At 41.5% G+C, this 72,089-nt stretch overlaps 2 protein-coding genes and 4 long non-coding RNA genes across 7 annotated transcripts in view; 3 read left to right on the forward strand and 3 right to left on the reverse strand.

The window, feature by feature from the left end:
- Positions 1–5,151: 5,151 nt before the first annotated feature.
- Positions 5,152–13,020, reverse strand: LOC138973735 (uncharacterized). The gene is made up of 3 exons (XR_011458129.1): positions 12,612–13,020; positions 11,860–12,023; positions 5,152–5,290 (listed from the first exon to the last, which is right to left on the reverse strand). It is a non-coding gene; the product is annotated as an uncharacterized lncRNA (long non-coding RNA).
- On the forward strand, positions 7,076–8,241 carry LOC138973734 (uncharacterized). Its single transcript, XR_011458128.1, has 2 exons — positions 7,076–7,182; positions 7,861–8,241. It is a non-coding gene; the product is annotated as an uncharacterized lncRNA (long non-coding RNA).
- Positions 13,021–15,660: 2,640 nt separating the features above from the next.
- On the reverse strand, positions 15,661–16,509 carry LOC138974703 (uncharacterized). The gene has a single exon (XM_070347424.1). It carries the CDS (start codon positions 16,507–16,509, stop codon positions 15,661–15,663), a length of 849 nt encoding a protein of 282 aa, XP_070203525.1.
- An 11,303-nt stretch (positions 16,510–27,812) lies between these two features.
- Positions 27,813–30,874, reverse strand: LOC138973736 (uncharacterized). 2 transcript variants are annotated; one of them, XR_011458131.1, is made up of 4 exons: positions 30,707–30,874; positions 30,301–30,375; positions 29,916–29,996; positions 27,813–29,477 (listed from the first exon to the last, which is right to left on the reverse strand). It is a non-coding gene; the product is annotated as an uncharacterized lncRNA (long non-coding RNA). The 2 variants fall into 2 exon arrangements; XR_011458130.1 differs by having other exon boundaries at positions 30,301–30,873.
- A 12,535-nt stretch (positions 30,875–43,409) lies between these two features.
- Positions 43,410–72,089, forward strand: part of LOC138973754 (uncharacterized) — a 279,057-nt gene continuing 250,377 nt past the window's right edge. The window contains exon 1 of the mRNA XM_070346471.1: positions 43,410–43,629. Within this exon, the coding sequence (XP_070202572.1) occupies positions 43,563–43,629 (67 nt within the window). The 5' untranslated portion in view covers positions 43,410–43,562. The remainder of the gene's footprint in view (positions 43,630–72,089) is intronic.
- On the forward strand, positions 59,782–67,358 carry LOC138973737 (uncharacterized). Its single transcript, XR_011458132.1, has 2 exons — positions 59,782–60,258; positions 61,201–67,358. It is a non-coding gene; the product is annotated as an uncharacterized lncRNA (long non-coding RNA).

Raw genomic sequence — 72,089 nt, forward strand, 5'->3', positions numbered from 1 at the left:
ATGCGTGTGTAAAAATGAACACAGAAATCCAAAAAGTATACTTTGAGTTTGACTCGTTTTTGGTTGTTCTGAATCGTTCCATCGCGCGCGCAGTCTTGGCTCATGACCTTTTGCACATACGTGTGCTACGTCACGAGCCTTGAACAACAAACATGGCCGGCTCAAGCAGTGAGGAAGACAAGTGGAATACGGACCGGTTTTCAGCCAGCCTGAGGTTTTAGCGTGCCCGTTTGATCCTCTTCGTCGTCAATATGCTGGCGAGGCCACACGGAACTGCTTGAAACAGAGCCAACATAAGCGGCAATACGAAATGGTATGTGATTCTCTTTGTTGTGATGTTGACACACTAGTCCATAGTCGCTACCTCTTGAATGCTACACTACTCACAAAAAGTTAAGGATCACTATGAGAAAACAGGTGCTCAATAAAATCAGTTCGCTACTGTTATTTATTTCTCAGTCAAAATAAATTGTTATGAATTCTTGTTCAGCTGTAAGTGGGCGATGTTGTGTTAGTGGGAAAATTGCACTGGATTCTCTACTACTGAGCTTGGTAGCAAAAGAAAAAGCGGAAACTTGCGAAAAAGGACCTTGTTTTGGACCGTTCAGCCCGAACGCATTGCACAAGCCACATGGAAAAACCATTATGCACCTGCAAGAACTGCTGTTTATGTGTGAGATGCTGTCACTTGCTTGGCTTTTTGAAAAGACATACCACCAGTATTAGGCATTATCTGACAATGCCTCCACGACGAAAATTGAACGAGTTTGAGAGGGGACGAGCTGTTGCATGGTTCCAAGATGGTGTCCCCAAGCGAGAAGTGGCCAGGCGACTTCACGTGTCCATCTCGGTCATTGTCAGACTGATTCAACGTTTCACAGCCACTGGGAGGGTCCAGGAAAGACGCAGACCTGGGCGACCAAAGAAGACAACTCCACGTGAAGATCGTCTCATTGAACGACTAGCCTTGCAAACAAGAACAGCCTCTTCCAGCATTATTCGAAGGCAGCTGAGGGTGGCTACTAACACCAACATCAGCCAGCAGACCGTACGGAATCGCCTTCGAGGGTTTAACCTCCGTTCTCGTCGCCCAGCTGGGCGGCCACGCTTAACTCCAGCCCATAGGGCAGCACGCCGCGCCTTCTGCAGACGTCACGTGAGGTGGGCATGTCAGCAATGGTCCCAGGTCCTGTTCAGCGATGAATCACGCTTCACCCTGAACCACAACGACGACCGAATGAGGGTCTGGAGGCGCCAAGGGGAACGCTACATTGACGCCACTGTCCAAGAAAAGGTGGCCTTTGGTGGAGGTTCTGTAATGGTCTGGGGGGCCTTCAGCCTTCACCACAGAACACCCTTGTTTCATGTACAGGGTAACCTGACTGGCCTCCGATACCGGGATGAGATCCTTCGACCGCTGGCTGTGCCTGCACTGCAGCAGATGGGACCGCAGGCTGTCTACCAGGATGACAACGCTCGCCCCCACAGGGCAAGGGTGGTCAACGACTTCCTGCAGCAGTCTGGAGTCAACAGAATGGAGTGGCCAGCATGCAGTCCCGATCTCAACCCGATTGAGAACCTCTGGGATGAGTTGGATCGCAAAGTGAGGAGCAACCACCCCCCTCCCAGGGATGTCCAGCACCTCTACCGGATGCTGCAGGCTGAGTGGCAGGCGCTTCCACAGAGGATCTTCACCACCCTGGTCAACTCTATGAGGACTCGCTGCGTCGAGTGCCAGAACAGCCAGGGCGGTTACACGCATTACTGAACTTTTGGAAGCATCTGAATGCCATGTCTTGTGATTTCAACGACTTTGTGAAATTAAATTTCGATACGTACACACTTTGATAAAAAGTACAGACCAAACGATTGCTCTAAATTGAAGGAAATGTTGTATCGTTATCACTAAAGCATTGAATTAAACGTTTCCCAAATACCAACGCATTGGCTTTCTTATTTGGAAAGTTATGAATTTGTGTGCAAGTGATCCTTAACTTTTTGTGAGTAGCTTAGATCGAAGTCATGTGTGTTTTTCACAGATCAGTTGATGTGCTTCCACAGATCTGTAAGTATGTAAAGATTATTGATTTATGCTATTATTTCAGGCATCTGGTGTTGTTTATTTTCCTATCTTTAATCAAGGATTTCGTCCTTGAACTGCCCAGTTTAGAATAAATGTTTCCACAGTGATGTTCACACGCGACTATCCTTATTTTCTCTTGGAATTCTGAGTAATTCTTCAGTCACACAACGAAACATGTAGACAGCAAGTTAACATTGCGCAAAGCCAGTTTCTTGCGGGCCAAACTGCAATTATCCTGGTATTTTTATTTGCGACAGTAAGACACTACATGACATCGACACCACGAAACAGTGAAACTTTTTTGAAATGGCGGTGGGCTGCTTTCATGTGCTAATACTAATAGTGATCCTGACATTTTTCTTGCGAAACGGTCAAAGGGAAGTAATAAATGAACTAGATCTGAAATCATAAGATTTTCTGAGCAGTGGCGAAACGCTGATGTATGGAACACGAAGAGGGTCAAATGCTCGAGCAAGTACTCGCGCATTTACTCGAGCACTTTCGAAACTGCTCGAGTAAATGCGCGAGTACTTCTGAATCGGAGATTCCCGAGTTGTACCGAAGTCATTGGTTGGGTTTATTGAAAACTTGACCCGGAAAATTTACTGAAACGACGCATCTGTAGTCGTCATGGAGGCGGGAAGGGCGGTCGCTGGGATTATTAACGATCGCATCAGGGAATTCACGCAGCACGCTCTCAGTCGGTGGCTTTGCTCATCCATAACACCAAACAGAATTCTTTTATATTAATATTAATTTTTATTTCCAACTGAAATATGATTATAGGCCTATAATTAATTATTGAAATCATGTAAAATATTTAGAAAATATGCCAAAAAGATGACTGTTCCGCGACAAGTTTTTGCTTTACCCGCTCGTTACTTCTCGGAAATACGCGAGAAAGTACTCGCGCATTTAAATGCGCGAGTACTTTGAAAGTGCTCGAGCAGTTCTGAAAGTGCGCGAGCAGTTTGAAACTGCTCGAGCATTTTCAAAAGTGCTCGCGCATTTCCTCGAGCAGTTTCGAAAGTGCGCGAGCATTTTCAGAAGTACTCGCGCATTTACTCGAGCAGTTTCGAAAGTGCTCGAGTAAATGCGCGAGTACTTGCTCGAGCATTTGACCCTCTTCGTGTTCCATACTGATGGCGTGATATCGCAAGCCGGTTTGGAAGCAAATAAGCACTGTCAGACATATGCTGAAACACGATTACAGCAGTTCAAACTTTTTGATCATTGATTTTTAGGAGTACGCAATATCGGACAATCACACTACAAAAAGACAATGCGTTAGTAGTCTACATGTATAGATCGGTATTCTCAAACGTCACGAACAGACAGTACGTTGCTACCATATTTTGCTGTATTAACAAAACCTCACAGTCCCATTAAAAATGTGTGGTGTAGGTGTGCCGAAAAGCAACCATTTGAGATTCAGTCAGTGGGACCCTGAATCTACCTGGGGTTAAATCGGGTTATTGACTCTCATTGCATGAATTTTTAAACTGAATAATATTATATACATTACATGTACTACTGTTCGTGTTGTTTTTGTGATCCACTGCAATTTCTGTGTATACCTTTGGATCTCAAGGTAATTTTTGAACGGAGCATACAGATGATACATTTTGCCATGATCACAGAGTGATACGTGTATTTTGTTTTATATCAGGTGTCAGTGCAGAAACTCCAAGGGGGAACGAAATTCAAATATCTGGAAAACCTGGATGAGGAGATAGACAGCCTAACAGCACATCCTCCTATGTTTGCTCGGACATCTACTACAGTGGACGCCGCTTAATAAAACCGCGGTTAATAGAGCCAGCGGCTTATAAAAGCCAATTTCAGACGGTCCGGATTTATTACTATATCTTATGTATTAAAAAAAGCCGGTTAATAAAACCAACCCGCCGCTTATTAAAGCCATTTTTTTCTGAGAAATAACGTAGTTTGTGACTAAAACTCACATTATCTTGTTCTGATGTGGAAGACGACCAACAAACAAACACTCATAAGATCGTTCTTCTCTGCCGAGTAATAATTCGTGACGGTGACAGTGAAATCATATTGTATTGATGTACCGCAGTGATCAAAGTACACGTACATGTACATAATTAAAACAAAAGTTCAACATCCTTCGTGAAGTTTTTTTTAGATTCAAACGACGAAAGAAAGTGATTGAGTGACGTAAACAAAAGAAAAGATTTTTTTTTCGAAAATGACGTATTCCTGGACCGCCGGTTAATAAATCCGCCGCTTATTAAAGCCATTTTTCGTCAGTCCAGAAGTGGCTTTATTAAGCGGCGACCACTGTACCTTCAAACTGCATACTATGCGTACACACAGGAATATGGACGACTCAACATTGATTAAAATGGGTAAGTAACACAACACAAACAGATGATTTCCATTATGATAGATTTATTTATCTGAAAGTAAAATTGACAACAGAGTGTACAATTTGTTTTCAAATACGAAAATATCACATTGGGTTTAAAAAAAAACACCACCATCATATATCATTAAAACTATTCTTTATTTCTAAACACATACATATCAGCATAGTTTATTCATGTAAACATCCTCATTTCGGTTCCCAGTCTATCTGAAATCAAGGTAATATATACCAGAAAAAGTAGCGATCACACAGTTTCAGCATGAATTTGAAAAACCTGCTCTACGTCACATAGACACAGTGTGTCTTATGATTCTATCCACCCTCTCCAAACAAACGCGTACACGTTTTCTCTGGTACGAATGTCTTAAAAGCTCAAACTAAGCTGCTGTTTTATTCTGTCTTGCTTTGCAGGAAATACAGGCACGTCGCTTACCCATAACAGGCAGCTGGTGCGCTAGCGAGTGGGGTTTCTCGGCAGAAGCATCAGAGTACCATTACCAACCTGTGCAGTCAAAACAATCAGAAATACTTTCCCAAACGGATGAAGAGTGGGGTTCAAACTCCCTGAGCTACAGAAGGCAGAAATATATTTTTGCAAATCGTGTGACTGTGTTGAACTAGTATCTTTGGTTGAACAGATTCCTGCATGGTTTGAAGATGATACTGGGTTGTCACGTGGTCCGGTACATGGTTCACATTCTGCAACATTTTGTTCCAGACTTTTTCCACTGTTGGTGTACTCCAGCATCAGGTAGTCAGTCCATGAGCCGGTCAGCATAGCCTGTGTCCAGTATTGTCCGTTTGCCTGTTGCCTGAAACGTGGATTTTTGGAAGTAACTAACGATCTCTGCACACATTTTAACATGTGAATAAGAACAGAAAAAGTTTGTCAAAAGTATACATAGTTTAATTTGCATTTACTTCAAGGCCAGACTTTCTTCTCGTTCATTATTTCTTCATAAAGATTCTGGAAATTAACAAAATGTTTCCCCCTATCAAGGCCTCCTAACTTTTTTTTTTAAATGCAGGTCGGTTTGTTGTCATCTGTGCATTACTACCTCTTGCCACCCGTGCGGTCATTGCCACCAGGTATCTCAACAATCAAACAGTCTATACAGGCTTAAAGGCACGTCCTTTTTCAAAACAGTATTGCTCACTACACAGAACTGCGAAGACTTTTGCATAGAAAAAAAAAATCTCTTGACTTGAACATATACTAGGAATAAACATCCTGACTGGTTTTTGGAGCTGGATTTGTTTAGGGAATGTTTTACACGTGTGGCGTTAAAGAAATTAATTCATAAAATTCTACATTCGCAAAGAGAGTACCCATACAGAGTGTTCAGTTCTGGTATTTTTCAAAACGGAAGGATGGCCATATAAAAGCCTGGTAAGATTTGAGATTTTGAACCCAATTGTTTACACGGGAAGGGCTGTCCATTTAAGAGCACGCATCCATGCCTGGATGAGAAATGCACTGATAACACTGAAAAAGCACGAGTTTTACCTGCATATTCACAAAACTGGTTCAGAGGCCCGGTAAAGGGAACACATATTAGTTATTTTAAGAGAACATCACGAAGACCTAATTATTAAATTAAAGCCTTTCTGCACGAATGTACATCTTCTATGAATTATATTCTGAAACGCCACATGTGTAATTCATTCCACACACAAAATCCAGCTCCAAGAAGCAGTGAGGCTGTTGATTATTGCTGTGTTCCAAGTCGACAGATGATTTTTCCTGTGTAAACTGAGCCTTGGCAGATCTGAGTGAGCAAAGACCTGCATTTTTTTTAAACGTGTTCAGAGGCCTTGAAATGGTTAGACATTTTGTTTATTGCAAGTAGTCTTTTCGATGGGCTAAAACCAGAACCAATTACCTCAAAATAACCTGTTTTGCAACTTTATAGTTATTTGACTTATGGTAACATGATTCTCACTTTCTGTAAAGGATTCTTGAAAATCTTGCATAATTGCGTATTTATAAGTCATAATTTGTTCTGGCTCCAAGCATTTCTCCTGCTCATCTTGGAAGCAGAACCCTCTAACTCCATCCAGGTTGGAAGCAGAACGTGCTAAGTTCAGTTTAGTCTGTTCTGCAACTGAGGCCTGTGGGGAAAGGGGAGTGTTTCACTGCGAGCCAGATGCAGCCATCGTCACCTGACCTCTTCTGCTTGCTGTGTCACAGTCATTTTTCCTGCTCACAGCGCAGCCAGATAAGCGCACATTAGCGATAGTGGTATCTGGTCTTGACCCTTTCTGTGTGGTGTAGGATTTCCTCCAGCACACAGAATAGTGTAACTAGCAGTAGTAGAGTCTGCTGTCGACAGAAAAAGGAATTTGATAGACTGTGGGAACTAAAACAGGTCAGTGACACCTGTCAAGTGTCAGTATCCGAATTCCTGACTCCGGATGTACAGGGTTGAAACACAATTAACTTTCCTGTGGAAAAGATGCAGTCCCTTGATATTGAGGGAGGAGGGTGGTAATAAGGGGGTTGGGGCCGGGGAGGGGGGTTGGTGGTAAAGTGGGTGCAAGGGGGTGGGGTGGGGTGGGGGGGGGGGGGGGGGGGGTGGTGTCCTAAACTGACAAAAGGATGGTCCACTTTCTGAAAACACGGGAACAGAGAACAGCTCTCTGCCATTTTTACATCTGCTGCACAGTCAATTTGGCTGTTGCTCGAGTCAGGACACAGATTCAAGTGAGTATCTTCAAGTATTATGTTTTTCCCCATTTGAACAGACCATAAAAGCTGAAATTCAGATTCCTTTTTTAAATATATAGGGGATTAACCTTCTGATTCAGTCTAAATCCTGTATCTGCAAACTGATTCCTAGCTTTTTGTGTTTTGTTTTCCTAATTGTAAAACACAGGCAGGTAAATGTGTTTGTTTCAGCGTGAATGTTCTTGCGCGCGTGTGTGTTTGTTTGTGTCAGTGTGTGTTTGTGTGTGACGGTGTGTGCATGTGCTCATGCCTTAATGTTGTAGTGTATCCATGCAGCTCTTTAGTGTTTGTTAAAAAATAAAAAAAATGTAAGTGAGTGTTTACAGTATTTGTGTATGCTTGTAAAGATGGATAGATGAATGATTTGGTTGATGGATTTTGTCAGTTTAATTGACTCTAATATATTTTGTTATTCAGAGGTTATCACAATGTCAAACTGATGAACATGAGTGGTCAGAGTGTAATCAAGTACTAATGTTTCATTTGTTTGTGTGAATAGAAACACGAAAACTATCCAAAGTTTTAACGCAGAAGCGATAATACGGAGGCAATTACCTTTTTTTTTATTATCGGTTAATAATTTTAAAATAGAAGTACATGTAGTAATTGCCTGTTCAAAGGAGATAACATTCATAGTATCCATGTCTTTTGCAGACGCTGTTTGAAAGGAGATGAATCATCAGGCCGTCCAGGCAAGTAAGAAGCACCATGCATTTCAGGAAACTGTCCTTCGGATTCACGGATTACGGTTGCATAATCTCCTTTCTGCCAATGCTAAAAGTGAAACCTGATGACTTTGATGCGTCTCCATTGGCAAAATCTACCCCAAAATATGACGATTGTGCTGTTTCTTCAATCGAAGATCCTTTTGAGAACATGGTGAATGGGGGTTATCCTCCTGTTCGAGTCATGCATCAACTCCAATACTTGCTGATTGTGATTCCACCCCTCAAAAATGAATCAAGCTACCCAACTCCTGTACATCTTTCTCCTGTGTGTGCTTCCACAGTTTCTGTTACCCTGTAGGTGTATTCACATCAGCTTGTAGTATATATGTCAGACACTGCTCCTTTAGATGAAACTACCACAGCATCTCTTCCATCTGTTTATGGAACCCCAACAAAGAAAATTCTGTCATCGACGAAGGAAGCATCCTATGTGACACCTCATGAGAAGAAGTTCAGCCGAACTTAAAGACTCTGCAACCCGGGACTACGAGAAAAGGTGTGTTCGAAAAGCGAAGACACTCAGAGATGAATGTTACACAGGAATAACTGGTCAAACGGCTAAGACAAAAGCAGTACAGGAGGTCGACTGTTAAAAGTGCAAAATGTGTATTATTTATTTCGACCTTTGTGCACAACATTTTTGTGAAGAGGAAAGTACAACAAAAGGTAAGAATGCCAATTTGTTTTCTTGATAATGAACAGAGTAGCATGCAGTCAGGATCTAAAGCTCGTGATTTTGTTACCATTTGCATTGTGTGGTTAAAATGCGCCTTCAGCCTTGTGTTTATTTGTTTGGTTGTTTGCTTGTTTGCTGCTTTGTTCGTTTGGTTTGTTGTTAGTGTTATTGGGTGTGTAGTTTTGTGCGTAACGCAAAACGATATGAGCTGATACAACATAAGATTACCGTTGGGATTTCTTGAAAAACACAATAAAAAAAAAGTATAATGATTTCAGAGAGAGTTTTGTGTGTGTGTTGTTTTTGTTATGTGGTTTTTTTTCGCTATGAAAAGTACCGGCAATTTAATTTTTATTTATGCGTGTTGCGTTCATTAGGCCACACAATGAATGAATACATGAGTCCTTGATGATAATTTTGCAAGTGACTTGACATTTGTTTGTTTATGACGGTAATAAACTTTAAAAAACGATTTGAACTAATGTACAGTATAAGCTTTGCTTGGAAGCAGAACATGCTATGTGTGAGGAGGCTGCTTCTGACTGCTGTAGCACAGGCCACAGTGGGGTCTGTGTGGAAGTCAGAAGCAGCTATGGTGCACTGGGCTTTTCTAGCTCCAGAACTGAGAAAAGAGCAGGAGTGTATTCTGGAAGCAGAACAAATTATACCTTTTTTGCATATGAAAAAGTTGTTCAATTAAATTGATTACTAGTGTGCATGACCAGTGTTTCCTCTAAGTCAAGTGTGTAAAATATGAGGGCTACAATCCTGTGTTTACTGTTTTTTATAAGGGGTTGAAATCTTCAAGTGGCCATTTCTCAAAATGGTGGAAATCCAGTTAGATGGTTCTGGTTTTAACCCATCGTTTTACTCTTTATGAAGAAACAAGAGGCGAAGCCTTCAAGGCTCACGTAAGAAATCGACAAACAGTAACACAAATTAAACTCAATCACTCCGTCACACACACACACACAGTACACACACACACACACACACACACACACACACACACACGCACGGACGCACGCACACACACACACACACACACACACACACACACACACACACACACACACACACACACACACACACACAGAAAGAGCATAGGTGAAACTGTGCAAGAAAGCGAGACACTAGATCTAGATCTGTCTGTCTGCATGTAGCCTACTTACATGGATGGACACGACTGCCAAATAGTCTCGGCCCGCTCAAAATAACAATCACCGAGACTTTCAGTAATTCCATCGCGTGACGTCTAACCCTCGTACGCCATAATGTGACGTCAATGTAATATGACGTCTTCAAATGTTAAAGTTTCTACCACAGACATCTATCTATATATATATACGACTAGTGTCTGTGTGTCTGTCTGTGTATCTGTCTGTGTGTCTGTGTGTCTGTGCGCGATGCACGGCCAAAGTTCTCGATGGATCTGCTTCAAATTTGGTGGGCATATTCAAGTAGACCCGGGACACGACACAACCTGGTCGATATTTCAACACGTGCTCTCAGCGCGCAGCGCGGAACCGATTTTGGTTCCACCTCAGCTATTTTGGTTCCACCTCAGCTTACCCGGGCCCCCATACCGACACACCATAGCCGCTACACCACATCACAACGCCAAAGTTCTCGGTGGATCTTTTTCAAATTTGGACACCGTATTCAGCTACACCCCGGACACAATATCATCGATGAGATATTTCAACACGTGCTCTCAGCGCGCAGCGCTGAACTCATTTTCGTTTTTGTGTTCATTTCACCATTATAAGTAACTCTTCCTTATCTTCTCCAGTGTTTGGCGTTTATCTCCCTTCCTTCGTGTGGCTTTCCCGTTCAGTTGTAAGTTACTACACTGCGCTGTCCACTGCGCTGAGCGTCTTCGGATATTCCCGGCGTTCTGTTACTGTTACCTATTTTTAGAAGGTCAACGCAGTGTACAGAACGTAAATTGGACCCGTAAATTATCCTCACTGTAAAAGTGCAAAGGTCGAATCAATTTATAGCCACGCGAAAAATACACTGTCATCTATCTCTCTATAGATACGGCTTCTCTGTGTTTGTGTGTGTGTGTGTGTGAGTGTGTGTGTCTCTATGTAAGCAACACCTGTGCATTCTTCAGTTCTGTTTGTGATGTGGTCTGGCGGCTTTTGTGTAATTTTATGTACTGGCCTTCCTTTGAGAAGCCATAACTTGCTCAGTCCTGTTTGAGTGGAGTTCGCCTCCAAAGGTGATTAACACGGTTACATTCGTCGACAAGGATGGGACTCGATATGGTCAGGAATGGCATTATGGCCACTGAATCATTTTCGTGCTGTTCCCATTCCACGAATCTGGGAGGGACCTAAGCTTGACGGGTCCATAGTTCGGCGTACGGCTCTAAGTACTTCTTCCCGGCGAAGCCGTCTACCCGGCGAAGCGGGTATTCATTCTAGTACATACATACATACATACATACATACATACATACGCACGCACGCACAGACAGACAAAAGTTAGCATCGCATAGGCTACACTTCGTGAGCCAAAAATTAACAATAAGGAAGGCAAATGGGTTGAAATGCAAATTAGATTCCTTTTGACGAACTGTTTATGTTCTTCTTCACGTGTTACATTATGCGTACGTAGATCGCAAGATATTTTCGAAAAAATTCATAGATAAGCCAATCTGCAAACGGACAAAAATTCACAATATTTATGAAGCCAATAAATTTGACTCAAGAACAAAGCTTATGTGTTTGAGGTGATGTGCATGGGTATGAATTTTGAATGAGTCCGTCAAAGATACCCTCCATGTCGCCTTACAGTGGAACCTACCATTAAAATTATACCACCTTAAATTACCTTGCTGTTTCAAATGTACTGCTTAAACTTCTTGAACATGCAACTCTTGCTGTCTACCATAAAGACCATCACGTCAACAACATACTCGTAAATGATTTGTTTTGGTCTATAATTAAAAATTTCAGAAAATACCCTTTTTTATATTTTTTATTCGGAAGCATGCATACTAACTTTATTTGAAACTACTTCGACAGATATCGTTTTGCAGGTTGACGGGAGGTGAGTTACGAAAGAAATTCAATCCATATGTCACTCAGCACAGAAAGCATAAACGATTAACATGAGTAGAAATGAACTTGTACTTGTTTTCATAATGTATTATTTGGATGGTATCTGTCAAAGACACGTTCTCGTTTTTTGCAAAGCTAGAATAAGGCACTCATTTTCAAAACAAAACAAAAATCTTACGATGAATGGCACGTTGGTTTTCTCCTGTGGTGATTCTGGACGGTAGGAACAGGACTGGTCAACAGTTGCGTTGTGATCACGGAGAACCGGGAAATCTGGAATGGTCACGGTGTCAGTGTCTGGTGACCTGTTCTGACCAGTGGCCGTGAGTGATGATGAAAGGTCTGGAAGTAAAAGAAGAGAGAAAATGAGTGTAAGTATAAATCAATTCGAAAGTATGCTTCTGATCTATACAGTACACTGAACATTTTGACACCCTCTGGAAGTCGTCTGGATGTGTATCCATGTTGTAGCAATTAGACTGGTTTTGCGTCTCTCAGTCAATGCAGAAAGATAAATTCCCTGCACAATTCGTAATCTTCTTGTCTCTAGCATGCAGGTGTCTGTTTACCTTACCGGTTGCACATCCACCACAAGTTTAGATCTGGTAAAAATAGCATTAAACCATGATTCCAGCAAACGCTGCCAATATCATGAATTGATATCAGGGGATAGTTTGCGACTGAATAGAATAGATAACGTGACACACGCATTGTCTTACGTGTCCACAACCCTGACTACTTTTTACTCTTACTCTTAGCTCAGCTCAGACCGTTCTGTAAGTTGTAACTCTGTAGATCTAGCCTGTGGCGCATCTGTACTCCAGCGAATATCAGCTGGACCCAGACACACTGTTCTGCACCAATTCGTATTCGCTGCGCAGCAAAACAATGTTTACGTGTATGCATGAAAATAAAAGCATGTACTCTGACCTTCAACGCATTCCTTCTTGTGAGATAATCCGCTGTTCGTATGTCGCCTCGGAGTTTCGATGGCTCGTCGACTGTACCAGCCTCGCGTAATACTGCCCTCTCCGGACTTTTATGAAGGGAAGACACTGCCAGTGGTCAAAACATTTGTTTCAGGGATGAAACGCCAAATTTTGTGCTGCAGAAAAATGGCGAAATCTGTGTCCAGAAAGTGCCCGACACTTTGAAATCTGCACGCTTGTGCTGCACACATCTCTTCCATTTCCACAAGAGACTCAGAGTTTTATGAGGGAAAGTGTGCTATGAAATGCCTGGGGACATTGACGAGTTGTTGCAGTTTGCGGCTGCTCTCCACCGAGGCATTCTTTTCGGGCATACAGTGGTGACTTTTCTGAGTGAAAATCAAGCTGGTAGTGGTACTGAGTGGTAGAATCAACACAATAACTTGTGACGTCACAGTGCACCGACGTCACAGTGCACCGAAAACCACGTGACCACTACTTGACCCCAGGCGACTTGTCTTGGTTAGCCCCGCAACACTAAATCTTCAACTACAACAACAACAATTTTTTTTCGATTTTTAAAATATTTTTCCAGAGATGTTTGTAACATTTGGCATTCGATTTTCAAGTTTTTGGGGATATTTGAAAACCTTGGACTTTTCCTTTAATTGACAAGGTTGCAAGGAGACTGCAAGGACATTTTACACAAGAATGAGTATACATTGGTTTGTACAATCAAAAAACAAATGAAAATTGTGACAAAAGAACGATTGTGTGTTTACTGCGTTTTTGGCTCACGTGTGTAGCCTATGCGATCGTAACTTTGTCTGTCAGTGCGTGCGTTTGTGCGTGTGTGCGTGTGTGTGTATGTCTGTGGTAGAAACTTTAACATTTCCGAGTCTATGTGTGAGTGGTTATCCAAGACTATGGATAAAGCTCGCATAAGATTACGTCACGGTCAAAAGTGTTTGACGTCAATTAATGCATCATGACGGCATGCCTCCCTGTAGTCTTTCTCTCTCGCGTGGTGTGTGTGGTCTCGGTCATTGTTATTTTGAGCGGGCCGAGACTATTTGGCAGTCGTGTCCCTGTAAGTAGGCTACATGCAGACACAGACAGATCTCACGGTAATCAGACTCTTTGATGTGTGTAAACTTTGCCTTCAAATTACTTGCTTACTGTGTTGATTTTCATCATTTTTTCTGCTTGGCATGAGTAAGTATGGTATTTGCAATACAAAAAAATAAATAAAAGCTAAAATGTTTGTGTTTGAGCAATTATTTGAGCGAGTTTTTCGAAGCGAACGTGTGAATCCTGACAGACACCATTTCCTTCTGTCACATGACCCCATCTCAAAGTTAACCCGTCCTAAGGTAGAGAAAATTTGTCATTTTAACCCCTTGACTGCCTTATGACGGGTATACCGGTCATGCGCTTGTGCAGCCGCAGCGCCTTAGGCGGGTAAACCCGTCTTCTCCTTTCTGGAATTTTCCAGAAATGCTACGTCACTGCTGACACACAAATAGCAGCCAATGGCTTGGTAGGATACCTCATTCTCATGAATAAACATAAATGGTGACGCGGTTTTGCGTCTGAAGTCTATTTTCGGCCTTGGCGGGCAGGAAAGGGGAGAGAACGCTCGACTCGTCAAAATGGCTAACGGTGACAGTCGACCGGGCCCTAGTAGGGAAAAACAAAGACGGAGTGACGCTACAGGCGGTGCAAATGATTATGGATACTGACAGGGGAAGGGGGAGATCTTCTTTCGGACGATTCGTTGGAAACAGGTAGATGACAGTGATTATGATCCTTTCTTGGAGCAAGCAAAACAGCCACCTGTGTTTGATCCACAGGCACCGGAAGATGCGCCGGACTGATTTTTGAAAAGTTCATATTTAAACATCATTATAAGCCAAACTAATTATTATTTCCATGTTTAAACACTAAAAACAGATTCTTGGTTCAATTTCCTTTAAAAATAACATAGGTTTTACTTACCTACCCAGGGGTCGACACTAACTTATTTGGCCTGGGGCCACACTGGCCCCAGAGATGGAAATTGCTGGGGCGGAAAAAAAAATCTGGGGCCCACTCTCAGTATTCACGTGCGGCAATGCATTGTCTGTTTTTCTTCATCGTACTGAAGCCAGGGAAATTCTTTCAACCATTTGACATTGAAATTAGATCTACGACAGCGCTTCGCGCTTTTGGCTGCATCGGTCTCCTTTTTTCGTTTCTCTCCACCCTGTTCTTCATTTCCATGTCTTTTTACACCTGGGATGTGTCGCCACATTTTGCGTTTGGCATTTGAAGGCGATACTTATCTCTCACGCTACACTGCTGTGCAGAGCTCACTCTTTAGCTGGGCTGGCCTGGCAGCGTGAGATTGCCTGGCAGTAGGCCCGCTATAGATAAAACACTTGCTCCACTGCTGTCTGCTAGTGCTGGCTGCTACAGCCAGAAAGTAGGGTACTACCTACTGCCAGTTTGGAGCTAGAATTTTTTGTGAATTATTACACCCCGAACTCCAAAATTCCCTGGCAATCAGGAATGCATATGAGTAAGTTTTGATTGGCAGCGAGAGGGTTAACAAAAGATGTTCATGTTAAAACAACGCCAACACTAGTAATAGGTCAGTTATTTTGGTAATTAATCTGATGTAGAAGGCTGTCTTGATTACAAAACCAAGGAGTAAAAAATGTTGACAAGAATTGACTTACATCCTTTTACCGCGTTGAAGACAATATATGAATAATAATAATACTATGCACTTGTAGTCGTACTAGCTGCTGTTCTACCAGTGATAATCGAGGCAACAAGCTGCTGTTGTAAGTAGTAAACTAGTAATTAGTATTCACAGTCACACATCACATAAAATAATGTTGTGAAAACAAATCAATTGGACAGCATTAAACAACTTTCAGTACTGACTTTGCCAAAACTACCCCTTCACATGTGACAGTATAATCAACAAGCTGATTGTCTTGCAACATTTCTACAGGCACAGAGTGAAAGTTGCATATATCTGAGATTGCAACAACAAACTGCACTTAGCACAACCGCTTCTGCAAATTACAGAGAACACATACAATGGTCAGGATTTGATTCAGAAGGAACCTGACTTTCAGGGAAATAACTCCACGCAACAGCCTGAATGATTTGATTCGTCCGATGCCCCTCTCAACATGCACACGGACACTTGCAATCCTTCTAGATTTCTGCACAGCTTTCCTTGTGAGTTGTCTGCCATGGCTGAAGGAAGGCATGTTGAGGGTTGCTTTCTTAAACAGAAGAAGGTCTCTGATGTTAAAGCCCCGATCAGCCATAACATCATCTCCAGCTTCAAGTTTGCTCAAAAAACCTGATTTCTTGACAATTTCCTTGTCAGAGATTGATCCCACGTACACCGAAGATTTGAACACGATTGCACCTGACGGCATGATGGCAACAAGCACCTTGGTTGTGTTGTTGTGTTTATAGTTTGACCAGGTGAGCCTTTGTGCCGCTGGACGGAAAGGCTTTTCCACTTGAAACTCTGTGCAATCAATTACACACCTTGTGTTTGGGAAATCCTTGAACGACTCTGGCAGATTTTTTTTGGAAACTTCTTTGGATGGCCACTTCAGTATTGGCTTGAAGCACTGGTTGAGGATGCTTACCCATGTTGTGAAAACCTTGCTCACATGACTCTGTGAAATGCCAAAAAGGAATGCAAGGTGATCCATGTCATATCCTTTTCTGATCCGAACTAATGTGAGCATGAACGATTCAAACTTGGAGATCTTGTAGGAATGCCTTCCTCTTCCTGGAAACCTTCCTGAACGCAGCTTATTTTTTCCACCCCATATTCTTGTCTCTTCTGCCGGCTTGCTTATCCACTCAAACAGAAATTTCAGCATTTGTATAGAGGGAACGCCAGTGTACTTAAAGCACACTTCATCTGATGAAAGAATTCTGTGTAAAAATGTGTTGCAAACAATCATCTGCATTTCTGTTGTATTCAAAAGTACCGTTTCACCACATTTTTTACAAGAAATGTCTCTATTTCTGAGGAACTTGTGAATATCTGGTCCACTTGGTTGTTCTGCTTCAGCCGAGACACCTGTCTGCCCTGATGTTTCAGAGACGTTCTGGACAGCGTTTCCAACTTGGGCATTCTGTGAAAACAAATAGAATAACACATTCGCTTGAAATATAATTTCTACCCCAGACAACTGAAGCTTCACAAGTAATGTGGCACAGTGCACGTAAGTACAGGTACTAAGCAAACTAGAATTCACAGTACTCTAAATTAGTTATGATAAGGCAAAATTAAAAAATTAAAAATCTCATGTTCCTAATAGCGGTACGGGGTTGAACAACAGTACAGAGTTGCATTTTGAATGAAAATAAATAATATTATAATACGGGGTTGAATAATAGTGCAGGGTTGCATCAGTATACTCACTGAGTAAGACTGAGAAAAGCTTTTCTGTGTAGAACTTCCAGGCTGCTTTTCTGTATCTTTGAGGCCCGCAAAATTCTCACACATGGCATCCTCCTCCTGTAAGTGTAAAAGAGAACAATTTTCAAGATGCAAAGCCACTCAAGAAAGTTAATGCATGCGCTGCTTGTTTTGATTTATTATTATTTTTTTTTAATATAACGTCTTTCTTACAGTTAACAAAAATGAAAAATACAAGTCTTTTGTTTCACTTTCTCACTTAAGGCTGGAGCACACTTTGGAAAGTACGTTGGAGTAGCCTCCCTTCTACGTTGGAGTAGCCTCCCTTCCCGGATTTAGAACGCGTTTCGTGTCGTAACAGATTATCCACTTACTAGCCATATCCGTATGCAAAATAATGAAATAAACATTAGGAAATGGCAGACGTTTACAAATATCGACATTCTCTATCAGTGCAATAAAAAACAATCGTTAGAACTTGCATTTACGACATGTCGTGCGTGAGAACGTGTCAGTAAACAAGCACTTTTTGCCTTGCTGAAGAACCCCACGAGTCAAGCTAAAACAGACGACAAGTAATGGAAAGCAGTCTGCGGATAAACATAACAAACTACTGATGAAAAAGTGTGTTCATCCCTGCTCTGGATAAAAGACATCGGACTGATGACAACGTGGCAGCGTTCACGCGAAAAGATTTTTTTCCAGATTATCGCTTCTACATTTTATTGCACACGTGTACTTGGGGCAGATCTGAATTTCTGAAAGATGACAAATCGGTCTTGTGTGCTGAGAACCACATGTTCTTTGCCGACAGAAATCACGATGGGACAAGATGTAGATTGTGTTGAAGAGATGTTTGCAGATTATCGCATCTACATTTTATTGCTCAGATCAATGCACGTAGTTGGGGTAGATCTGAATTTCGCAATGGAAGACGACAAATCCGTCTTGTGAGTTGAGAACCACATGTTCTTTGGCGGCAGAAATCACTATGGGACAAGATGAGGATTGTGTTGAGGAGGTTAATACTGACTGACTTTAGATGAAGAGTTTCTAGACCTGGTTTTTGAGTCACTTGAGAAAAAGTGACTCTATGTAATCGGTCAGTGTTAGTCTGTCCGGCCGGCCGGCCGGCCGGCCGTCCGGCCGTCTGGCCGGCCGGCCGTCCGTAGACACCACCTTAACGTTGGACTTTTCTCGGAAACTATCAAAGCGATCGGGCTCATATTTTGTTTAGTCGTGACCTCCAATGACCTCTACACTTTAACGATGGTTTCGTTGACCTTTGACCTTTTTCAAGGTCACAGGTCAGCGTCAAAGGAAAAATTAGACATTTTATATCTTTGACAAAGTTCATCGGATGTGATTGAAACTTTGTAGGATTATTCTTTACATCAAAGTATTTACATCTGTAGCCTTTTACGAACGTTATCAGAAAAACAAGGGAGATAACTAGCCTTTTCTGTTCGGCAACACACACCTTAACGTTGGACTTTTCTCGGAAACTATCAAAGCGATCGGGCTCATATTTTGTTTAGTCGTGACCTCCAATGACCTCTACACTTTAACGATGGTTTCGTTGACCTTTGACCTTTTTCAAGGTCACAGGTCAGCGTCAAAGGAAAAATTAGACATTTTATATCTTTGACAAAGTTCATCGGATGTGATTGAAACTTTGTAGGATTATTCTTTACATCAAAGTATTTACATCTGTAGCCTTTTACGAACGTTATCAGAAAAACAAGGGAGATAACTAGCCTTTTCTGTTCGGCAACACACAACTTAACGTTGGGCTTTTCTCGGAAACTATAAAAGTGACCGGGCTCAAATTTTATGTGAACGTGACTCATTGTGTTGTGAATAGCAATTTCTTCCTGTCCATCTGATGCCTCATATAATATTCAGAACTGCGAAAGTGACTCGATCGAGCGTTTGCTCTTCTTGTTGTAGAGAGGCATCATGATGATATATCGATATCCTGGTTTTTTTTAACGTTCTTGGTGACAAAGCGCCAGAATCGCACGAAGATCGAACTCTCGAAGAAAACAAGTTTATCGCTGAACATCGGAAATGTGAAATGCTCTTCCTGTCTGACCAGTCTCCCCGTTAAATCCACAGGCTACATTATTTATCAGGTAACTTACCAAACCGGAGTGTGTGTGTGTGTGTGTGTGTGTGTGTGTGTGTGTGTGTGTGTGTGTGTGTGTGTACACCGGATTACCACCATCAACGCACCCTTTTGGACTTTTCTACTATGCCTGCTGTGACATTCACGAGGATTATTGTGATTCTTGGACAATCGTGTGCCTATGCTGGACTTGCAGGAAGACAAACGGTGCCGGAACGGTATACGTGCTGCCAAGTGTGCACGTCCAGAGCTCAGTGTGAACCGAGAGTGAGTGTGTCATTGTGTGGAAGTTTTGCTTGATTGATTTATTCATGATTTAATTTGCTTTTTGGTTCAATAGTAAAATCTGTGTACGTTATACTTTGTATTTTGTGGTGTGATTCGCCCGAGTGCGAGACCCCCATCCCCGAACGCCTCTGTGGGTGGAATTGTATATATATATATATACTTGTGTAACGTGAGTGTGTAGATGAGAATGTGAAAGTTGCTTTGGACCCAGATACACACAGCAGACACCAACGCAACAGCTAAGTTTCAGCCTGACAAAGAAATTCGAGTGACACAGCTAATGGCTGTACTTGTTATTTCTCTATTAAAACAAATGTTTCAAGATCTTTAGGCCAAAACAAATAAATTGTCTGTTTCTATTATTACTATTAACATGGCTAAAAAAAATAGGGTAGGTAGGTAGGTGTTTTTGTTGTTGTTGTTGCCAGGATAGAATTCTTGAAAATAACTAAATGACACAAAGAGACAAGACTCGCTATAGATAGATTTATAAAAAAAAAATGTGACAAAGGATATAAAATGATTGTTTTACCTGGTCTGGAATCTTCAGTAGTAATTGCATAAAAAAGTCTGATAATTATATCAATTATCATGTTAACTTTTTCTTAAAATGGGTGCGTTAAATCCTAGTCTGTTTGTTTTTAATGGACTAAGCAATCCTTGGACTGACAGAAAAGATGTATTTTAAAAATGTCCAGTTGCTTTTACTTATTTTTCTAATTGGAAGAGAATACAAATAATTAAATTATGCACTCTTTTCTGTTCAAATGGGTAGAGGGCGGGGGTAGTAAAAGGATCACAGTTCAAGATTTTGCGCGACAAGAGGTGTGTTTCTTTTATAAAGAGCAAAAACTCAACTTGGTATCTAACACTATTTCTGAACACTGTAACCACTTTAGCACTTTTTTTCTTTTTTTTTCTGTCTTCCAAACTTCTAATTCAGCTTCAAAAATGATTAAAAAAAAGGGTTTTTTTCTTCTGAAATCTACAGTTAAATCACTATTTTGGATATTCTATTTTGCTTCCCTATTTATCTTCTTAAGTTTTTGATCATCTGATTACCTTGCTTTTCTATTTGGAAGATAATATGCACTCTTTTCTGAAAAATGGGTAGGGGGTGGGGGTAGTAAAAGCATCACAGTATAAAATTTTGTGCGACAAGAGGTGTGTTTCTTTTAACTTTGATGAAGAGGGATAACTCAACTTGGTATCTAACACTAGTTCTGAACACTGTAACCACTTTAGCACTTTTAATTTATTTGTTCTGTCTTCCAAGCTTTAAATTCAGCTAATAAAATGAGTAAAACAGTGTGTGTTTTCTGAATTCACCAGTTAAATCACTCTGTTGGATGTTATTGTTTGCTTCCCTATTTCTGTTCTGAAGTTTTTGATCACCTGACTACCTTGCTTTTCTATTTGGAAGATAATATGCACTCTTTTCTGAAAAATGGGTAGGGGGTGGGGGTAGTAAAAGCATCACAGTTCAAGATTTTGCGCAACAAGATGTGTGTTTCTTTTAACTGTGATGAAGAGGGATAACTCAACTTGGTACCAAACACTATTTCTGAACACTGTAACCACTTTAGCACTTTCATTTTTTTTCTCTCTGTCTTCCAAGCTTTAAAATTTAGCTAATAAAATGAGTAAAAAAGTGGTTTTTTTTTCAGAATTCACCAGTTAAATCACTATGTTGGATGTTCTATTTTGCTTCCCTATTTCTGTTCTTCAGTTTTTGATCATCTGACTACCCTGCTTTTCTATTTGGTAGATAATATGCACTCTTTTCTGAAAAAATGGGTAGGGGGTGGGGGAAATAAAAGTATCACAGTTCAAGATTTTGGCCGACAAGAGGTGTATTTCTTTTAACAGTAGTAAAGAGGGATAACTCAACTTGGTATCTAACACTATTTCTGAACACTGTAATCACTTTAACACTTTTAATTTATGTTTGTTTGTGTTCCAAGTTTTAAATTAAGCTTCAAAAATGGATAAAAAAATAGTTTTCTCATAATTCACAAGTTAAATCATTATGTTGGATGTTCTATTTTGCTTCCCTCTTTCTCTTCTTAAGTTTTTGATCATCTGACTACCCTGCTTTTCTATTTGGAAGATAATATGCACTCTTTTCTGAAAAATGGTAAGGGGGTGGGGGTAGTAAAAGCAACACAGTTCAAAATTTTGCGCGTTAAGAGGTTGTTTTTTTTTAAAATTGGTAAAGAGGGATAACTCAACTTGGTATCTAACACTATTTTTGAACACTGTAATCACTTTAACACTTTTAACTTATGTTTGTCTGTGTTCCAAGTTTCAAATTAAGCTTCCAAAATGGGTTAAAAAAATGGTTTTTTAATAATTCACAAGTTAAATCATTATGTTGGATGTTCTATTTTGCTTCCCTCTTTCTCTTCTTTAAGTTTTTGATCATCTGACTACCCTGCTTTTCTATTTGAAAGATAATATGCACTCTTTTCTGAAAAATGGGTAGGGGGTGGGGGTAGTAAAAGCATCACAGTTCAAGATTTTGCGCGACAAGAGGTGTGTTTCTTTTTACTGTGATGAAGAGGGATAACTCAACTTGGTACCAAATACTATTTCTGAACACTGTAACCACTTTAGCACTTTCATTTTTTTTCTCTCTGTCTTCCAAGCTTTAAAATTCAGCTAATAAAATGAGTAAAAAAGTGGGTTTTTTCAGAATTCACCAGTTAAATCACTATGTTGGATGTTCTATTTTGCTTCCCTATTTCTGTTCTTCAGTTTTTGATCATCTGACTACCCTGCTTTTCTATTTGGTAGATAATATGCACTCTTTTCTGAAAAAATGGGTAGGGGGTGGGGGAAGTAAAAGTATCACAGTTCAAGATTTTGGCCGACAAGAGGTGTATTTCTTTTAACAGTGGTAAAGAGGGATAACTCAACTTGGTATCTAACACTATTTCTGAACACTGTAATCACTTTAACACTTTTAATTTATGTTTGTTTGTGTTCCAAGTTTTAAATTAAGCTTCAAAAATGGGTAAAAAAAAATAGTTTTCTCATAATTCACAAGTTAAATCATTATGTTGGATGTTCTATTTTGCTTCCCTATTTCTGTTCTTCAGTTTTTGATCATCTGACTACCCTGCTTTTCTATTTGGTAGATAATATGCACTCTTTTCTGACAAATGGGAAGGGGGTGGGGGTAGTAAAAGCATCACAGTTCAAAATTGTGCACGTTAAGAGGTGTATTTTGTTTTAATTGGTAAAGAGGGATAACTCAACTTGGTATCTAACACTATTTCTGAACACTGTTATCACTTTAACACTTTTGATTTATGTTTGTCTGTGTTCCAAGTTTCAAATTAAGCTTCAAAAATGGGTAAAAAAAATGTTTTTTTAATAATTCACAAGTTAAATCATTATGTTGGATGTTCTATTTTGCTTCCCTCTTTCTCTTCTTTAAGTTTTTGATCATCTGACTACCCTGCTTTTCTATTTGAAAGATAATATGCACTCTTTTCTGAAAAATGGGTAGGGGGTGGGGGTAGTAAAAGCATCACAGTTCAAGATTTTGCGCGACAGGAGGTGTTTTTTTTTATAACTGTGATGAAGAGGGATAACTCAACTTGGTATCAAACACTATTTCTGAACACTGTAACCACTTTAGCACTTTTAATTTTTTTTTTCTGTCTTCAGTTCCAAGCTTTAAATTAAGCTAATAAAATGAGTAAAAAAGTGGTTTTTTTTTAGAATTCACCAGTTAAATCACTATGTTGGATGTTCTATTTTGCTTCCCTATTTCTGTTCTGAAGTTTTTGATCATCTGACTACCCTGCTTTTCTATTTGGTAGATAATAATTATGCACTCTTTTCTGAAAAAATGGGTAGGGGGTGGGGGAAGTAAAAGTATCACAATTCAAGATTTTGCGCGACAAGAGGTGTATTTCTTTTAACAGTGGTAAAGAGGGATAACTCAACTTGGTATCTAACACTATTTCTGAACACTGTAATCACTTTAACACTTTTAATATATGTTTGTCTGTGTTCCAAGTTTCAAATTAAGCTTCACAAATGGGTAAAAAAAAATAGTTTTCTCATAATTCACAAGTTAAATCATTATGTTGGATGTTCTATTTTGCTTCCCTCTTTCTCTTCTTAAGTTTTTGATCATCTGACTACCCTGCTTTTCTATTTGGAAGATAATATGCACTCTTTTCTGACAAATGGGAAGGGGGTGGGGGTAGTAAAAGCATCACAGTTCAAAATTTTGCGCGTTAAGAGGTGTATTTTTTTTTAAATTGGTAAAGAGGGATAACTCAACTTGGTATCTAACACTATTTCTGAACACTGTAATCACTTTAACACTTTTAATCAATGTTTGTTGGTGTTCCATGCTTCAAATTGAGCTTCAAAATGGATACAAAAGGATTTTTTTCCGAATTCACAAGTAAAATCACTACGTTTAATGTTCTATTTTGCTTCCCTATTTCTCTTCTTCAGTTTGTGATCATCTGATTGTTATTTTGTTTACATTTTCACAATACAATATTGCAACTTATTCAGTAGTGTTTGCGTGAAAAAATCTGATACCTATGCTTAAACTTCAGTCGTTATCTTAAAATTTTGCGCGTTAAGCCCTTTATATTTTGTATTTTCCTGATAAAGCAAACATTGAACTAACAGAAAAAGTAACTTTTAAAACTACCTAATCACTTTGAAATTGGGCCTCCAAAGTGTTCTCCAGCCTTAATACTATTATTTTGGCACTAACTAACAAGAATCTAAAAAGACATGTCTATGCGTATACTCACAGTTTCATTTGCAGCAACAATATTCTTTTTTCTTTTCCCTGCTGGCACTTCATTTGAAACAGAACGGAGTTTCCTTTTCTTTGTTGGTTTTCCAAAAGGATCAGCGCTTATTGGGTCCGGATTCTCTTCCGTTGGCTTTCCATCCACGAAATGCTGTGCAAATACAAAATAAATGTCATGATATTCCGGATGATAATACTATAAAACACGGCTGAACATAATACAAACAGGTGTAAGAAGTCAAGAAAAACTTGAAATGTTATCAACAGAGGCTTTTGTGTGCGCTATTACTTCCTCCTTCTGTATGGCAGGATACTTCTCAATAAAATCCTGCCAATAATGGACAAGCAGATAAAATATCAGACATGTTCATGAATTCACTATGTCTTCTTGAAAAAAGGGAACCCACTAACCAACTTTGATTTGCAAGGTATAAAAAGTTGTGCAAACAAATCTGGATTGGCAGAAAGCAGGATTCCTGGACATGTATCATTTCATGCCATATCACTTTGCAAACTGTTGCTGGTTTGGGTCTGATGGAAGATTGACTGACCCCAACTGCTGATGCTTTTTCAACTCAACATCACTTATGGCAGTGCCATGTGGGCTGAACTTGAAGATCAGGTTCTGATCTGACGCAGCATGCCAAGATAAGCACATGAAACACATATCAACCTTTAAATAAAACACATTGATCAACCTTTAAATAAAACTAGAAAATGTGCAAAGCAACTTCACATACTTGACTGCAAATGAAGTGATCCCGACCGATGATTTCTGGACGGAGTTGACTGTTGGGTCTGTAGCAAGCTGTGACCCAGCGCTGACACTTATCGTAGTGGTAATTAAACTTTCCAGGCTTCACGAATGGAAAAAATTCGATCCCCACACACCGTTCGGGATACCTAGTGTCCATATTGCACACTCCCCATGCACATCTTTTCTGTCTCGGCATTTTATAACATCAAAAATGTCACAGTCTACACAGCACTGTGAAAGCAAAAACACGCCATGTGTGTTCTCCCTTTCAAGGGAAGCTACTCTCGCGCTCTCCTCCCGCGCGATTTACGAATATGGACTATACCCCCACCCAAATTTCAAAGTTGGACGTTTCCTGCCTAAGGACCCCCCCCAAAAAATATTCTGTTTACGGTATCCTGACTGACCCTATTTTTTCGCGCGACCCTAGACTTTTGTTTGGCATTTGGTAAAAAAAAAAAAAAAAAAAAAAAAATTGAAACAAAAAAAATTTGAAAAAAAATTTGAAAAAAAAGGGGCTTTGTTTTTTTGGCAAAATAACTTAAAAATATGTTTTGGGGACAAAAAAAAAAAAAAAAAAGTCCCGACCTACCGACCCTATTTTTTGGGCCTATGCATAGATGTGTATTGACAGGATCGCCAACTCGTTGCGCGCGCTCACCAAGTAGCGGAAAGCGGAAAAGACGATTTTGACAGTAACTTTACTTCCGGTGCAGTCTTTCAACACATGGAGAAGAAGGAGAATTTCGAAGGGGAGGTGGAGTTTGTGGCTCAGGTAAGTGAAAAGCAAACAAAGCAATACAAAAAGATCATTGCTGATGATTGAAATGAGTCATGTGAATCAACAATAAAGATTGATTGTGGACGGCACGTCATTATTTTTGTTTTTAACACTTGAAACGCGAGAGCATCTGACACACTGGTAAATCCGAAGCTGTGCACGCAAGCTGATCAGCAGATCGTTTTTCTGCAGAATTCTCGCTCACATCGGCCACTATTTTAGCTCAGCAAACCGACAAATTTGCAACAGAACAATTTCTGAATGTTAGAAATTCGGCTGTAGATTTATAGATACCTTTTCTATTCCATGGTTGTTGTTTTTTCAGGGGGAAAGTACCGACATCTCAATCGCTGAAAAGATGACAGCATCACCACAAAAGAAACTCCAAGAATTGCCAAAAGTAAGTAAAAATATTGACAGATCTATGTAAAAGACTATGAAAATTTAGAACTGGAACAACAGAATATTCAAGAAATAACCGATAAGTGATATATTATAACTGAACCATTGATTGATTTGAATGTACATCATGCATGGAAGTTAAAAATGGTGCAGGAACTGAAGTCAGATCAACACATCAAAAAGATCAGTGCAGTATATTTGTTTTCTCTCCCCTCTAGCATAATTCTGTTTTGATATATATGCTTGATGTCTTCTGTTGTTTTTAAATTCATTGTCACTTCTAAATTGCATGCTTTATTGCAGAACGCTTGTTCTTTCTGCCTTTCAAGTGCCTTTCACCGGAGCTCAGAGAGCTTGTCGACCTATTCTCCACCAAATCGTTCAACTTCAAACGTCTATCAACTGCCATTAATAGCTATCATCCAGCTATTTGTATGGACAGTTAGACTTATTTCTCTAGAAATTTTGTTTTACTAAGGGTTTATTGTTCTGCTTTTTTTCAGACATTCCGTCCCGCACCAGAATTGCCAGAGGTTGTTGCAACTACAACTTTGAAGAACTGTGTCGTGATTTACAGCAGCTTCCCGAGTCGTGGTGCCTCGCGAAGAACGAGGTGAACCAGGTGGTTAAGGTTGTTGTGCTGGAGGCCAGCTTGGTTAAGGTTTGACTTTGAGTCAGCATTTTCAGTGATTTTTCTACGCAGCCGATGGTGTTTGGATTTAAAGTGTAAAGGAAAAAGTCCCTCCCGAAGCAGCGTGCTGCAGTTTAGACTGGCTTGGCGACAGTGTTGAAGTGAGTGACAAGTAACATTTTCAGTAAATCGCTTTGTGTTACAATTATTCAACACCAATTCTGAGCCAAGAGAATGATTTTTTTTTTCATTTGGAATGTTGTGTTTTATAGGTTAGGTGTGGAAAATTGGATTTGACTGTAAAGCTCTTTAGCAGAGAATGTAAATAAACTTGACCAAGAAATTATTGCGACAAATTTCAAACTCCCAAATTAAAGCATTGATTAATTCCCGTTAATTAATTAATTAAATTAAATGTCACAAGAATGTATGCTTTAATTTGGGTGCAACATGTTGAAACTTTGTTTGAGAATGTATCTACTTCATTGATTAAATATATGCATGTGTATGAATAGGAATCTTTCTTGTGTCAAATTGTGCGAATTGAGACTGAGTGAGATAGTGAATGTTGGTACATTACAGGGCCGGACTAAGCAAAGAGGAGGGGGGGGGGGGTTGCCAGTGGTGGTCCAGGGGGATGTTCCTCTGCCCCTTGTGGGGGTCAGGGGGCAAAGCCCCCTTATGCTGAAGGGTAGGTAATATTCTGAGATAGGAAAATGGTCGCTCCTTGCATGAAACGGCATAAAATAAACAATAATACATTTTTTTTAAATAACTGAGGTACATGTTTAGGCTAGGGGGGGGGGGGTTGCGCAACCCCCATACCCCCCCCCCCCCCCCCCGTAGCCGTAGTCCGGCCCTGCATTAATTGTCACTGTATGGTGTGTGTGTGTGTCACTGTGACCAAAGATACATTAACATATGCTCTATTTGAGTTCATACAACTTCCAATTCCATTCAAACGTTAACAGAGTGTTGCTTTCTTTCTTTCTTTCTTTATTTGGTGTTTAACGTCGTTTTCAACCATTCAAGGTTATAACAAAGTGTTGCTGGTATGCGACTGAACATGTTCTACTAGGAAAGCAAAGCAAATTCCAGTGTACATAGTGGTCAACATAAAAACAATCAGACGCATTTATCAAGTGGCTGACAATTGATTTTGAAATGAAAACTGTTTGCAAAATATCTCGCTGTCAAAATTATATCTTGAACAAGTACACAAAGGAATTAGGTTTGAACCATAGCAAAATGAATATGTTTCAATTTTTCATGTTGCAGACTTAAATTTACATGGACTCATGAAAATACAGAACAGGCACTGAACAAGCCATGTGATACAATACTGAACCAAATAGGAAGAGAAGTACATTTTAACGACAGCAGATTTTAACACCAAAAATCAACACCTAAGACAACAATCAAGAAGTTCAAATTCAATGTACATGCACTTGATCAGATAGGATAGTTTGTACTGCATGAAGAAAGATTATACACAACAAACTACAGAGATCCTTCCTGATTGTTCTCAACATTGTATGTTTTCAGCTTTTTCCTCAAACTCCTTTCTTTCCATGTGCATTTCATTTTGTCCAACATTGTATGTTTTCAGCTTTTTCCTCAGTCTTTTCTTTCCATGTACATTTCATTTTGTCCATCATTGTCTTCAGTTTGTGGTGGAGTCTTATTTAAAAAAAAACAGAACATTTTGCAAAGTGTCTTCTTGAACAGCTTGTGAAAGATCAAATGAATACAAAGTGTCATAAAAACACACCGGAACAGCATCACTGTTCCTGCATGGTTCAATAAAGTCATCTGCTTTTGCCTGTGTGTTGATGCACAGGTTTCCCAGAAAATATGTTCCATGGACATCAAATCACCAAAGGGAAGTAATCGCTCTTTATGCATACGACATGTGTAATAGATTAAGCGAGAGTTGTACGGAACCGTTTCTCCTGGCACGAGAAGATGAAAGTCGCTTGTATATTTCAATGCTTGTTATTCTCTCAGGTGCCAGGAGAAAAGGTTTTGTACAACTCTCGCTTACTCTATTACACAGTCATGTCGTATGAATAAAGAGCAATTACTTCCCTTTGGTTATTTGATATCATCAACGCTTTGCCTCATTCTGTTTAAGATTTCTGCTTTGTGTTGCATGGACAGACACATCTGCAATACATTGGGCTTGACAAAGGTCAGTTTGCCCTTGTTCAGTATGCTTGTCATGTCAGGGGTGGTTTCACTCTCTTCACTGTAGGATTCAGGTGCGCAAGTCAGGGCTTCCAAACACTGCAATTTCTCATCTCTGTACGCACTCTTTTGGAGACACCAAACTCTGTTTTAGCTTTTGGGCAACACATCCTCCAACATACTTTGCATTGTCCTCTTCATCCTCTTTGATTTCTAATGCACTTACTGGTTCCCTAGTTTTTCTTCATAGGCCTTTAAGACACCAACAGTATAAACATGTTCAAGGCAATCCAGGCTGAAACTGCAGGGGATACTGTCAACTCAGTAATGCCTGAATGCTGGGTTGAAAAAGCAGAGTAGTACCTGGCCCACGCCTTCTCCTTGGCAGCATTCCCAACCTTGCCTCAGGGAACTAGGCAGTCATGAAGAAGCAGAAGTTTCTCTTCCAGATCTGCACCTAAAACACAGAAAATAAAATATTATAATTAAAACAACACACAAATATAGCAGAAATCAACCCAAGAGTGAAACTGAAGATGTAGATGCATGCACACAATCAAAACCAACAACACACGACAACAACCCAAAACTACACTTTACATGAATGGATGTGAACATATTAAATTTTGTATTCCATTTGTCGTTATAGAACGTGTTGACAAACCACTTTCATGAATCCTTATCATGTCTTTCAACTATGACATGTGCTATTAATGATCCTAAAAAACACATGAAATATTGTAGTGGCAGGCATGTACCTAAAATATTTGTAAACAGTAGCCTCTCTGTGCAACGAAGCAGTATTTTTGCTCGAAAACTATGAATGAAAGTGATCTTTCAGGTACTGGGACTTTGCAAGCTGATTTTTTTTATATCGCCTTACTCAAAAACTTACTTTTCAATTACTGAATTGGTCGACAAGCCCTCTGAGCTCCGGTGAAAGGCAGTTGTCATTCTTGATAGATGCACAAGCGTTCTGCAATAAAGCATGCAATTTAGAAGTGACAATGAATTTAAAAACAACAGAAGACATCAAGCATATATATATATATCAAAACAGAATTATGGTAGAGGGGAGAGAAAACAAATATATTGCACTGATCTTTTTGATGTGTTGATCTGACTTCAGTTCCTGCACCATTTTTAACTTCCATGCATGATGCACATTCAAATCAATCAATGGTTCAGTTATAATATATCACTTATCGGTTATTTCTTGAATATCTGTTGTTCCAGTTCTAAATTTTCTTTTACATAGATCTGTCAATATTTTTACTTACTTTTGGCAATTCTTGGAGTTTCTTTTGTGGTGATGCTGTCATCTTTTCAGCGATTGAGATGTCGGTACTTTCCCCCTGAAAAAACAACAACCATGGAATAGAAAGGGTATCTATAAATCTACAGCCGAATTTCTAACATTCAGAAATTGTTCTGTTGCAAATTTGTCGGTTCGCTGAGCTAAAATAGTGGCCGATGTGAGCGAGAATTCTGCAGAAAAACGATCTGCTGATCAGCTTGCGTGCACAGCTTCGGATTTACCAGTGTGTCAGATGCTCTCGCGTTTCAAGTGTTAAAAACAAAAATAATGACGTGCCGTCCACAATCAATCTTTATTGTTGATTCACATGACTCATTTCAATCATCAGCAATGATCTTTTTGTATTGCTTTGTTTGCTTTTCACATACCTCAGCCACAAACTCCACCTCCCCTTCGAAATTCTCCTTCTTCTCCATGTGTTGAAAGACTGCACCGGAAGTAAAGTTACTGTCAAAACCTCTCGCAGCCGCAGACGGGAGTTCGAAACAGGGCCAGCGTTGGCGCGCGCGCAGAGTTGGCGATCCCGTCAAGGGATATCTATGGCCTATGTTACCGTTAACAGACTTTTTTTGTGTGTGCCTAATAATGCATTTCTAAAACTAACTTATAACAAAAACCCAGCTTGTTTCAGTCATAAAGTGTGTCTTAAATATGAGTTTATCCACTGTAAAAAAAAAAAAAAAAAAATTATAATTAGATAATTGGTCAGTGGAAAACTACAGGGGGGGCATCGTAAGCTTGCTTACGATGGGCAAGGGAGCGAACTGGTAAGAGACATTGTTTTTGTCTTTTTTGTTCTTTGGCTATGTTTTAACCTTGTAAGTCTTCAAGTTTGGTCGGGTTTTAAAAACGAAAAACTCGTATCTTGCAATTTTGTTGAATATCGTGCGTTTTAATTGTGACCAACACTATTTAATTACACACAGTAATTTCTTTGTGTTTGTAGATCATGTGCAGAAAAAAATTGGCTTATTTTGATGACAAGTTATTTTTTAAAGACGTTTTGTGTGTTTTTCTCGAAACGCTTAAAATCGATTTACGAGGTTTCAATTGGACAAGGACTATTTAGCTGTTCGGTCAGTCAAAGGGACGGAACCGTGCCTGTTTTTGTGTCGTCTCTAAATGTTGGCAGCACAGGCTGTCAGGCACTCGTCACGAGCGGGTCGGGATCAAAGTGGGCGGGGCCTGACGTGGTCTCAAGACTACAACAACACTACATGTCTTTGTGGTAAAGGATGTACTCAATCACCCTTACCACGTGACTTCAAAGACATAAGCTCCGCCCACCTCGTCAATGTCAAGTGCCTGTTGTTGGAAGTTACACTCGTCTCCGCGTTGATGATTGTGTTCATCGACAATTACCTTTCAAGGATTGTGCATGGGATGACATAAGAGCGTCCTTCAACCCAAGTCCTTCAGGACAAAAACGTGCGTGTGATGCATGTAACCTCTTTAATCCTGATAATGACAGTGAAAATGTTTGCTGATGTGTATGACATTTATTTGACCGTTTTCCTCCACGTGTATGATGTAAACAAAGCCTTCAAAAATGGTGATAATTGTTCTTTTAACCCTTCGTTTTGGATTTAAAGGATGCATGAAAGATCAAAGTACACTTGTGCAAAATGTGGAAGGGTTAGGTTAATTTTCAACCCCCGTTGCTAAGGAAAATGTAAAGCTGGTGCCTTCCAAAACTTTAAAGCCCGATTTCTCATAATGGCCGCCGGTCAACTTCTTTCATAAAAATGGCCGTAATATCATTATTTATTGACATGGAGCTTTAAAAAAATTTTAAACATCCAGGAAAGACTCACAATTTCAAAATAATAACTAACTCAAATCATCCAAATTCCGACTTAAGACTGATTTTGTGATGGACTGTAACAATTTTGGTTTCTAGGGTCACCTTATGCTTCACCATGAGCTGAGAACTTAATTTAAAATGGGCCTCGATTTTTTACATTTAGTCAAGTTTTGATTAAATGTTTTAACGTAGAGTGGGGAATCGAGACGAGGGTCGTGATGGTGTATGTGTATGTGTGTGTGTGTGTGTGTGTGTGTGTGTGTGTGTGTGTGTGTGTGTGTGTGTGTGTGTGTGTGTGTGTGTGTGTGTAGAGCGATTCAGAGTAAACTACTGGACCGATCTTTATGAAATTTGACATGAGAGTTCCTGGGTATGAAATCCTCAGAGATTTTTTTCATTTTTTCAATAAATGTCTTTGAAGACGTCATATCCGGCTTTTTGTGAAAGTTGAGGCGGCACTGTCACGCTCTCATTTTTCAACCAAATTGGTTGAAATTTTGGTCAAGTAATTTTCGACGAAGCCCGGACTTTGGTATTGCATTTCAGCTTGGAGGCTTAAAATTTAATTAATGAGTTTGCTCATTAAAGTTGTCATTAAAATCGATTTTTCGCAAATTTAAAATTTAAATTTTAAAATTGATTGCATCGTATTCTTCATCACATTCTGAACCTAAAAATATATACATATGTCATGTTTACTCTTAAAATGTGATCACAATTAACGAAAATAGATTAATTAGTCTTACGATTAAAATGTAAGAAATCGATCCAAAAATGGTGTCATCTTATTTGTGATCATTTCCTGATTCCAAAAACATATAGATATGATAGGTTGTATTCAAAACAATCTCAGAAAGTTAACAAGAATACAGAAAAGCGCGCTTTCCTGCTTAGCACAATACGCCACCGCGCTAATCTGGCGTGTCAATATCACTACGTTTTGCACGTGGAAGGTGAGTGATTTCCTTCACGCGGGGATTGACGAAGCTGTACTGTCTTGGTGAAAAAATACAGTACGTTCAGTTTCCTCCCGTGAGTTCGACAGCTTGACTAAATGTAGTAATTTCGCCTTACGCGACTTGTTTATTTGTATTTTGTAATTGTGCCTTTGTCCAGTTACATGATTTCATTTTGTACTTAAAAACTTGACACTGTCATCATTTATTGCTATTTATCCCAGCGAAGCTGGAGGTATCCCACGAACGCTATTCACGACTTTCCGACCTTGACATTGTAGCTAGGGTCATGTGGGCGTTGGCATCATTGTCCAATCAGAAATAGTCAATGATCATCTCCTAAGTGTGTTCCGGTCCGGAACGCAAAACAGTTTGCGCGGAAAAAGAGAACGTGGTTTGACAACTAAAGGGCATTTTGACCGGCTCGCACTACAGCATCGTTCAAATGTGGGAGAACGACACATCTGACAAATAGCCAGTGGTTACCAACATGAGAAACTGGGGATAGGAATCGTAATCCGTATGCAAGTTTGAAGCGGCCCTGACGCTGTTTGTACGTCAATCCGGAGAGAAGCTATCGTACTAGGCCCTAGGTGACATTTCGTCAAGTTCCACTCCCAGTGTGCCGACTCTATGGCCCTCCCCCCGCCAAACTGCAACCCCCGGTGGCAGGGAAAGCGGTTCGACTTAAGGTGACTGCAGGGCAAGTTCGATTTTGCAAGCTGAAAATAAATGTTCTACTACCTTGTCAGTCTAGATCTGGAACTCACGAAACAGCACTATTTAAATCCCCATAAAGTGAGCTGGTGTTTTTTTTTTAGATCTCAGCATCGACCGAATTCAATAGAAATGTTCCGTGCATGGCATAATTATTTACCTAAATCTGTTCGCGTGTCTGGTTTTTGTTTAGTCGATTAGCTCACACGATGTGTGGCTTTTTATTTTGTAAGGGTGGTTTAGCATGTATAAAATGAGACCTAGACCACATACGCCATGAAAATAGAGTTCCCCGTTCAATACCAAGATTGCCACTGCCAGCATTGATATTCAGACAACTTTTGGATAAATGTGTGGGGCTGTGGTGTTGCCGTGGTAGATTGTTTGCACGGGTATGTATTGAGGTACGTGTACATCCGTGTGCTTTTGTGCAGGCATTTGTATCCTTAGCGGATTATGACATTATTCAGTTATTCTGCAGAAAAACCAAAATGCTGGAGAAAAACTGTCTTTTCTGCAGCATTTCTGGATAATGTCATCTTTCGCCGAAGCAGCGTTTTTTTCTGCAGCAAAACATTTTACTGCAGTAAAATTGAAATCAAGAATGCTGCAGTAAAACGGTGCTGTTGTTTTACTGCAGAAAACCTGTTTTAATTTTTTCTGCAGCATTTTGTACTGGCTCTTGGCGGATTATGACATTATTCAGTTATTCTGCAGAAAAACCGAAATGCTGGAGAAAAACTGTCTTTTCTGCAGCATTTCTGCATAATGTCATCTTTCGCGAGAGCAACGTTTTTTCTGCAGTAAAACAGTTTTACTGCAGTAAAATTGAAATCAAGAATGCTGCAGTAAAACGGTGATGTTGTTTTACTGCAGAAAAACTGTTTACACTTTTTCTTCAGCATTTTGGCATTATTCAGTTATTCTGCAGAAAAACGGAAATGCTGGAGAAAAACTGTCTTTTCTGCAGCATTTCTGCATAATGTCATCTTTCGCCGAAGCAACGGGTTTTTCTGGAGCAAAACATTTTACTGCAGTAAAATTGAAATCAAGAATGCTGCAGTAAAACGGTGCTGTTGTTTTACTGCAGAAAACCTGTTTACACTTTTTCTGCAGAATGTTGTACTGGCTCATTATAATGTTGGAGCACGCGAGCCCCCCTCTGTCGAGAGATGGACTCATCCAGAATTACCAATATTTGTGCTACACGCCTTCTGATTGGTACACTGCGGAACAAACTATTATACTATCCCAGGGGGCGACGAATACAAACGCTACTTTACAAGGTCGTTCGTTTTTCTCCAGAAAAACTGTGACAGACTATTCTGCAGTAAAACAACATCACCGTTTTACTGCAGCATTCTTGATTTCAATTTTACTGCAGTAAAACTGTTTTACTGCAGAAAAAAACGTTGCTCTCGCGAAAGATGACATTATGCAGAAATGCTGCAGAAAAGACAGTTTTTCTCCAGCATTTCGGTTTTTCTGCAGAATAACTGAATAATGTCATAATCCGCCAAGAGCCAGTACAAAATGCTGCAGAAAAAATAAAAACAGGTTTTCTGCAGTAAAACAACAGCACCGTTTTACTGCAGCATTCTTGATTTCAATTTTACTGCAGTAAAATGTTTTGCTCCAGAAAAACCCGTTGCTTCGGCGAAAGATGACATTATTCAGAAATGCTGCAGAAAAGACAGTTTTTCTCCAGCATTTCTGTTTTTCTGCAGAATAACTGAATAATGCCAAAATGCTGAAGAAAAAGTGTAAACAGTTTTTCTCCAGTAAAACAACATCTCCGTTTTACTGCAGCATTCTTGATTTCAATTTTACTGCAGTAAAACTGTTTTACTGCAGAAAAAAACGTTGCTCTCGCGAAAGATGACATTATTCAGAAATGCTGCAGAAAAGAACGGTTTTTCTCCAGCATTTCTGTTTTTCTGCAGAATAACTGAATAAAGTCATCATCCGCCAAGGATACAATCATTTGTGAAGCAAGAAAATGCAACATTTTTGACAAGCATCAGGGTTGTGTGTGTGTGTGTGTGTGTGTGTGTGTGTGTGTGTGTGTGTGTGTGTGTGTGTGTGTGTGTGTGTGTGTGTGTGTGTGTGTGTGTGTGTGTGATAAAACCAACTAAGCTTACATCCAGCACAAAAAGCTTCAGCTCTACTTCACCAGTCAAAGACAAACGCATTGCTTTATTCAGCTTTCGACACATAGTATTCACTCGATCAGAATCGAACCCTCTTCATGAATATTTTATTTCAGAAAAAATAACATTGATTCTACACAACAAATGGTATTGCTATTATGCTATGAACGATGAAGTCTAGCAACCGAGACAGATGAGGCGTCAAGTTTCTTAGCCTTTTGGCCTCTTATGTTGCATACATGTAATTTTTTTAATTTTTTTATCTCCTGATATTACTGACCAGAAAGGTACAAACATCAATTCTGCAACTACCTCGTAAACTTCTCGATATCGCGATCGCTAATACACCAGAACTTGATACAGTGTGCAACACTCAAAGGCTTGATTACCTGTTGCATTGAAACGACAGAAGGAATTAAAAGACCATATGTAACTAAGAGGAACCGATGTATTCAAGTTCAGAACGAAGCAGTTTCTGCCTCGGAGCCTGTATCTCATGCTATGGAGCCACTAGCAGAGAAATGTCTGGCGTAGTTTGACCCAACAGACAGAGAAGTCAAGGGGGGTAATCTATCGACAGCAGTTGTATTGCTGGTTTGTATTTGATCTTACAAACCATTCTTATTAACTTGTATAAATAGTTTATCGCTTCAGTAAACTCTCATCTATTTTGAAGATTACGTAATTTAAAAAATAAAAAATAAAAAAATTCGCAATTCAATATTTCACGCAAATTTTACTAATCCGCAAACAATTTTGCATGAATTAGGGAGAGAGTACGAGTTTGTAGTTAGACATATTTTGAGTGGAGTAGCAGAAATGCTTTAGCCTTGTACACATTATGTTATTGAACTGCTTAGCGGAGATTTCCAGATCAATTATACGGCGGTGAAAGACTGGTCTCTAGTACGGTCTATACATACAAAATATAAAAATAAACAAACAAACCAACACAAAAAAGGTTTGTGTTGCACGAAGGATTTAAGTATTTAATTGAATAGAAAAGGCAACATCGGAATAAAAACAAATCTCGTGGTTCTCTTGTCAAGGAGTATGCCCAGAATGTGAAAGAAGATTGTGGAGTAGGCTGCTTTCTATTCTACTGCTCTAAATTAGCAAGAGGCAAGCTTTACAATGCTATTCACACCAGGATGCAAAGCATTCAGTGCTAAAGCTCTCAAATCACAATAGTTACAAGACAAAACACACTTCTTGGGGCTACAAAAAATGTTAAACACAATTGGACACATTTTTTATTGCCTCCCTTGAATACAACTTATTAAAAAAATTATTCTGAGAAAAAAGTTATACTTAAAAGCAATGCTATTAAGAAATAGGTAGACAACCCGTGTAGATACCTTTATTCTTAAGACATTTTATTTTTAGAGGATGTCACTATGCAATATTACAGATTTAAAAAAAAAGCTTCAGATGATCTCCCTTGAACAAACACTTCTTGTTACAATTTGTTTTTAGCATGTGTTAGTTTTAAGGGTATATAGAAGAACAAGAAAGAAAACATGCTGCAAATTGACTGGGACGTATTTACAATTTAATTAAACAAAATGTTTCAAATTATCTGATAATGAAATTCTACATTAAAATTAAAGCAGATCTAGGGACTTGTGCACATGCAGGAAAGTCGCACCCAACATAAAACATAAGAAACTATGATCTGCATCTCTTGTTATGATGATAATGGCTGGCACCTGTCGACCGACTTGCACGCCATAATTATATATGTTTTACTATGCGCCCTGGATGTCAATGGCCTTTCTCTGGGTGACTCGATTCTGAGGAGATAAAAGAAAATACATTTAGTGCAAGCAGTACATAATGACAACACAAATACAATTACTTAAAGCAGCTGCTGGTTTCAGAGTATTTAGTTAAAGGCCCACCCCAACTTGTTTGCCTCAATGTCGCAGATTTGGTCAGACTTTCACATTGAGTAAGACAACAAATTTAACAATGTTTTGATTTGAAAAAAAAATTATTATTCATTTTTGTCGTCTTTGGCCCCATTCACTCGGAATCTTACTCAAGGACAAGGATTTTTCTTAGGAATATGTGTATGTGAAGCTTTCAAGCCCTAGCTTCAGAAACGTCCAAGAAACCCTCAATAATGGATTTTGTTGTGCCTAGTGATGGCTATCCAACCGAGTGGCGGAGCACTGGTGAATCCTTCCATTCTCCTGATTGCTTGATTCTGTAATGACATTGTGGAGTTGGTAGTTATGTGAGTGTGTAGTGCCTGCTCTTCGTTGTTTAGTCGGGGGGAGGGGGGGGGGTATTGAATCATCTGATCATAACGTAAGACTTCACTGTGATGTGCAGAGATTTAGTCAGGTACACAAAATTGCTATGCTATCACGAAATTAGATGTTATATCCTCTAGATGGGCAACACAACTACATCAGATTTCATGGTTGGATTTTCGCAAATCAGCAACATGTTTTGAAGTTCTCATTGGGTAATCACGGCTGACATCAAACACAGAAAACGTGGGAAAAACATAAATCAATGAACTCACCTTTACTGCATTGGGATCTAGCCATATGGGTCTGCCGAAGTAGCTCCTGCACATATTTAATCAAGTATTCATCTTATTAACATGTTTACACTAGGTATACAAACATAAAATAAAAAGCACACTCAGACAGGTTTGACCCATTACAGCTGCTGTTCCAGACCAAAGGCCATGTTTCCCCTTACTCTGTGATTGTAATCATAATTATTGTTTATGAATGACTTCAGTTTTTCTAAGTAAATCTCTCGTTGTAATTACTGGTAAATGCATTATCCCAATTAAGGTATCCTCATATCTAACCTGCGTAAACTTCATTTCAAGGGTTTAAATTTTTTTTTAACTGGCCAAGAAATTATAAGTATTCCTCAATTATGTTCCTGTCAGCCTCAATGAGGTAATCTTATAAAAAACATTTTATAAAAAGGTAGCATCTTATAATATTCTCACGTGAATTATAGCTAATCAGAAAACTAGTAATACTAGTATTTAATCCAAAAAAACCTCAAACTGAAAATACAGGCATGCAACATTATCCTTGCTGTTTTGTGATAACCCTTACCATCAACTATTCTATTTCATTTCCATCTTAACAGGCGTAGCACCTCTCTGGAAGCCAAAAGAACACTTTAAATCCACCCCCCCCCCCCCCCACCAGTACAGTAAACATTGCTGTGCATATTTTTTTTTTAAATGCAATGCCTGAGTCTCCAGTCACCTGTTTATGTTGTTGACCTTGTACTTGTAGCTTAGCTGTTCAAGAAACTGTTTCTCTGATCACATGATCAAAATTCAAAATCAAATACAGAATAAACCATTTTTGATTCTATTTCTTCAATAATAAGTTGAACGTCTTCATATGTAATTGCCACAATTTACAGAGTTTCTGAATAAATACTGCAAGAAAAACCAACAGAGTGAACAGTTTGTAAATATACTAATATACCTATATTTACCTTTTGACATGTGTGGTACAGTGGCTGCTAAAACGTCCGTTACACCTGTCTGCATGTATTAGGTGACACTCAGCCCTGATGGAGACTGAAAAAAAGTTCCTTTGTCAGTACCCTGTGTATGAGTGTGGTCGGGTATGTTCTGGAACTATTAGACCACTCCCTATGACCACACACATGCATGTGCATACGGCAACATATGTTGCACGGAAGGGGGGGGGGGGGGGGCTTTTAGAGGTGTAGTTGTTGGACTGTAGTGTAGAGGCTGATTGGCAGTGCTATGGGGTGAGGGTGGAGCTGGGGCGGAGAATATATATATCGTATGTAATTGAATACTAATAAGCATGATCAGTTAGACTAGAGTTAAAAACTATGTCGATCGCCACAGACATTACATAATAGATCCCTGCGCCTTGAGTCCGAGTCTGGAGATACGCGCGTGATATAAGACTTCATATAATAATAATTTAAAAAAATCACAAGCATGTTACTGTACCTTTCGTTTTGCCATTGAGATTGGTAGAAGGCAATGTTGAGTGGTGAACACAAGTTGCGTTGATCACTGCTTCACCATGTGGTCAATCCCCTTTGATCTGCAGATTGCACCAGCACAAACCAACACAGTGTTATGACCGTAAACAGCCCACATGGCCAATAAATCTAAGAAAACAAACACTAGTCGACTAGATAGATCTAATCGGAGAGCCTGCAAACCGAGTCATGCTTTTGAAATTCAATGAAAATCTGTCTGTCAATGAAGCAGATAGATCTATCCTTGCGATTGTTTTTGCAAGCAGATAAATGTTTGAACTTCACTTATTCCGTTTTCATTCAACAAATTGATATTTTGCAAGATGCATTTCGTGCCAATGAGCTGAACAAACAATCAAAATCAAGCAAGTGGTACATTCTTGAAAACAAAATTCAGTCACGCAAACAAACTGAAGGGAACGAATCTAGCTTACTGTTGTACTGATTTCGCCAAATAAAAGCATTTGATGATTTGCATGCCGAAGTTATTCTTGCTTTGATTCCAATCATTCTAATTGATCTGAATGCAAAAAATATACGTAAACGAGCTGATCAAAATGAGTAACATTGCACCTGCCTATAGACTGTAGATCTACTGCGAAAGTGAAGGTCGTCTGCGACTGGAGAAAAATTTGAAGTCGAACAGCGTCGTTTCTTCACTCTCAGCGGTTGTCTTCATCGGAAAAGTGAAAAGCCTGACTTGCAATCTAGCGAAAGACACATTCTGTCTTTCCGTTCGGGCGTTGTTTTTGTGTACAATCTCTGAAAATGTTATTTCGAAAAAGGCGGCCGTCATTGTCTTGGGGCAGGGCGGGGATGTAGCTCAGTCGGTAGCGCGCTGGATTTGTATCCAGTTGGCCGCTGTCAGCGTGAGTAACTGTTCGTCCCCACGTTCGGCGAGAGATTTATTTCTCAGAGTCAACTTTGTGTGCAGACTCTCCTCGGTGTCCGAACACCCCCGTGTGTACACGCAAGCACAAGACCAAGTGCGTACGAAAAAGATCCTGTAATCCATGTCAGAGTTCGGTGGGTTATAGAAACACGAAAATACCCAGCATGCTTCCTCCGAAAGCGGCGTATGGCTGCCTAAATGGCGGGGTAAAAACGGTCATACACGTAAAAGCCGTGGGAGTTTCAGCCCATGAACGAACAAACAAACAAACAAACATTGTCTTGGGGTTTCCGCCTAGTGGTGTTTTAAACCGGTTTCAGACTGGAACACACTAAGGAGATGAAAACAAAATGGCAGCCCCCATGAAATCCGAAAGGTCACGGAAAAAAGTCGTGAATACTGTAATCGATTTGAGAAATGTTCACACCGATAATACATGATAAAGAAGGATTCGTTGTGCCCGATTATGGGCTACAGTTGGAGATGGAAGTTCACCAAAAATTGGGACCATACTAACAAAAATACGGTGGGTAAAATTGGCGCCCCCATTTTTTGAGCAAACGCCACCCAAGGCCGCTTTGGACGGGTAGAAATTCTGTACTTTCCAAGTCTATTTGTGTGTGGTTGTTCAAGACTATGGATAAAGCTCGCGTGAGAAGATTACGTCACGGTCAAAAGTCTTTGACTTCAATTAATGCATCATGACGTCATGCCTCCCTGTAGTCTTTTTCTCTCGCGCGGTGTGTGTGTGTGTGTGTGTGTTCATTTTGTGCACATGTGTTAGTGTGTGTGTGCGTGTGTGTGTGTGTGTGTGTGTGTGTGTGTGCGTGTGCGTGCACGTGCATGAGTCTGTACTCGTGTGTGTGTGTGTATGTGTGTGTGTGTGTGTGTGTGTAAGAAAGACTGAGAGAGAGGGAGAAAGAGTGTGTGTGTGTGTGTGTGTGTGTGTGAATGTGTGTGTGCATGAGTTTGTGTGTATGTTTGTGTGTGTATGAGTGTGTATATGTGTTTGTTTGTAAAGGTGTGTGGGTCCGTCTGTCTATGTGCGTATTTGTTTCCACGAAGGGCCATAATTATCAGGGCGGTGCTGCTTTGAGATATAACGTGCGCCACACACAAGGCAGAAGTCACAGCAGGGCCGGACTACCGGGGGGATTATGGGGGTTGCGCACTCCCCCCCCCCCCCTAGCCTAAACATGTACCTTACTTATTTAATTTTTTTTATTATTGCTTATTTTATGCCGTTTCATGCAAGGAGCGACCATTTTCCTATCTCAGAATATGACCTACCCATCAGCTTCAGGGGGCGAAGCCCCCTGACCCCCACAAGGAGCTCTGCCCCTTGGCCAAAAAATAAAAATATTGAATGAGGTATGCATTTCTTTATTTTACATTGAGTTTCAATTTTTGGGGTATTAATCAGTGACAAAATCTGCTGCCTGAAACTGGTAATGATCATCCTCAGAATGCACCAGATTGCACCATTTTGCATCCTTTTTTTCAAAATTTTCCGGGGGGGGCATGCCCCCGGACCCCCCTAGCAAGCTAGGCGCTTTGCGCCGTCGGCTCGGCGCTTCGCGCCTTCACACCCATATCTTCACAATATACTTTTGAAAAAAAACACCCATAAAATGAACTGATCCGCCCCTGCCGCCAGGTGGGACATCCCCCTGGCCCACCACTGGCAACCCCCCCCCCCCCTCCTCTTCGCCTAGTCCGGCCCTGCACAGCACAGGCTTCATGTCTCACCCAGTCACATTATTCTGACACCGGACCAACCAGTCCTAGCATGCACTAATCCCACAATGCCAGACGCCAGGCGGAGCAGCCACTAGATTGCCAATTTTAAAGTCTTAGGTATGACCCGGCCTGGGTTCTAACCCACGACCTCCCGATCACGGGGCGGACGCCGTACCACTAGGCCAACCGTGTATGTGCGTATAAGTGTGTGTTTTGTGTGTATGAGATTTGTGTGAGTCAATGTGTGTGTGTGTGTGTGTGTGTGTGTGTGTGTGTGTGTGTGAGTGTCTGTTTGTATAAGAGAGAAAAAGAGAGAGAAAGAGAGAGAGAGAGAGGAAGAGAGAGAGAGTGGGTGGGTGGGAGTGTGTTTGTGCGTGTGCGTAAGTGTATGTGTGTGTGTATGTGTGTTTGTTTGTAAAGGTGTGTATGTCCGTCTGTCTATATGTGCGTATGGGGGTGTGTTTTGTGTGTATGAAGTGTGTGTGAGAGAGTGAGTGAGTGCGTGTGAGTGAGTGTGTATTTTTGTACGTGTGTAACTTGAGGTATGTGTGTGTGTGTGTGTGTGTGTGTGTGTGTGTGTGTTTGCTGTTTTAAATACCGAAAATGTGAAAATAAAGTAAGTCACAGCATGAGAAAGATCGACTGTACTGGTCATGACAAAGCAGGAGACAGCCTGGTCAGCATGTAGCAAAGCCAAAGGGGAATAACTCGTATTTAGCCATTTTCATTTCCAAGCATGCCCAATGAGGAAGTTATCTTGTAGTTGTAGTTTCTTTGGACATAAGCCCCGCCAACCTCGTGACGAGTGCCTGTGGTTTTTCTAGGTAGTCAGTCGGGGCTGGCTGAGACTAGTGTTTCTGATGCGTTAGCGTGTCCGAGACAGACACGAACACAAGCAAACGTATGTGACGTCATGACGACGTGTTTAGACAGACGTTACATCAGAAGAATAAAATGAGGGGCACAGTGTTCGTGTTGGTAGTGTTCGGTGTGCTGCATTTCTTGCCACAGCCCTGTACAGGTAAGTACGTTCGGCGAATCGTTTCTGTTTTGCTCGGTGATAGCTTGTGTGAACTCGGATGTCCCACAGTTTTCCCCGTCAATCAGTCAAGCTCTATCTATGAGCCAAATGATTCCGCCGTGTACTGCTAGCTCAATCATTGAGTCAATGTCAATAAGATGCGACCGATACATCTCTGCAGCCGAAAAATCAGATTTTAACCTTGGCCACTTCATCAAACGAGTTTTCCACAGATTGATGCCTAGAACCTCTAGATAAAATGAATGTATCAAGTTTGGCAGGGCAATACACGGCTAATTCCTCAACGGAAAAGGGACTGAACAAACTAGCATCGGAGAATGACATCTACAAGATTTTAGATGACCAAGCAAACCCATGGACCCATCCACGTGTACATTTTCCTTCTGAAGACTAGTGAATACATAATTAAAAATTTATTTTGAAATTCACTTCAAAGCAAAGATGGCGACCACTGTAACATTGTAAACACCAGTCGACATTGATGAGCGAGAGCATTTCTGTGCATAGCAGAGCGAGAAGTAATCACGTGGAGTTCGTGACTGTGTGAATGTGTGAGTGAGCGAGTACGGAAGAGATTTTCCCCTTGCTGTTTTAGGGCAGTCTTGCCTGAGCTATGAGAGAGCTTACATCAAATAAAGAATGAGAACGAGCTGACAGCGTCTACGTCTCATATGTCTGCGTATACATGTATCGCCGTCTTTACATGGTGTCAGAAGTGGGGTCAGCTGAACGAAGACTTCTGTGGGGGTCTCACGGGTCTCCCGAAAAAAATAAAATAAATCTCTTGAGATTGCAGAAGTACAGCATCAAGGTCATCCACGTGCCAGGGAAACAGATCCCAGTCGCCGACACGCTCTCCAGGAAATTCCTGCCAGCCGAACCCGATGACGTCACCGAAGACCTTGACGCACAGATACACTGCATCGTGAAGAACCTCCCGGTCAGCGACGAAAAGATGGCCCAGATCAAGAAAGCCACGGCAGAAGACCAGAGTCTCGTCACCGTGAAGTCCTACATCCACAATGGCTGGCCAGACACGCGTCAACAATGCCACAAGCACGCCCTGGACGTATGGAGCTTTCGAGACGAACTGTCCGTCATCGACGGCATGATCCTAAAAGGAGAAAGAATATTCGTTCCTACTGCACTGCGTCCCCAAATGCTGACAAAGATACACTCTAGCCACCTCGGGGTAGAAAAATGCCTCCAACGAGCGCGGCAAATACTCTTCTGGCCGAGAATGGCAACCGACATACAACACACCGTCGCCAACTGCACCGTCTGCAACGAGAGGCAAAACAGCAACTGCAAAGAGCCGATGCTACCTCACGACATCCCCACACGACCCTGGCAAAAGCTGGCTACAGACCTCTTAACCTGGGACGGCAAGGACTATCTGGTCACAGTAGATTTCTACAGCCGCTACTTTGAGATCGACAAGATGGCCAACACCACGTCAGCTGCAGTCATCAGAAAACTGTCGACACACTTCAGGAGACACGGCATCCCAGAAACCTTGGTCAGCGACAACGGCCCCCAGTTCGCGTCCGATGAATTCGCCCAGTTTGCCGCTACCTGGGATTTTAACCTGTGTGTGCAGCGTAGAGATGGTACCTTTGTCACCTGGCAGCAGCTCCCTCGGGAGGACAGGCTCACTGGTTCTCACCTGACACTCAACTCTCACTTCTGGTTCCGGGACCTTGACCCAACCACACCCTGGTAACCGCTCCTGCTGGCGGGCGAAACGAAGTGAGGGGGCTGGCACGTTTCGTACGACCAGTTGCAAGTTCTTGGAGAGGAGACGGGCGCCGCCAAGATTGACCCAAGCCCACTGAAAGGACATGATGGACACAAGACAAAAGAAGACCAAGCCGGATCGGTCGGGGCCCGGAACAACAACGACCGCGCATTCCACTGCTAGTTTCCAGGGTGGATGTGACAAGTTGGCTACTGGAGCTAAGTTACCAACAGAGGGAACAACCATAGGAACATGGAACGTGAGAACACTGCATGCGTGCGGCAAGATCCACGAACTCACACACAAGCTGAAGCGCTACCGCTGGGACATCGTCGGACTAGCCGAGGTCAGGTGGCTAGGCTTCGGAGAGACAACAACAGACGAAGGGCACAAGATATGGTACAGCGGGGAGGACTCGAAACACCGACACGGGGTTGCCTTCATCGTCAGGAAGGAGGTCGTCAACACCGTCATCAGTTGCACCCCAGTCTCCAGCAGGCTCATCTCCATCCGCATCTCAGCGAGACCACACAACATAACCATCATCCAGGTCTACGCACCAACTTCAGACTACGAAGACGAGAAGATTGAGAAGTTCTACGAAGAGATAGAGCGCATCATAGCCAAGGTCCCGAAGAAAGACATCCTTATCGTCCAAGGCGACTGGAACGCCAAGGTTGGACCAGATGCCTACCAAGACTGGTCAGGGACATTAGGAAGATTCGGCGCAGGTCAGACCAACGACAGAGGGCTTAGACTCCTCGAGTTCGCCAGCAGCCATCGACTCACCCTGGCCAACACGCTGCACCCACACAAGCCGTCCAGAACCACGACCTGGCACGCTCCTAACGGACAAGTACACAACCAGATCGACTACATACTGGCGCCGCAGCGGTTCAAGTCGAGCATCAACAAGGCCAACACAAGAACGTTCCCTGGCGCGGACATTGGCAGTGACCACGACCTAGTGCTCATCAACATCAAGCTGAAGCTGAAGAACAGACGCACCGCCAAGAACCCTCGCATCAGATTCGACTTAAAGAAGTTGAACGACCCAGAGGTAGCAGAGGTGTTCCAAGCCCAGATAGGCGGGAAGTTTGCAGCCCTAACCACCCTAGACAGTGATGTGGACACACTCACCAACAACATCAGAGAAGTCCTGCTGTCATCGGCTGAAGAAGTTCTTGGGAGAGAGAGGAGGAAGAACAAGCCGTGGGTGACGAACGAGATCCTGGACCTCTGCGACAAAAGAAGAGAGCTGAGGCGTGACAAGTACACCAGTCAAGAATCCAGGGCAGAGTACCAGACCGCGAATAGGGAAGTGAGGAAGAAGATGAAGGAGGCAAAGGAGGAGTGGACTGAGGAGCAGTGCAACATCATCGACAAGGAGATGACCAAAGGCAGCAGTAAGCATGCCTACAGCACCCTCAAGACCCTCACCAAGACCAGTCAGCCCAAGGCAAGTGTCATCGCAGACGCTGACGGGAACATCCTGACCGAGAGTGCCGCAGTCCTGAGCAGGTGGACTGAGTACTGCAGCGACCTGTACAACTACCCGCTTCAACCAGAACCCAGTCTCCTACAGAGCAACCCCCGCCCTGAAATGGACGACATGAGTCCACCAGTACTCAAGGCCGAGGTAGAGGAGGCAGTGCGAAGTCTGAAGGCAGGAAAGTCACCGGGAGTGGACAACGTCCCTTCTGAGCTGCTGAAGTACGGAGGGGAGGCAACGACTGCAGCACTGACAGCACTGTGCCAGAAGATCTGGGAGGAGAAGAAGTGGCCCGAGGAGTGGACCCAGTCTCTGGTCATCCCCCTACCGAAGAAGGGCAACCTCAAGCTGTGCCAGAACTATCGCACCATCAGCCTCATCAGCCACCCAAGCAAGGTCATGTTTCTCATCATCCTCAACCGTCTAAAGAGTAAGGCTGAGGAACTGCTGGCGGAAGAACAAGCGGGCTTTAGAGCTGGGCGGAGCACAGTGGAACAGATCTTCAACTGCAGGGTCATTATCGAGAAACATCTCCAACACCAACAGGAGCTCTTTCACAACTTCATCGACTTCAAGAAGGCGTTTGACCGAGTGTGGCACGACGGCCTCTGGCAGGTCCTACGAGGGTTCAACATTGAGGAAGGGCTGGTGCAAGTCATACAAGAACTCTACGCGAACGCCAGCAGTGCAGTGCTCCTCGATGGACAGATAGGAGAGTTCTTCAGGACTTCAGTAGGTGTCCGCCAGGGATGCCTACTCTCCCCTGTCCTGTTCAACCTCTTCCTGGAGCAGATTATGCAGGAGACCCTCCACAACCACCACACCTCCATCTCCATCGGCGGCAGACCCATCTCCAACCTGAGATTCGCTGACGACATAGACCTCATGGGTGGGAGCAACAGCGAGCTACAAGATCTCACCAACAGACTATCGGAGAGAGCAGGAGCGTACGGGATGGAGGTCAGCACGGAGAAGTCCAAGACGATGGTTAACAGCACGAACGACACCAGTGCAGTCATCACCATGAACGGCGAGAAGCTGGAAGAGGTCAGCAAGTTCAAGTACCTGGGAGCAACCCTGTCCAAGGACGGCACCAGTACCGCGGAGGTCCGCATCAGAATCGCCACGGCGACCTCAGCGATGGCCAGACTGAGCAGGTTGTGGACAAGCAACTCCATCAGCTTCTCCACCAAGTACAGGCTCTACAAGTCCCTCGTAGTCTCCATCCTCCTCTACGGCTGTGAAACCTGGACACTACTAGCCGAAACAGAACGAAAGATCCAAGCCTTCGAGTTCAAGTGCTTGCGCAGACTGCTGCGCATCTCATACTTGGAACACAAGACGAACGAGTACGTGCGGAACACAACAACGGCACTCGTGGGACCCCAGGAACCCCTCCTGGCAACTGTCAAACGACGCAAGCTTGTCTGGTTCGGTCACATCACCAGGCACGACTCCCTGTGCAAGACTATACTTCAGGGAACTCTGGAGGGTGGTCGTCGCCGTGGCCGACCGAGAAAGAGCTGGACAGACAATGTCAAGGAATGGACCTCGCTTCCCATGGATGAGCTGCTCACAACGGCCCAGAACAGACCCGAATGGAAGAGGACTGCTGTCTCGTCGTCCCTCATGCCCCCCCCCCCCCCCCCCCCGACGGCCAGATCGGTCAAGGGAATGAAATGAAATGACCTCTAGCCCCAGATATGCCCAGTCCAATGGCCTGGCCGAAAAGACAGACAGTAAAAAACATCATGGACAAGACCAAAGCCAGCAAGAGTTCCGCTCTGCTATGCATCCTCGAGTACCGCAACACACCAGTAGACGGCCTAGCGTCACCAGCCCAGCTATTGATGGGTCGTCAGCTCCGGTCCGTCCTGCCAGCGACCGCGAGCCAGCTGCAGCCCAAGACCATTAACCCACAGGTCGTCACGGCCCGACGTCAGCAGCGCCAGGCAGGCCAGAGGAAATACTACGATCGTTCAAGCCGACCGCTTCCCTCGCTAAAGACTGGAGATGAAGTCTTCGTTCAGCTGACCCCAGATTACAACTGGAGACCGGCCCGAGTCACCGCACCCGCCAAGACGCCACGTTCGTACCACGTGCAAACTGACGATGGCCGCATGTACCGTCGCAACCGGCGTTTCATCCGAAAACAGCCAAGTCAGAACAAGACGTTCATGCCTGAGGTGGTCCAACAAGAGGAACCCAAGCCACAAGCCGCAGCCCAGGGTCCTGGATTGGACCCAAACACCACCAGGTACGGGAGACCCGTGAGACCCCCACAGCGACTGAATTACATACAAAGCTTTATTCAAGAAAAATAAGCTGTCTGTCATGAATTTATTTCATATACAAGAAGAAAGACAGTAATTACAGTATTATTTTTAGCTTTCACTTGGCGTCTGTGCGTGCATGAGAGAAGACCTATTGAGTAGAGAAAATTATATTATATAGCTATTCTGATGAACACGTGGGGGAATTCGGGGGCTGTGATTGGATGGTCTCTTCCGATCATCAAAGCATAATGCGGCAGAAGTCGGCCATTTTACTCAATATCCAAAAGCATATTGAGAAAAATGGCCGACGCATGATTCCGGTTCACCCATCTGTACCACGGCGATGTTTCTATCGACAACAGCATACACTGACAATGTTGTGAAGTCGAATGCACTTGGAGTCAGTTTTTCTTACAAAGTCAGAAAGCGTGTAGCGGTGTGCATGTCTGCGCGAACATGATGCGCGTAAGAAGTTTGTCTGCTATCAAAACCTGAGATCAACGCATCGACGCAAAAACTGTCATTTTGTAAGTTTGGAACAACAAATCAAGGTCAAAACAGCTTCGACTCGTCGGCATTATACTTGTCTCGTCTAAATATCGGACCCTATTGCTACGCTGAAAACACAATAGCTGTTAATGAGCAAGGACTTGCATTGACTGCCAATTACTATTTAATTTGCATTCAAACAATTAGGAATACGTGTAGACGTTTTTTGTGTTTATCATTATTGTTTAATATTATGACAAGGGAGATGTAACATTGTAAACACCAGTCGAAATTGATGAGCGAGAATCACGTGGAGTTCGTGACTGTGTGAATGTGTGAGTGAGCGAGTACGGAAGAGATTTTCCCCTTGCTGTTTTAAGGCAGTCTTGCCTGAGCTATGAGAGAGCTTACATCGAATAAAGAATGAGAACGAGCTGACAGCGTCTACATCTCATATGTCTGCGTAGGCACGTTTCATGATATTGAGGATTGCAGTTTCCCTCTCACACACAATATTCCAAAATAATAAATAGTCAAACAGGGGCCAAAAAACAGTTTGCACCAAGAGTTCAACTTTTTATCTATCCAAAACAGTAAAAAAAATTATATGAACATTCGTATTTCCAAGATGATTGGCGTTCCAAGACGCTATATCCTAAAACCCCCAAAACATGCTTTTACAACTTCAGTGCATAATAACTGCCCAAAGGTGCTGTTTAAAGCAACCTTTGATAATAATTTTTAACATACTCCTTGAACACATTAATAAAAACGGTTAACTTGCAAATAAAGGGACAGTATTGATCAGAACAATGGTAAGATAAAGGACGCTACTTATATTTTGTAAATTTTTTTATCTTTATCGTTTCCTGTAGACCTCAGAAGTTCTAACCAGCTTAAGAAATCATTCTAAAATCGAAAAACAAACATCTATACAGTTTGTACGCAAAGTAGATTGATATTTGACACAGTCACACAGACATACGTGGGCTATGGGGCAACCCTACCCCCTAAATTTGAAAACGGGGTCAATTTCTTAACTGCATGCATTCAGCAAAACAATCCCTAAAAATTTATTTTTTTCACAAATGAACTTATGACTTTAGAAAAGCATTCAAAAATGCATATATACAACGCTTTTTCTTTGGTCCCAATTCAAGGGGGTGTGCTATTCTCAGGTAACACTGTGAACGCTCAAATGAGACTTGGTCACATGTCAAAATAGTAATCCCCCCTGTTGTTCATGGTTCGTTGGTGGGATTTTTTTTTTATCTGAGCCATTGGCAAGCATGAAATGTCATCAACATTAGGAAAGACATAGTATCTCCCATTGTCTTTTGCGCGCAAACACTTCACACAGATCTCCTCTCGATCTGGCCCATCGGGGAAATGGGTTGACTTGGGGATGATCACCGCCCTGTATCTCTCCACCTTTCCATCCATGCTGACAAAGTCAGCGGTCACAAAGTCCCCAACTTGAATGTCTCACTGTGGGACAAAGAACCTGGTTTTCACGACTGGCACCACGCGGCATCCAGTGGCGTGTTGTGGGTAGACGTCCATTGATTTTGATAATAATTTTTATATTTTTAATTTTCAGACCTTGTTTTTAATCCGAATATAACATATTTATATGTTTTTGGAATCAGAAAATGATGAAGAATAAGATGAACGTACATTTAGATCGTTTTATAAAAAAAATAATTTTAATTACAATTTTCAGATTTTTAATGACCAAAGTCATAAACTAATATTTACGCCACCAAGCTGAAATGCAATACCGAAGTCCGGCCTTTGTCGAAGATTGCTTGGCCAAAATTTCAATCAATTTGATTGAAAAATGAGGGTGTGACAGTGCCGCCTCAACTTTTAAAAAAAAGCCGGATATGACGTCATGAAAGACATTTATCGAAAAACTGAAAAAAAACGTCCGGGGATATCATACCCAGTAACTCTCATGTCAAATTTCATAAAGATCGGTCCAGTAGTTTACTCTCAATCGCTCTACACACACACACGCACACACACACACACACACACACTCACACACACACACACAGACACACATACACCACGACCCTCGTCTCGATTCCCCCTCTATGTTAAACATTTAGTCAAAACTTGACTAAATGTAAAAAGAAAAAAAAAATTCAAAACAAGAGGCGAAGCCATCAAGGCTCACGTAAGAAATCGACAAACAGTAACACAAACTCAGTCACTCCGTCACACACACACACACACACACACACACACACACACACACACACACACACACACGCACGCACACACACACACACACACACACACACACACACACACACACACACACACACACACACACACACACAGAAAGAGCATAGGTGAAACTGTGCAAGAAAGCGAGACACTAGATCTAGATCTGTCTGTCTGCATGTAGCCTACTTACAAGGACACGACTGCCAACCAGTCTCGGCGCGCTCAAAATAATAATGACCGAGACTTTCAGTACTTCCTTCGCGTGACGTCTAACCCTCTTACGTCATAATGTGACGTCAATGTAATGTGACGTCTTCAAATGTTAGAGTTTCTACCACAGACATACACACGCACAGACGCACGCACGCACGCACGCACAGACAGACAAAGTTACGATCGCATAGGCTACACTTACGTGAGCCAAAAATGGGATAGCGGCGAAACGGGATTGCGCCAAAATGGGATGCGGTAGTAAAATGACGCTTGGCTTGTTAAATGTCGCCAAAATGGGACGGCGGCAAAACGGGATTGCACGTAAATGGGATATTGCGCGAATTATAAACGAAGGAGTAGGCCCTAAGTTTCTCGTACGAGATGTTTACTGGGAGTAAATTTTTGGGGAGTAAAAATTTAGTTCCTTGTGAGTTCTTTTTTCGTACAAGATTTTTACTGGAAGTTCACTCCGTCCGAGTCAATTTTTCGTGGAGTAAAAATTTTGTGTTACACCGGTTCATGACCGTTGTGGTAACGAGCGCACATTGTTGTCTCTATATATTGTGTTCCTACGAATCGAAAGTACGATCGCCAAGCCAGTCTGTCATTGAAGGCAACGTTCGATATTTCCGTCTGTCAGCGTTGCCAACGTTCGACAGATTTTACTACTGTTACTCACAAACTTTCAATTTACACAATGAAATGCCAATAACATGTACACACAAGAATGGGAGACGAAGGGAAAACCTACTAGCGATTGAAATTATGCAAACGAACTCACAAATCCCTCACTTTCCGAATGCAAACGCTGCAAATCCGTATGCGTGCGTCGCTGTGCCGAACGTTGGGTTGACGAACGTTGCTGACAGACGCAACAAAACTTGATCAAAAGGCACTAAAAACGATTAAATGTTTTACTCACTGGGTATCGCATTCCTCTTTTTCTTCCTGCAGACGATATGAAGCGGTTGAAACGTCGTTTCCGATTAAAGGCTCGGTTATTTCCGTTAAAAACGAAGTTTGCCGAACGTGTGATTCAGTCTACAGACACCGGTCGGATCACAACAAAAATGTTCATTCTTTGCGATTTTGTGATACTGTTGATGATACACCTGCTTTCCAGTGAAGAACATCAATAAAATGATGTTCACAAGCAAGAATAACAGACAAAAGCACGCGATGTGTAAAATTAGGCTTTGCTTTGCAAAGAAAGCACGTGTTTTTTTTACTGACAGACACTTTCGGTGGTGATTGAAAATTTTTCCAGAAACGGTTTTATGCTCCCATTTGATATTGTTTCCCTATTTTCTCTAGTCAGAGACTAACCTTGTGTATTAATTGAATTAATAACCCCATTATCATAAGTTTTGTGTGTTATTTTTGTGTCTGTTGAATCACACTTTGAGATGGGGTCATGTGACAGAAGGAAATGGTGTCTGTCAGGATTCACACGTTCGCTTCGAAAAACGCGCTCAAATAATTGCTCAAACACAAACATTTTAGCTTTTATTTATTTTTTTGTATTGCAAATACCATACTTACTCATGCCAAGCAGAAAAAATGATGAAAATCAACACAGTAAGCAAGTAATTTGAAGGCAAAGTTTACACACATCAAAGAGTCTGATTACCGTGAAACCTGCCCGTATACATGTATCGCCGTCTTTACAACCACGAGGAACTATACTTTCTGTTGTCAACAGTGGTTGTCAAGAGTTCAAGGAAGATCACCTCAGTGGTTATTCACGGCTGTCGAAAATCTGGGATGCTGTTTTAACTCAACATTGTGACATTGTGCTGTTCATGCTTTGAATGTGTCAACATCAAGAGTCGAGACATACCACATTTCGTGCAATTATAAATTGACCTCAAGTGCTCAGAGTATCCGACAGAGACTGAAATAAAAGAACTTTGCAGAAAAAGGTGCACACCAAGATTTTGATGACAGTAACATTTGCGGACATTGTGCCCTACTCATAGAAAAAGAAATACAGTGCAGATGTTGCCGTTTTGAAGGAGATACCTCACAATTCTACCTATATCGAATGCTTTCGAAATATATATCTAGACTGTAATGGACACATTGTATGGTTCGATTTGCGGCATCACCTACTTGAATCATTCGATTTTTAGATTATCTGCAAGCTGTAAGTGTAAGTGATCGGTGAACTACATCATCAAGGTTGCATGCATTCATGATAAAACAAGAGGCGAAGCCTTCAAGGCTCACGTAAGAAATCGACAAACAGTAACACAAACTCAATCACTTCGTCACACATACACACACACACACACACACACACACACACACACACACACACACACACACACACACACACACACACACACACAGTGACACACACACACACACACACACACACACAGTAAGCGGCATAGGTGACACTGTGCAAGAAAGCGAGACACTAGATCTAGATCTGAATGGCCGATTTCGAAGAAAAATCTAGTCTCGGCCCGCTCATAATAACAATGACCGAGACTTTCAGTAATTCCTTCGCGTGACGTCTAACCCTCTTACGTCATAATGTGACGTCTTCAAATGTTGTGACGTCTTCAAATGTTAAAGTTTCTACCACAGACATCTATATATATATACGTGTATCTGTCTGTGTGTCTGTGCGCGATGCACGGCCAAAGTTCTCGATGGATCTGCTTCAAATTTGGTGGGCATATTCAAGTAGACCCGGGACACGACACAACCTGGTCGATATTTCAACACGTGCTCTCAGCGCGCAGCGCGGAACCGATTTTGGTTCCACCTCAGCTATTTTGGTTCCACCTCAGCTTACCCGGGCCCCCATACCGACACACCATAGCCGCTACACCACATCACAACGCCAAAGTTCTCGGTGGATCTTTTTCAAATTTGGACACCGTATTCAGCTACACCCCGGACACAATATCATCGATGAGATATTTCAACACGTGCTCTCAGCGCGCAGCTCTGAACTCATTTTCGTTTTTGTGTTCATTTCACCATTATAAGTAACTCTTCCTTATCTTCTCCAGTGTTTGGCGTTTATCTCCCTTCCTTCGTGTGGCTTTCCCGTTCAGTTGTAAGTTACTACACTGCGCTGTCCACTGCGCTGAGCGTCTTCGGATATTCCCGGCGTTCTGTTACTGTTACCTATTTTTAGAAGGTCAACGCAGTGTACAGAACGTAAATTGGACCCGTAAATTATCCTCACTGTAAAAGTGCAAAGGTCGAATCAATTTATAGCCACGCGAAAAATACACTGTCATCTATCTCTCTATAGATACGGCTTCTCTGTGTTTGTGTGTGTGTGTGTGTGAGTGTGTGTGTCTCTATGTAAGCAACACCTGTGCATTCTTCAGTTCTGTTTGTGATGTGGTCTGGCGGCTTTTGTGTAATTTTATGTACTGGCCTTCCTTTGAGAAGCCATAACTTGCTCAGTCCTGTTTGAGTGGAGTTCGCCTCCAAAGGTGATTAACACGGTTACATTCGTCGACAAGGATGGGACTCGATATGGTCAGGAATGGCATTATGGCCACTGAATCATTTTCGTGCTGTTCCCATTCCACGAATCTGGGAGGGACCTAAGCTTGGCGGGTCCATAGTTCGGCGTACGGCTCTAAGTACTTCTTTCCGGCGAAGCCGGGTACCCGGGGAAGCGGGTATTCATTCTAGTACATTCATACATACGCACGCACGCACAGACAGACAAAAGTTAGCATCGCATAGGCTACACTTACGTGAGCCAAAAATAATGCACTAGTCAGTCACTACATACTGTGTGACAGTGGTATACGTCCCAGACTATCAACAAGACTGAAAAGCAAATGCTGAGTGATTCACCTTCGACATGTCCCATTACAGTACGTGTAACCCCCTTTTCAGATCCCCCAATATAAGACTTTCTCCACTTTAACAGGGCCGTACCTAGGTAGGGTGAGGGGGGGGGGGGGGTCTGATTGTGGTACATGTATGGGTACATTAGTTGAGGATGCGAACCCTAACCTGCTCGGGGGGTACGGGGGGCGTGCATCTTTAAATAAGATAGAAACTTGAGTTTGTGTGTGTGTGTGTGTGTGTGTGTGTGTGTGTAGGCAACACCTGTGGATTGTAGAGTTCTGTTTGTGATGATGTCTGGCGGCTTTTGTCTCTCTGTATCCTGCCAAATACCCCAAGTGAACAATTAAGCTATCTCTTGAGTTTTAATAAAGACCTTGGGTGGCAAGGTCCCAAACTTATCGCTGGACTTGTGCACACGCACCCACTTGGTCCCTGGATATGAAGAGACATTGCTGCGGCTGACGCCATTGCTTCTCATATAGCTACTATATATTTTTTTTATCAGAACCTTTAAGAATACCGTTTTATATCCAAGTATCTCTTATTACCATTTTTAATTAGATGAGCGAGAGTGTGCGGGGGATGGGAGGGTGGTGAACCACTGTACATAAACGGAAAGTTTGTGTGCGCGCCTGTGTGTGTTTTTAATCTAAGACAAATGTCGCCAATGTTTTTACAGAGTGACGTTAAATAAACGATTTTATCATTGTCTCTCTGTATGTTCTGGCCTCCCTTTGAGAACCCATAACAGTTTTTAAAGGGCTTAGAAATAAGCTCTAAAATTCTCAATCCTGTTTGAGTGGACTTCGCCTCCAAATGTGATTATGATGTTTCGGCACTCGGTTACATTCGGCGTGGTCGACAAGGATGGGACTCGACATGATATGTTCAGGAATGGCATTATGGCCACTGAATCATTTTCGTGCTGTTCCCATTCCACGAACCTGGGAGGCATCTAAGCTTGGCGGGTCCATGGTTCGGAACTTTGGGGACAAAGTTCATTCAAACGGGGGAGAGTGTGACAGGGAGACTCTGCACAGTTGTACGTCTTAGTAACTCTTAGAAGTTGTGAGCTTTTTAGAGCTAGCTCGCAAGGCAACACCTGTGGATTTTAGCGTTCTGTTTGTGATGGGGTCTGGCGGCTTTTGTCTCTCTGTATGTTCTTGCCTTCCTTTGTGAAGCTGTAACAGTTTTTATAGGGCTTACAAATAAGCTCTAAAATTCACAATCCTGTATGATAGGACTTCGCATCCAAAGATGATTGTGGTGTTTCGGCACTCGGTTTCATAAGTATTGCAATTCGTGTACAAAATCCCTCCCATCTTCAAAATATTGCCACTAATACTACCCCTTCCATCGTAAATATTCTGCATCAAATTTGGTGGGCATATTCAGGTGGACCCCGGGCACAAACTGGTGGATGAAAATTCTCAAAATATTGCCACTAATACTACCACTCCCATCGTAAATATTCTGCATCAAATTTGGTGGGCATATTCAGGTGGACCCCGGGCACACACTGGTAGATGAACATTTTTAACACGTGCTCTAAGCCGGCGAACCGCTACTCTGTCTCGCGATCCACCCGGCGGAGCCGGGTATTCCTCTAGTATCTATATTATAATACGCGACCGTTTTGGGGCCTTGCATCGCTATCTCCTCCCAAACCCGGCCGATTTGGGCCCCGCTGTCTGGGGGTTATAGGAACATTTTGCGGCGCACACGATCCGCCCGGTTAGAATAGCCGATTCCGAAGCCAAATGGCTTTTTCTGGCATTCTGACGCGCCGTTTCCTAGCAGACGAAGCGACCGGAAGACCTCCCCATTGGCTGTTAAACGAACGGTTTGACTAAACACTACGCGACCGCACCCCAGACGAACCTAGCCGTGTGTTTTGTTTCTCTGACTTAAAACTCGGTACAAAGTATGATAATGTTGTACAGATACTGGATATATAAAAAATATTACACGTACATGATTTAGTTTGAGGCCCCGCAAGGTAGTGCAAGGTCGCGTGCAGTCGCGTGCGGTCGCGCAGTCTTTAGTCAGACCCAAACTGAACGTTGCCATCTTTGAATCGGGGCAGAGCTGCTGTTGGCGTGATGCATCGACTGGTGGATTCTACAACTGGCTCTGCAGGTAAATCCCATTTATCAGTCTGTAAAACTTTCTTAAAGTGTTCCTAACCTTGCTGTATTCTGCCACAGGGGTTATACTATAGAGATAAAGAATTTGCAACACCCAAAATCGAATTCTTCGAAAACGTGTACTGAGTGGTTACGTTTAGGCGTCATACTTTTTGTTCGTATCTTCACGATGGCTTTTACCTTCAATGCTTCCAACTTTCAAAGCGCTGCAAGGCTGGGAAGAGATGCGCAGTTTCATCACTGTGTGTGTGTGATCATTTGGGGGGGGGGGGGGTTGGATTTTTACACCAATGAGCAAACGTATAAAGAGAAAATTTTGTTCATGTAGACGTAATCATGCAAACGTCATTCCTGCCAAAACAAATCATTTTTTCAGTGTTGCATACTCCTGTGTATATAAGGTATATATATTTTTTTCTTCATTTTCTTCAGATATGGCATCCCAACGACCAACTCACTGCGACCTCACTTCATGACGCTGACCACAACTTGGCCTGTGGAGCAGTACCCCGACTTCGACAAAAACAAAAGCAATCTTTCCAGACCATCATCAACCAATTGTCAGATGCAAAAACCAAAGAGAGCAAAGACTTCACACAACTAACCAATCTTTGGTATGAAAATCAACGCCTCCAGTCGGCCAGCTCATCTTCATCTGCACTACGTTCATCTACACCCACCGCTGCACCAAACAACCCTGCGGCAATAGCCAGCTCATCTTCATCTGCGCACTACGTTCATCTACACCCACTGCTGCACCAAACAACCCTGCAGCAATAGCAGAGCTGCTGTTGGCGTGTTGCACCGACTGGTGGATTCTACAACTGGCTCTGCAGGTAAATCCCATTTATCAGTCTGTAAAACTTTCCTTAAAGTGTTCCTAACCTTGCTGTATTCTGCCACAGGGGTTATACTATAGAGATAAAGAATTTGCAACACCCAAAATCGAATTCTTCGAAAACGTGTACTGAGTGGTTACGTCCCTTGAGTAAGAAAGAAAACAAAGTTTTGGGTTCTGCCGGGGTTACCCATGCAGATGCAGAAAGAATATTGCTTAGGCCATTCAATACATATGGGGGGGGGGGGGGGGGTGTATTACCTGAAAACAGCATGGAGCAAATAGTTATTTTGCTACTTTTCTAACCCAGGCATAGGTTGTCATTTAGTTATAATATGCGTTTGGATCATTATATATATATTGTAGACGTTTTAGATTTCCGTTTCGTAAAAATCTATGACCCATGGTATAGGCCTTACATGAGGGAGGAGGGAGGGCGGTGCTATTACCTGAAAACAGCACACACACATGCCAGTGGACGTACATTTATTGGGTGTGTGTTTGTGTGTGTGTGTGTGTGTACATGACTTTATATGCATGGATGCATGCACTCGATTGTGTGTGTGTGTGTGTGTGTGTGTGTTTGAACCATGTATATATTTTCTGTTGTCATTTACATATGTTATACTATGCGTTTGAATCATTATATATTTTAGGCGTCATACTTTTTGTTCGTATCTTCACGATGGCTTTTACCTTTAATGCTTCCAACTTTCAAAGCGCTGCAAGGCTGGGAAGAGATGCGCACTTTCATCACTGTGTGTGTGTGATCATTTTTTTGGGGGGGGCTGGATTTTTACACCAATGAGCAAACGTATAAAGAAAAAATGTTGTTCATGTAGACGTAATCATGCAAACGTCATTCCTGCCAAAACAAATCATTTTTTCAGTGTTGCATACTCCTGTGTATATAAGGTATATATTTTTTTTCTTCATTTTCTTCAGATATGGCATCCCAACGACCAACTCACTGCGACCTCACTTCATGACGGTGACCACAACTTGGCCTGTGGAGCAGTACCCCGACTTCGACAAAAACAAAAGCAATCTTTCCAGACCATCATCAACCAATTGTCAGATGCAAAAACCAAAGCGAGCAAAGACTTCACACAACCAACCAATCTTAGGTATGAAAATCAACGCCTCCAGTCGGCCAGCTCATCTTCATCTGCACTACGTTCATCTACACCCACCGCTGCACCAAACAACCCTGCGGCAATAGCCAGCTCATCTTCATCTGCGCACTACGTTCATCTACACCCACTGCTGCACCAAACAACCCTGCAGCAATAGCAGAGCTGCTGTTGGCGTGTTGCATCGACTGGTGGATTCTACAACTGGCTCTGCAGGTAAATCCCATTTATCAGTCTGTAAAACTTTCCTTAAAGTGTTCCTAACCTTGCTGTATTCTGCCACAGGGGTTATACTATAGAGATAAAGAATTTGCAACACCCAAAATCGAATTCTTCGAAAACGTGTACTGAGTGGTTACGTCCCTTGAGTAAGAAAGAAAACAAAGTTTTGGGTTCTGCCGGGGTTACCCATGCAGATGCAGAAAGAATATTGCTTAGGCCATTCAATACATATGGGGGGGGGGGGGGGGTGTATTACCTGAAAACAGCATGGAGCAAATAGTTATTTTGCTACTTTTCTAACCCAGGCATAGGTTGTCATTTAGTTATAATGTGCGTTTGAATCATTATATATATTTTAGACGTTTTAGATTTCCATTTCGTAAAAATCTATGACCCATGGTATAGGCCTTACGTGAGGGAGGAGGGAGGGCTGTGCTATTACCTGAAAACAGCACACACACATGCCAGTGGACGTACATTTATTGGGTGTGTGTTTGTGTGTGTGTGTGTGTGTACATGACTTTATATGCATGGATGCATGCACTCGATTGTGTGTGTGTGTGCGTGTGTTTGAACCATGTATATATTTTCTGTTGTCATTTACATATGTTATACTATGCGTTTGAATCATTATATATTTTAGGCGTCATACTTTTTGTTCGTATCTTCACGATGGCTTTTACCTTTAATGCTTCCAACTTTCAAAGCGCTGCAAGGCTGGGAAGAGATGCGCACTTTCATCACTGTGTGTGTGTGTGATCATTTGGGGGGGGGGGGGGCTGGATTTTTACACCAATGAGCAAACGTATAAAGAGAAAATTTTGTTCATGTAGACGTAATCATGCAAACGTCATTCCTGCCAAAACAAATCATTTTTTCAGTGTTGCATACTCCTGTGTATATAAGGTATATATTTTTTTTCTTCATTTTCTTCAGATATGGCATCCCAACGACCAACTCACTGCGACCTCACTTCATGACGGTAACCACAACTTGGCCTGTGGAGCAGTACCCCGACTTCGACAAAAACAAAAGCAATCTTTCCAGACCATCATCAACCAATTGTCAGATGCAAAAACCAAAGCGAGCAAAGACTTCACACAACTAACCAAACTTAGGTATGAAAATCAACGCCTCCAGTCGGCCAGCTCATCTTAATCTGCACTACGTTCATCTACACCCACCGCTGCACCAAACAACCCTGCGGCAATAGCCAGCTCATCTCCATCTGCACTACGTTCATCTACACCCACTGCTGCACCAAACAACCCTGCAGCAATAGCCAGCTAATCTTCATCTGCACTACGTTCATCTTCATCTGCACTACGTTCATCTACACCCACTGCTGCACCAAACAACCCTGCAGCAATAGTCAGCTCATCTTCATCTGCACTTCGTTCATCTACACCCACGGCTGCACCAAACAACCCTGCAGCAATAGCCAGCTAATCTTCATCTGCTCTACATTCATCTGCACCCACTGCTGCACCAAACAACCATGCAGCAATAGCCAGCTAATCTTCATCTGCACTACGTTCACCCACACCCACCGCTGCACAAAACAACCCTGCGGCAACAAGCACTCCTACAAACACATGAAACCACCTCGACAATGTCGACGTCCTAACGCTCGGTCAAATCATGGATGACGACATGATTGACGCAACACAAAATTCAACACAATCCACAGACATGTTTGATGCAACACAAAACGCAACCCAGTCCACTTCAGATGACGCAGTCACATCGGGAGAAGCTCTCCAAGCATTGTCTCAGGAATAAACATTCACATTCAACCCATTTTTTCACAACCTTTTCAGAGTCCGTAGTTGCGGGTAAAATCTGATCCCTGTTTTGAATTTTGTGGAATCATTTTGCGACATATCGATAAAGTCACGAGACAAAGAACATCAACAAAGACCATATGGGCAATCATGTAAATTTTTGCGGGGTTGTAACGGAGATCGACTTTGTCTTTATAAGAATAGGAATCACATCATCTTAAACTCTACACACGGTGACAACTGCAACGCGTGTGGCACACAGCATGACAAACAAACAAGTCCCGTAAGGCGAAAATACAATATTTAGTCAAGTAGCTGTCGAACTCACAGAAGGAAACTGAACGCAATGCCATTTTTCAGCAAGACCGTATACTCGTAGCATCGTCAGTCCACCGCTCATGGCAAAGGCAGTGAAATTGACAAGAAGAGCGGGGTAGTAGTTGCGCTAAGAAGGATAGCACGCTTTTCTGTACCTCTCTTTGTTTTAACTTTCTGAGCGTGTTTTTAATCCAAACATATCATATCTATATGTTTTTGGAATCAGGAACCGACAAGGAATAAGATGAAAGTGTTTTTAAATTGATTTGGACAATTTAATTTTGATAATAATTTTTATATATTTAATTTTCAGAGCTTGTTTTTAATCCAAATATAACATATTTATATGTTTTTGGAATCAGCAAATAATGGAAAATAAGATAAACGTAAATTTGGATCGTTTTTTAAATTTTTATTTTTTTTTACAATTTTCAGATTTTTAATGACCAAAGTCATTAATTAATTTTTAAGCCACCAAGCTGAAATGCAATACCGAAGTCCGGGCTTTGTCGAAGATTCCTTGACCAAAATTTCAACCAATTTGGTTGAAAAATGAGGGCGTGACAGTGCCGCCTCAACTTTCACGAAAAGCCGGATATGACGTCATCAAAGACATTTATCAAAAAAATGAAAAAAATGTTCGGTGATTTTATACCCAGGAACTCTCATGTCAAATTTCATAAAGATCGGTCCAGTAGTTTAGTCTGAATCGCTCTACACACACACACACACACACACACACACACACACACACACAGACACACACACACACGCACATACACCACGACCCTCGTTTCGATTCCCCCTCGATGTTAAAATATTTAGTCAAAACTTGACTAAAAATATAACAAGTCGCGTAAGGCGAAAATACAACATTTAGTCAAGTAGCTGTCGAATTCACAGAATGAAACTGAACGCAATGCAACGCAGCAAGACCGTATACTCGTAGCATCGTCAGTCCACCGCGCACGGCAAAGGCAGTGAAATTGACAAGAAGAGCGGGGTAGTACTTGCGGTGAGAAGGATAGCACGCTTTTCTGTACCTCTCTTCGCTTTAACTTTCTGAGCGTGTTTTTAATCCAAACATATCATATCTATATGTTTTTGGAATCAGGAACCGACAAGGAATAAGATGAAGGTGTTTTTAAATTGATTTGGACAATTTAATTTTGATAATAATTTTTATATTTTTAATTTTCAGAGCTTGTTTTTAATCCAAATATAACATATTTATATATTTTTGGAATCAGAAAATGATAAAGAATAAGATGTACGTAAATGTGGATCGTTTTATAAAAAAAATATTTTTTTTACAATTTTCAGATTTTTAATGACCAAACTCACTCATTAGTTTTTAAGCCACCAAGCTGAAATGCAATACCAAACCCCGGCTTTCGTCGAAGATTACTTGACCAAAATTTCAACCAATTTGGTTGAAAAATGAGAGCGTGACAGTGCCGCCTCAACTTTCACGAAAAGCCGGATATGACGTCATCAAAGACATTTATTGAAAAAATGAAAAAAACGTATGGGGATTTCATACCCAGGAACTCTCATGTCAAATTTCATAAAGATCGGTCCAGTAGTTTAGTCTGAATCGCTCTACACACACACACAGACAGACAGACACACACACACACACACACACACACACACACACACACACACACACACACATACACCACGACCCTCGTCTCGATTCCCCCCTCTACGTTAAAATATTTAGTCAAAACTTGACTAAATATAAAAAGAGCCCCTGCAATGAATACTCCATGCTTAGTCCTATTTATCAGTTTTGGTGGCGCTGATTTGGCAAATGAAATGTTTTAATTATGTTGTGCTGGCTTGCAGCCCAAGAGAAATATTAAACAAAAGCAAATTTATTTATTCAGGCCTAACCATCATAATGCCATATATGCATGGTGATCTGTAAACTTTTGTTCTCTGTGCACAATGCATGTGTAAACATTTTGTTGTTCGCAGAACGCAGAACCAATTTCAAATTTTAACATTTTATTTTTCACTCACATGTTTGCTGAAGTGTACACATTTTTTTCCATTTAGTGCTGGTTTTTTCCCCGTCTCAAGACATATATGGTGATGTGTACAACTATTGTTCTCTGGGCACATTTTTTTGCACATTTATGTCCCTCACTTATGTCAATGTAGCCGCTAATTTGTTTAAGTCCAGTCAATCGTACAAACGTTTCATTGTGGGTGACTCGACCTGTCGGGTACTGCGACGAGATTTCTTTCCCAATTATAATTTATATGATTGGTGTTATATATTCTTTCACACATTTTAACTAGCATTCATCATCTTGGTTGAAGCGTGACAAAATGATTTTGTCACATTGATTGAATTCTCAGACTGTCCACATTGACTGAAATCTCAGAAAAGGGCACAATTTAACGCTGTTTTATTGTTTCCCAATTACTTGATTTGTTATTGTTCACAGCACCCACTGTATATTTACCACTGGGTTACATTTTCATTTCTATTTGCTGATGTGTAAAACTTTTTTGTGTACTGTGCACACTATTTGCTCAAGTCAGTAGTTGCGGGTAAAATCTGATCCCTGTTTCGAATTTTGTGGAATCATTTTGCGACATATCGATAAAGTCACGACACAAAGAACATCAACAAAGACCATATGGGCAATCATGTACATTTTTGCGGGGGTTGTAACAGGGATCGACTTTGTCTTTATAAGAATAGGAATCACATCATCTTAAACTCTACACACGGTGACAACTGCAACGCATGTGGCACACAGCATGACAAACAAAAAAGAGCCCCTGCAATGAATACTCCATGCTGAGTCCTATTTATCAGTTTTGGTGGCGCTGATTTGGCAAATGAAATGTTTTAAATATGTTGTGCTGGCTTGCAGCCCAAGAGAAATAAAATTTATTTCTTCAGGCCTAACCATCATAATGCCATATAGCATGGTGATCTGTACACTATTGTTCTCTGTGCACAATGCATGTGTAAACATTTTGTTGTTCGCAGAACGCAGAACCAATTTCTCATTTTAACCCTTAGGCTGGGCTACTTTACGTATACTGTCACCTGGTTGTCACGACATATGTCGCGCTACTGGCTCAGTCTGTTTGGTCGGTTCCGATTACCTCCCATGGATGCGAAAACCTATATGACTGTTTTTTGTTATTTTTCTCTCTGTTATATCACCAGTGGCTATGTAACATGTGTTACAGAATTGCACCAGTGTAAGGGTTAACATTTTATTTTTCACTCACATGTTTGCTGAAGTGTACAAAGTTTGTTCCATTTAGTGCTGGTTTTTTTCCCGTCTCAAGACATATATGGTGATGTGTACAACTATTGTTCTCTGGGCACATTTTTTTGCACATTTATGTCCCTCACTTATGAAAATGTAGCTGCTAATTTGTTAAGTCCAGTCAATCGTACAAACGTTTCATTGTGGGTGACTCGAGCTGTCGGGTACTGCGACGAGATTTCTTTCCCAATTAGATGATTGGTGTTATATATTCTTTTACACATTTTAACTAGCATTCATCATCTTGGTTGAAGCGTGACAAAATGATTTTGTCACATTGATTGAATTCTCAGACTGTCCACATTGACTGAAATCTCAGAAAAGGGCACAATTTAACGCTGTTTTATTGTTTCCCAATTACATGATTTGTTATTGTTCACAGAACCCACTGTATATTTACCACTGGGTTACATTTTCATTCCTATTTGCTGATGTGTAAAACTTTTTTTTGTACTGTGCACACTATTTGCTCATTTAATGCTGTGTTTATGTGTTTGTTTCACTCCCATGTGTCATATTTTCTGAGATTTCGGTCAATGTAGCCACTTTTTTTGTTTTTCCGCATTTAGCCTTTCCTTCGTAACTGTCTGCCTTCACCAAGCTGTGGATTCTTGCATTACTAATGGTGAGCAGCTACGCAAAAAAACAAAGAAAGTGTATTCAAGCGCCGAGCCTGGTAAAAAGAAAATATCACTACATTGACCGAAATTTCAGAAAGCGTCACATGTTTGCTGCTGTGTAAATGGTTTGCAGTTCATTGCATATTGAACGCTGCTTTTCTTAGGTTTGATGTTTTATCACATTTTGTTGTTCTGTGTGTGCTAGCGCTTTTTTGGGGTAAATTTGTCGCAATTACTTCTAAATTTAATATGTTACTGTTGTCACTGCACAAGTCATGGCCAATCCACCACTGTGCCCTTTTTTGAGTCACTTGAGAAAAAGTGACTCTATGTAATCGGTCAGTGTTAGTCTGTCCGGCCGGCCGCCGGCCGTCCGGCCGGCCGTCCGTAGACACCACCTTAACGTTGGACTTTTCTCGGAAACTATCAAAGCGATCGGGCTCATATTTTGTTTAGTCGTGACCTCCAATGACCTCTACACTTTAACGATGGTTTCGTTGACCTTTGACCTTTTTCAAGGTCACAGGTCAGCGTCAAAGGAAAAATTAGACATTTTATATCTTTGACAGGAAACTATCAAAGCGATCGGGCTCATATTTTGTTTAGTCGTGACCTCCAATGACCTCTACACTTTAACGATGGTTTCGTTGACCTTTGACCTTTTTCAAGGTCACAGGTCAGCGTCAAAGGAAAAATTAGACATTTTATATCTTTGACAAAGTTCATCGGATGTGATTGAAACTTTGTAGGATTATTCTTTACATCAAAGTATTTACATCTGTAGCCTTTTACGAACGTTATCAGAAAAACAAGGGAGATAACTAGCCTTTTCTGTTCGGCAACACACAACTTAACGTTGGGCTTTTCTCGGAAACTATAAAAGTGACCGGGCTCAAATTTTATGTGAACGTGACTCATTGTGTTGTGAATAGCAATTTCTTCCTGTCCATCTGATGCCTCATATAATATTCAGAACTGCGAAAGTGACTCGATCGAGCGTTTGCTCTTCTTGTTTTTTTTCATCTCTCCCAATAAATGTATGGCATTCTGTTGTGCCATTGCACATTTAACATGTTTTTGTTGTTGCTTATTCATAATTAACTGTAATTAATGAAGAAGAAAAAATCCCGTGCAGAGCACGGGTATTACTAGTATTATATAATCCTCGTCTACAAGAAAATATGCTTAGCAGACGCATAGGAAGTATGCATATTTTTTGTTTTAGAGAAAAGCACATTTATGAACGCCAATCAACCAACCTATTAATAATCATTAATCCATCTACCAATGAATGAATCAATCAATCAATCAATCAATCAACACATACACAAATTAATCAGGCAATCAAAAACTTCAAAAATAATGGATTAGTTTGCAAGCTTTTTTTTTTTTTTTTTGCTTTTTTTTTAAACAAACTGATCCGTATGTTAGTTTTTAGTTTAAGGCACTGTTCCGTTTCTTAAACCTTTTCCTTTAACAAATGCCACATGTGGCATTACATGTGGAGAGCATAGAGAGGCATAACTTTTTTTCTTCTTTTTTTTCGTCTTTACACCTGTTCCTTGTCCCGTTGCGCTCTCACACCGCCCTGTCCCTGCACTCACTGCTCCAACCACCTCTGAATTTCGTTCCGCTGCCAGACTTGTCGATTTTACAGACGCTATAGGGGGGGGGGGGGGGTGGATGTCGGGTCGCTGCGGTAGGCTACCCTCGGAAGATGACACTACACTTCTGCTGAGTCACTTCGGCGGTGTTAGAGAGGCATAACTAATACATTCAAACAATTACAGGCACAAACACATACTCAGACATACATATAGACAGACATAGAGACAGAAAGGTAGAGAGACACAGGTAGCACAGGTGGTGAAAACAGGAAGTGTTAGTGCCACAGCACAGAAACATGGTTAATGTCAGGGCATTGATAACAGTTGCACAAGACTGCAAGCGAAACAAAAAGGCACATGAAAAGAAAAGAGATAGTGGAATAAAGATAGAGAGATATAGTGAAATAGAGAGAGAGACAGAGACAGAGACAGAGAGACAGACACACAGACAGACAGAGACAAATAGACACAGACAGACAGACACATGCAGACATACACAGAGACACAGACAGAGAGACAAAGACGGAGAGACAAAGACAGACAGACATACACACACACATACATACACACACACACAGACAGGTAGAGAAAGACAGAGACAGATAGACAGACAAAGACAGGCATAGAGACTAAGACAGACAGACACAGACAAAGACAGAGCGAAGACAGACAGCAGGTGGAATGTATTGTCCCCTATTCAACTCCAATGAACGTTAAAGGCATATGTACTCGATGATTATACACGCTAATTGCTTTACCAACAGCTGGAGACATGCTAAATTAAGTTCCCTGCAAAATATTGCGGGTCTAGGACCCCTTCAATGTTGAGATATGTTAATTTTCATTTTGATCTGGATCGTCCTATTTATAGATTTGGCAACACATGTAACGTTGATGCAAGGGAGCTAACACCGCGGCTTTGTTGACATCCTCACTTTTTCAGAGGCTAGAACAAGCTGTAATGCATGTATTATGGTCCGCGCATGGTGACATATCGTCATTATATGGTCTTATGGTGCGTTTGACATCGATTATTGGCAAACTACACTTTGTAAACACGGGAGCGCGTACATATGCCTTTAATGTAATGGTAAAGAAAGGGGGCCCTAAGTTGGACATGAGCCACCACCCACACCCTTAAACATGTGTTTTGTTCCAAAGAAATTGCACTGCAGGTAAAAGGCTGAGTAGACCAACAACAATTTTTTTTAATTCCAAAAAAATGTTTTTAAACAAGCGTTTTTACCATGTTTTATTTTGCCGAAAACAAAGTTATGTAAGGGATATAGAAACAAATAGCAACCTCGCGCCCCCTAATTGTCGTAGAGGCGCGTCCGCCTGGTGGAGGATGGGGGAGCCTTCTCTACTCACTTCTGAGAGAAGGTCGCATCAATCTCGATGCCGTGAACCTACTTAGGATATTTTTCTTGTCTCTTCTCTATTTCTGCCTCCCCAAAGCCCTTTCACTTTCCTTTTCTAACCGATAAAAGTCTCCACCTTTTTCCCCCCAAATATGGTAAATTCCGAGTTTGTCATGTGTGACCAGGGGATGGGTGGTTGACACCTTAATGCTCAGGGCGTATCTTGTGGAGTTTTGATTGTGCCACGCCTGTGATAATAGTTTTACTGTGATATAGTTTTACCGTGATACATTTCCTGACTTTGTTTTTGGCTCACGTAAGTGTAGCCTATGCGATGCTAACTTGTCTGTCTGTGCGTGCGTGCGTGCGTGTGTGCGTGCGTGCGTGTGTGTGTGTGTGTGTGTGTGTGAATGTGATAGAAACTTTAACATTGACCGAGTCTATGGATAAAGCTCGCATAAGAAGATTACGTCACGGTCAAAAATGTTTGACGTCAATTGATGCATCATGACGTCATGCCTCCCTGCACAAGTCATGTCGGTACCACATAATGCTGACACACATGTTCCTGTGCATAGTTTATGGATAACGTGTAGTTGGGAAGTTAAGAGTAGAAATAATTAGTATTTAGTGTAGGAGGAGGGTTGGGAGGGGGTGGGTATGGTTTACTTTGAGCAGGTCGGTTTCAGTTTTAATAAACAATTCTAGAGAATTTTGTATCTTATATTTGAGTCTTTCGTGTTTTAGACATTGATGCATTTAATAGTTTTAACGAGTTGCCTTTTGTTTTATCATTCTGGTGTTTATCTAAATGTGCTGTGTATCTTATAAGAAGTTCTTAAAAGTTCGAAGTTATTTTAGCATATAGGTTTTTTATGGTCTTAACAGTTACATATGTATTACGTTATCATTAAGATTCATGCTTTGTTAGTACTAAGCAGTTGTTTTAATCAGTCTGGTTTTCTCTTGTTTTCATCTTATGAACATTCTAAATGTTAGACTAACTTATTGTCTTGTACAGAATAACAACTGTGTGAATGGTGCTATACTGAATGAAAGAGTGTGACATGAAGTTCTTGTACATCATTTAGTCAGTCGGCTAAGGACCGTTTTGGTTACTTTTTGGCGTCACGTTAGCAAACACATTTTTCTGATAGATTTTAACACCACAACACTAAATCTAAAGTTTTGGGACAATATTCCAAACCACCGGTGAGAAAAACGTTGGTTTGTGTGTATGTTTTCCTTCTTTGGCGTTACTATTCTTGTTTTGAGGGTTGGGTTCATAAAACGGACATAAAACTTAAACCGATTGACAGAAATTCTATAACTGTAAATCATTCGAAAGGGAAGGCATTCATGTACACGTTTGTGCCACTTAAAATGACGTCATTATCTGTTTATTTTTGTGAAATTGACAAGAAGAGCGGGGTAGTAGTTGCGCTGAGAAGGATAGCACGCTTTTGTGTACCTCTCTTCGTTTTAACTTTCTGAGCGTGTTTTTAATCCAAACATATCATATCTATATGTTTTTGGAATCAGGAACCAACAAGGAATAAGATGAAAGTGTTTTTAAATTGATTACGAAAATTTAATTTTGATAATAATTTTTATATTTTTAATTTTTAGAGCTTGTTTTTAATCCAAATATAACATATTTATATGTTTTTGGAATCAGAAAATGATGGAGAATACGATGAACGTAAATTTGGATCGTTTTATAAAAAAAATATATTTTTACAATTTTCAGATTTTTAATGACCAAAGTCATTGATTAATTTTTAAGCCACCAAGCTGAAATGCAATACCGAAGTCTGGGCTTTGTCGAAGATTAGTTGACCAAAATTTCAACCAATTTAATTGAAAAATGAGAGCGTAACAGTGCCGCCTCAACTTTCACGAAAAGCCGGATATGACGTCATCAAATACATTTATCAAAAAAAATGAAAAATATGTCTGGGGATATCATTTCCAGGAACTCTCATGTCAAATTTCATAAAGATCGGTCCAGTAGTTTAGTCTGAATCGCTCTACACACACACACAGACACACACACACACACGCACATACACCACGACCCTCGTCTCGATTCCCCCCTCTACGTTAAAACATTTAGTCAAAACTTGACTAAATGTAAAAAGGAGGAATAATTGCAATCACACACACACACACACACACACACACACACACACACACACACACACACACACACACACACATGCACACACACACGCACGCACGCATACACACACACACACGCGCGCGCGCGCACGCACGCACGCACGCACGCACACACACACACACACACACACACACACACACACACACACACACACAAAGACACATACACAAACATACCGACAAAATGACAGACATACACACAGTGAGACAAACCGACACAGAAACACCCACACATGCACGCACGCACTTATGTACGCGAACAAAGACGTAGAGATGCTTATAGAGAAACACTTACGCAACCAAAAAAACACGCACACAAACACACAGACAGACAAACTTCATTCTTGGTAGAGAAATGCATTTCTTTCTGTATTGCTTTCTCTTTAAGTGCACCTACCTCGCAGAGAGAGAGAGAGAGAGAGAGAGAGAGAGAGAGAGAGAGAGAGAGAGAGAGAGAGAGAGAGACAGACAGACAGACAGACAGACAGACAGACAGACAGACAGACAGACAGACAGAGACACAGAGAGAAAGAGAGAGATAGACAGACTGATAGACAGACAGAGGGAGAGACAAACATACGAACACACAGACAGACATAGACAAACACACAAACAAAGACACACAGACAGACTTGTATGTGCAAGTAATTTT

The sequence above is a fragment of the Littorina saxatilis genome, linkage group LG8 (assembly GCF_037325665.1).
Source record: "Littorina saxatilis isolate snail1 linkage group LG8, US_GU_Lsax_2.0, whole genome shotgun sequence".
Taxonomy (NCBI): domain Eukaryota; kingdom Metazoa; phylum Mollusca; class Gastropoda; order Littorinimorpha; family Littorinidae; genus Littorina; species Littorina saxatilis.

Bases quoted from the DNA above. Each gene is read 5' to 3' on its own strand.
- LOC138974703 (XM_070347424.1), bottom strand. From the start codon at position 16,509: ATGCTGAAATTTCTGTTTGAGTGGATAAGCAAGCCGGCAGAAGAGACA.